The sequence below is a fragment of the Spermophilus citellus genome, assembly GCF_964194105.1.
Source record: "Spermophilus citellus genome assembly, chromosome: 12".
NCBI classification, from domain to species: Eukaryota; Metazoa; Chordata; class Mammalia; order Rodentia; family Sciuridae; genus Spermophilus; species Spermophilus citellus.
This window is the reverse complement of record NC_138198.1, coordinates 48,840,410-48,912,498: the sequence shown is the minus strand read 5'-3', so window position 1 is coordinate 48,912,498 and position 72,089 is coordinate 48,840,410. Positions and strand designations below refer to the sequence as shown.

Below are 72,089 nucleotides of genomic sequence, written 5' to 3'. Positions count from 1 at the left end.
GCAAGAGTATGCTTTACCCCACCCTCTACACACCCCCACAGAGTCACACTCTGGAGCAGTAGTCAACTGGGGGGCATTAGGCTGGCAGCAGTAGGCTCCCCCTGCCCACTTGGCCTAGCAGGGTGGGCCAGATGCCTGTCGCCAAGCATCCCAGGGATAAGAGCTCACTGGAGCATGCTCCCTAGGTTTCCTCAGAACACAATGAGCTGGGAAGATCAATGGGCTTAAAAACACAGGCTGAGCTGTCTATCTGAGCTGTCTCACTCACCCCAAAGCCTTACCCTAAAAGTGCAGTAGCCACGCTGTCCTCTGGCACTGCTGAAGCCTGGAGGTTCCTGGGCAGACATTGGGCTCAGCACAAGCTTGTCAAAAAACATGCCAAAACCCTTTCTAGAAGAATCTTCAAAGGGCGGGTGAAGATGCAGGTACCACCTTGGTAGCACTTGGCTGCAGTGGATTTTTTCCTTCTCCGCTTTCTAATTTTCTTTGTCTGGTTTTGTTTGTACAGTATTTGCTGCCGCTTTTTTTTTTTTCTTTTCCTCCTCTTGTTGAGTAAGGAAATGTGGGTTCCTGGTGAGAAAGCGGGCCCAGCTGCTCTGGTGAAGTAACCTGGCCCCCAGGCCTGCAGAGCTGCCCTCCAGGTGTCTTGGCCCTTCTGCCGCCCCCCGCCCACACCGTCACCCTTGGCTGATGTTACCTTTCCTTCTGGCTGGGTCTGTTTGTCCTGTTATCTGGTGTTTGTCCAACCCTCTTGGCTTTTCCAAAAGCAGTGTGCCCCAGAGGTAAACTGAAAAACCTTTCCTTGGCTCAACGTTTATAATTCTGAGCCAAATACATGGCGTCGGCAGGAGGAGGTCAGGTTTGGCCTGAACTCACCTTCTAAGCGCCCAGCTTCCAGGCCTGGATGGACTTCATTCCTTGGAAAACTCCCTCGTGCTGGTGCTGCTGTTCTGGATGCTTCCCCACTGTCCTAGACAATCCAGGTGGCGACAGCCAAATTCCACAAACCAGGTAGCTTATAAGCAGCAGAAAATTATTTCTCACAGTTCTGGACGTTGAAAAAGTCAAGTCTCCAGCAGACTCCGTGTCTCATGGAGGCCCAAGTCTGGTTCATAGATGGCACCTCCCTGCCGCATCCTGCCGTGGTGGAAGAGGCAAGCCAGCTCTCTGGAGATGATAATCCCATCACAAGGACTTCACCCTTCTTGAGAGGACCTGGTCACCTCTCCAAGACCCACCTCCTAACACTATCACATTGGTGTTTGCGTATCAACACATGAATTCAGAAGACATAAATATTCAGTCCATAGATACCACATATGCTGTGTGGCTGAAAAAAAAGAAAGTCCTCTCTTTATTCTTCTTCTCCTCCTCCTCTTCCTTTTCCCTCTTCTCCTCTTCCTCTCCCCCCCACCCCCAAACACATCCAAAGAAAGAGGGATCCATCAAAGTAGACCTTATAGGCAAAATTCTTATTCTAGGGATGCAGCTTCTCTCAAAAACCCTTCTAGAGCCGGGTGCAATGGTGTCTGACTGTAATCCCAGCGGCTCAGGAGGCTGAGGCAGGAGGATCGAGAGTTCAAAGCCAACCTCAACAACTTAGCAAAGGCCCTAAGCAACTCAGTGAGACTCTGTGTCTAAATAAAATACAATATAGGGCTGGGGATGTGGCTCAGGGGCTGAGTGCCCCTGAGTTCAATCCCTGGTATACACCCCCCCCCCACCCCCCATTTACAAAAACCTTCTGGAAATGTCTCTGGAGGCTGTCTTCAGAACACATTTCCCATTTGCCTGCCAAAAAGATCAGCTTGTTGTTTTATGGTTAAGCTAAATCTTAAACCCAAACTGTTCATTCTCAACTTCCTTGCCCATTGGCTTCCTGGGATCTTCTGCTTCCAAGATGGCAGGATTGGAAGTATGGTGGGCTCCTTCTCATTTCTCTTCCAACAGCACAGTGTTGTGATTAGATCTTGTCTGGTAAAGCACGGAATCCTTTTATTTCCATGTCCTTTATGTATAGTCTTAATCTTGAATCTGTATATTTCCATACCTAACTGTATCTGAAATGAACTTCTCATGAACAGTTTAATGATAATTTTTGTTTGCAAGGATGACGGGTCGTACCACCATCTCTTTGTATCTAGGGGTATGTGCTGTCCAATGAGAGCTGAATGAGTGACACTTGTTATGATCTCCTCACCTACGGTGTAGCCCCTAAGAGAAACAGGTCCTAAGTGCTTAAATTGAGCCCTGCACAGAGCTCAGTGACCTGTAGTCCTGTTGCTAGAATCAGCAGCCTCAGGTTCACTCCAGAATAACAGTGGAGGAGACATCAAGGGTGTCCAGCACCGCTCCTTAGGAGAATGTACCACCGTCATCCCAAGGGCCTGTGAGGTCTTTAGTGTGGTAGACACAGACTGAAATGGGATAAGGACCCTGAGTTTCTGATGGGACATATGCTTTCCTCTACTTGGGTCCCTCTTTGTAACTGAAGCTCAGGTCTCTAAGGGAGAAAGAGGGGATGGGTTTTCAGAGGACTTGTTTACCAGTGGAAGCCTGGTTGTACTGGGGGCGGTTGTAGTGGCTGGGTGCCTGTTTGTATGTATGTGGGCACACGGTCCTGGGCATCAGGAAGGAGAACTGGTTGGATCTGTCCCCTTCTGATCCTTTAGTAAGATGACCCAAACAGGGTTTAAGCAACCAGATTCCAAAGCGAATTCTTGGGTGATCTTGTGACTTTTCCTCTGAGAGGAGGTGTGTCTCGGGGCACCGACACCAGGATTCTGAGCTGTGACACCTGCCAGTGTCACTCCAAGATGGATTCTTGGCTCCTGGAAAAGGGTCTTGGCACATGTCCCCAGACAAAGACAGCTAATGAAGTGCAAGTGGAATTATTCAATTGTCAGCGCTTACCAGCGCTGCTACACCCAGCAGGGGCCAGGCCACCATGGGAACCTCTGTCACCAAGGGAGAGTTGGTGCCAGGTTGCCAGCAACCCCGGCCCTTTACAGAGGAGGATGGAGCCTCTGGGTAGGGACTGAGCAGGGGATGATCTTCCCATAGGAGGGGAGAAGTGATGGTGGGTGGGGAGACCTGGGCTCTGGAGAAGGCAGGCCAACAGCGTGGAATCCAGGCATTGCTGAGCCCCCAGCTCTCCCCGACAGTTATTTGCCAGCCAGCTGATGGTCTGACTATCCCTCTGGGGACACTATCTCCAGTGTCTTTCTGGTTCTGACTCTGGCTTCTGGGCTTGGCACTTGCTTCCTCCTAGACACAAGAGTGGCCAGGTTCTGAGGATCTCGGTGCTCATCCTGTTCCTGCTCCAGGGGAAGCTATTGTGCACCCGGGGCTGGTTCCCATTTCTTCCTGGGTGATAAGCTCTGGCTGTATCGCTAGTTGAAGAAAGAAGAAGGTTTTCAAAGAATTCCAGAGCCTGGAGGGCTGCAGCGTGTCTCCTCTGTTTCTCTTTCTGCATCATCCTCCAGTGTCCCCTCTGTTCATGGCTATCAGTTGCTGCAACCCCAGAGAGGGGTGGCCCAGGAGGCAGAAATCAGAGAATGCAGTGAACAGAGATTTACAACTGGAGGAGCTGCAGAGGGGAAGGGCCTTCTGAGGTCTATAAGTCTCTCTCCTACAGGAAGTTAAAAAATTATTAAAAAAAAAAAACACCAAAGATAAGTACAGCACACCACATCAAATGAGCCAATCAGGACTAACCAAAGAATCTTGCCTCTAAAATAAAAGTCTTGTCCCATGATACATGGGACAAAGACATAACTTGTTCTGGGTCACCTGTTGCCTGTGCCCTGGTCTTCAAGTTCTAAAATTTTAGTTTTAGCCCATATGGCTCCTCTCAGTTGACTCTCAGGTAGCTTCTAGAAAGACTTCCATCAACTAGTCAAAGGTGGTAAAGGGTAGGCAGTCACCATTAGGAAAATTAGACTACCCAGTTTTGGGGAGTCGGGGTGACTCTTCAGCAAAGGGCTGGAGCCCAAAAACAATAGGAAAAAAATGAGCACGTTACGTGGACCTCTCCTCAGAGATGAACAATTAGAATCAAAGGGCCCAGACATCAGAGTTAAAGCAGCTCTTGTGGGAAGAAAACGGAAGTGGGGGGCACCCAGGTGGGGAGTGTCAGCGTGCTCCCCTGCTGCTCCAGCAGAGATGCAATGGCAATAGAGTGTCAGGGAGGCCCAGGAAAAGTCCCCAACCCCCACCCTAGTGCCAGGTTAGACTTAGGGCTCCTCCGAGACCTCCGGAGACCACAGACCCGGGCATTTGACTCCCAGCCAGGATGCACTTCCTTCCAGGATCTCTTTCTGCAGGAAATGGTGTTAGGGGTAATAAACGGGCCATTGATCCAAGTTAGAAAGATGCCCTGGGTTGGGAGCTGTAATGCATCCCTCATGCGCAGAGTCGATGGTGACTCCGCTCCTCAGGCCCAGTAAAATCCTCATCTGGAGCTCACTAGTCACTCTTTTTAAGCTGAGAGAAACTCAAAAGACTCATGACTGGGAGCCTGATAGCACCCAGCATGCTGCACATGTTTGTGATCCGCCCTCCTTCACCCCAGCAGGACATGGATCACCACCTTTCTGGTCCAACAGTCAGCTGTTGGTTCCCATGCACTTGATGGTTGGTTCTCACTCTCCTGGTGCCTTCAGAGCAACAGGGAGTTTCAAGTATTCTTTTGGCTCATTTTTTTGGGCAGACAGGCCATTTTTGGTATTCTCTATATCCAGCTGTCATCCTGAAGAAGATGTTTAAAGTCACAACTGGGCATCTATTTGTGTTGAGTCTTTCATTCGAGAAAACCCTGGCGTGTTGAAGCTGTCCACCGGGCTCTATGGTGTCACTTTCTCCCAGTCTCTCTGAGAACCCACTGGACATTTACACATGCATGGTGAATCCTCGCATTTCCCACCTCATCCCTGTTGCTCCTCACATTACAACTTCTTTCCCTTTGGAAGTAGACAGACTGTTGGTGGCCAATGACTTTACTAGAGCTCACTGCAGCTCTCCTTTCTGCTTCCTGATCAGAGACAGCCATTTGAGATGTCTTGATCTACTGCAGCAAGAGCCAAAGGGTATGACTCTTCAGTGGTTTCAAAGCTGCAAGTGTAGATATTCTGTCTGTCTTAACTTGCACCTAGGGATCTTGCAAAAAAAGAAGAGTGAAATTAAAGACATCAGCAAGATGAATGGTATTATCTGTTTGCTCTTGATGGTGTTCTATTTGAGACAGTTGTTCCAGAAGCTGTGTTTGCCAACCCTAGCTCATGGATCTATGAGTGTAGCACAGACAGTGCTTGTCAACCTCATCTCTGGACTGGATAGTGTTTGATGGCGCACTCTCCTGCACCCTGTAGAATGCTGGGCAACATCCCTGGCCTCTCCACCCATGAGGTGCCAGGGCTGCACTTCCCCTCTGGCCTAGTCATGATAATCAAAAATGTTTCCAGACGTGGCCATACATCCTTGTGCTGGAGTGCGGAATTTCCCCCGGCTGAGAAACAGTGGCTTAATAAGGTGATGATGGATGAAACCAAGCAGATGTACTCAGGTCCCCAGGAAATGTGCCGCTTGCTTTGTTTCTTTGTTTCATTTGTTTCTTGTCCCCTTGGCCCTAAATTAATCACTTTTTTTTCCCTCTTCATTTTTAAGCAAATACTTTCAGATGTATCACTCTTACATGGAATGGTAGAAAATGGAGAAAGATGTTTCAAAGCAAAGAGATCTAGCGAAATCATAAATGAAAAAGGATATCAGAGATGGACTTGTCTTCCTTAGTGGATTTCTTTGGATGGTATTCACAGACCCTTGATTTGCTCTTAAAGGTGGTTCTTCACCTTTCTCATGTATCAGAATTCCCTGAACAATTTTTTTTTAAAAACTCTGTCACCTCGGGTTGATCTTATACCCTGAGGTCATCAAACACTTCTCCCCCAGCTTAGTGCTGAGCTTCAGATAGTTAGATTTAGCTGAGCAGCAGATGGGTTGAGCCACTCATCCATTTATTTAATAGCTATTTATCTGCACCCCATTAGGTCCCTAACACTAGGCTAGGTGCTGGGACTAGGAGGAGAGCAAGGAGGAGACATCCTGGCATAGTTCACTTTCTAGGAGAGAACATGGGAGAGAGTATGAGCATCTTAGTATGTGCATGTGCCCAGTGTACCTATGTTCTTATATCTGAAAATTTCTGTCCAAGTGTGTGTCATTGTTTAGTTATTTTGTTTGTTCCTAAATAACTTTTATTCAGTTACATAATGATCTTTTATCATCCTGTAAAACACTTCCTATGTAAAGGAGAGCAGAAAGAGGAAAAAAAAAAAAAGAAACACATCAGCCCTATGGGAAACTAAATGATTTCTAGGAAGTAATGGCTGTTGTCTCAGGCTTTCCATATGGAGAATGTTCTGTCATCATTTTGTTGAGTCAGTCAACTCAGAGATGCCAAGGTCGGTCGTCCCTTACATTCTTTTGAGGCCGGCCTATGAGAATTAAACCAGAGACTCCCTGTTGGCTTTCATATTCTTAGTTTGTTAAAATACATGGCCTCTATGAATCACTTCTCTCTGGTACAAAACCCCAGAGGAAGGGGATGAATGTAGACAGAAATCACACCAGGAACCCACAAAATACCTGCACCAACCTGGATGGATGGGTGGCTCTGGACTGGACCTACAGGTGCCCACCATGACAGGCCACAGCTTTCCAGGGACAGTAGTATATTCTCCCAACCTTTCTGAGAGTGTTTGGTGCCTCCAGAGGCTTTGGAGCAGATGGCCCATTTGGTTGGTGCCTCATGGGGCCCCATAGTCCTGGCAGCCACAGATTAGAAAGGGAAGAAGAAGTCAAGGACCATTAAAGGCAGAGCCAGGAAGAGTGTGGAAGGAAATGAAAAACACCAGTCTGGTGCAGATGTGGGACTGGAACCTCCAGATTCTCCTGCCAGGCTGGTGTTGTTCTCATCCTACACACAGAGGAAAAGCCTCGTTCTTTCCCAGAAAGAACCATCTCCACACCTTGGGAAGATGAGGCTGCATGTTTTTCTTAATCCAAAGAGCTGAATCCCTGATTCTGGAACCTTTGTTACCTGCTTCTCTCACTGTAGCATATGATCGTTGTGTGTGTCCATTCAAGAGGAGAGGATTTGAAAACATCTTTAAGGAGTGGGACTGTTTTTCAGTCTTGGACTCCAGGGAAGATGCAATGTGATAAGACAATTGCATTAAAGATGAAAATTGAAATGGGCCACTGGGAACCAGTCCAGAGGAGAAGGAACATTGTCACTGAAGCATGAGCAGAAGAATTTTTTTTAATACAGGAGTTGATATTGGCTCCGTGTTGATGATGGTCACAATAGCATGCTGCCTGTTGTACTAAATTAACCCATAGTAAGTGACTTGGGTTCCTGGACTAGGATGCCAAGTTGGCTACAGTTGGGCGGAATCACCTATCCAATATGAAAGAGGCAGTGCTTCTTTGTTCCCCTGCTCCCCACTCTGGCTCCCCAGAATACCACATAGAGGTCACTCCTGCCAAGTGGATCTTCTTTCCTACAAAGAGTTCTGGGATGAAATATCCCCTCTTTTTTTAATCCTAAACCAGGTTGAACCATCTGGAGAGGTGGCTGGTGGACCACCCTTTAAGCCAGGAAAAATCCTTCAGTCCATCACTTCACTCCCTAGGTGGATGGCCTTTCAGAATCAGCCATGCCTGTGAGGCACAAGCATCCCCCATGCCCAGACAGCTCCTCTGTCCCCAAAAATGACTCTGGCCAATAAACTGCAAAACAAATATTCTCTGTAAAAGGGAGGCTTCTATCAGAATGTACCCCTTCTACCCAAAGAGGAAAACCTTCTCTAGGCTCTCCTGGTCAGAGAGGTTTTTAGGAATACCCAGAGTGTGCTCATGACAATAGCTTATGACCCAAGGTGGGCAGTGGGACTGAGCCCCAGAGAGAGAGGCAGTGGAGGGCAGAGGAGAGAGCTGGGGCCATGCTGGTCTTCACAGGAGGGATGAAAGAAGCAGCTAGAAGGACTGCGTAGAGCCTCTGTCTTCAGGGGTCCCAGGTCTGTGGGAGGAGCAGTGTATTTGGGTCCCGGTTCTATAACCAGCTCAAATTTTTGTTTCTGCCTTTTGATAAATCCACCATCTAAAGAAAAGAGAGCACCCACACAAACAATGAGGTGTGTTTTTATCCGTAAGGCAGCACCCTAGAAAAACTTTAGATAATTATACTAATATGAAAGGTTTGCCAACATTTGTTGTATATATGTATCAGCACCCCTACCCCCTGCCACCTTTTTTTTCTTTTTTTTTTTTTGACACAGAGTCGCTTGGTTGCTAAGGCTGCCTTCAAACTTGGGATCCTCTTACCTCAGCCTCCCAAGTCACAGAGACTATAGGTGTGTGCTGCTGTGCCAAGCTGAAGTGAAAATGATTTTAAAGAAATTTCAGAAAACTGTTTTCCATATACAGTAGTTTCCCCTTAATCTCAAGGCATCCATGATCCCAAATGGATGACTAAAACCACAGATTTACTGGCTCCTGTATATATTTTCCCCTAAACATACCAACAACAAAATTTAATTTATAAGCTAATCACTATAAAAGATTAACAACAATAGCTAAAACCAAAATGGAATAATTATAAAAATGTACTCTAATAAAAGACATGAATTATTTTCTTCTAGGAATGTCCATTCAGGAATTCCAAATGATGGGAAACCAAAGCTTAGCAAAACCATAGCTGAGGGGGAACTATTGTAAACCTGATTTCTAAAAAATAGATTTGTGTTCCTGAGTATAAATCCATGTGTGCTGGCATTCCAGTGACTATACAGAAATGCTTGTTCTTACATAGACAATTTTTGGACATATATAGAAGAAAATATGAGTCTGGAAGTGGGTCCATAGAGAAGGCATGTGTTTCTCAGGAACCACCAGGAACATATTTCTTTATGTTTAATATGCATTATTTTCATGAGCGTTAAAAGGGGGAGTAGAAACTTAGGCCTTTTAATAATATGTAATAATAAGCATTGTAGCAACTCTGGGTAGGAGAGAAGGGAGGTTGTCTACTCTGAGGACTACGGCACACAGAGGGTGTCAGGGTGGGGACCAGTGTACAGGTATGTCACACTGGGAGCCAAATAAAGGCCTTCTGGTATTGACCTAAACAAATCTAGAAGGTCAGTGCTTAGCTTACTGGTTGAGGAAAGAGGTCTGTTGATTACTCCATTTTCATTTATCTGTAAATGTGGGTATTGAACCCAGATAATATTATATTAAGTTCACTAACAAATGAAAACAAAAGATGCCACATAACACATCTTTGCAATCTTGAGGTAGGCTTGATTCCTTAGTGAAGACCCAAAGACAGTAAGCTATAAAAGCACAAATTGGTAAATTTAACTTCATAAGAATTAATGGTTTCTGCTTACTGAAATGTACTATCAGGAAACTGAATAGATAAGCCATGAATGAATATTTATGTATATCACAAATTATGTATATGTATCACAAGTTTGTATTTATATTCAGAATAGTTAAAGAAATCTTATGGTTGAATATTAAATTGAACAACTTAGTTTAAAAAATGGGCAAAAGTCTTGAGCCAACTTTTCCTGTAAGAAGATACACAAATTACTGCTGAGCACATAAAAAGATGCTCAATATAACTTGTTATCAGGGAAGTACAAACTTAAACACAGTTAATTCTATTGCACATTCACTAGATGGTGAAAATTTTTGAAGATCGAATTTCAAGTGTTAGCAAAAATGTTGAAAAATGTTGAACAACTATAACCTTTGCACAGAACATGGTTTAGCAATTCCCTGCAAACATACTCTCACAACAGTTACTCAAGAAAAATGAAAACATGCCCTGGAATCCTGGTACAAAAATTCATAGCAGCTTTTAAAAATAATACCTATACCTGGAAACAAGTCAAATGTCCATTCATAGGTAGCTGGATAAACCAACTGTGGTATGTCCATTCAGTGAAATACTACTAATGATAATTTAAGAATGAACTAGTGACATTATATCATAGGTAAGTAACAGAGAGCAAAATAGTGGTTTGCCTAGAGCAAGGACAGGTGTGTTTGTAGTGGGGTACCAGGAAACTTTTTGGGATGATGGCAATGTGTCTCTTTGTTGTGTTCTTAATCTTGATTATGGTAGCATAAAATCTGTTAGAATTTATCAGCTGTACACTTGAAATGGGTGTATTTTACTGATGTAACTCATCACTAAAGAAAGCTTTTTTTTTTTTTTTTCCTTAAGAATGGCCCCTGGGGAAGAGCTGGCAGTTAGGGCAGGCATGCATGATCACACACCACCACATGCAGTTCTCATTTGTCAGTTTGCTTGCCAAGATGTCCAGGGGCAAGAATCCCAAACCCTGCCCTCCATTCCATTCTCTGCCTCAGGCTTCTTAGGACTTGGGTCTTTCAGCATAGAAGGTAGGGCTGTAGGAATGCACCTGTGTGCTCCACTTACCTGTGTGCCTGGAGACTGGCCTGAGTATCATGGCGGCATTAGTATTGTTCTCTGTGGAGCCCTGGGGCATGGCATATCTGGTTAGAAGGAAAGATGGGGTTTATCTTCCAGCAACATGTACTTGTCTACTTGTGTATCTGCCTGGCTTGGCTTGGGTGGTGCGGGTGACACAGGGAGTTGTTGTGTGGGTCTGACAGGCTCCCCAAGCTTCAGTTCTCCTAAAAATCCTGTGAATGTTGATGGTCCTCTTCTTTTAAGGTTCTCTTTCTTGCATCATGACTTCTATTAATCTGTGGCCCTCATACTTCCTCCTGTGGTCCAGTGTGTTTTTGAAGAATACAGAGTTTTCATTTACTAGCAAAATTAATAGGAAAGGTTCCTGACGTCTCTGCATTTCCTCTTAGCTGGGAAACTTCCTGGTCTCCCTGGGAGGTGAGACCATCTACTCAGGCCAATGGCAGGTCACCTGTCGCATTTGAATTCTCAGAGAAGGCACAGAACCATTGTTTGGTGAGAAGCAGCAGCTTGTTCTCTTGGCTCCTTTGTGAAAGGAGGGATAGGAGGAGGAAGCCACAGAGCTTATCTCTCTGGGCTCATGGGTGCCAGCAACACTACTAATAGCAAGACCTGTAGGGAGATGAAAGGAGCCAGGCAGTGGGAGCCTGGGAGCAGTGAGCAGAACTTGGAGTTTTTCGATTAATCATTCTATGTATGTGTGTATGTGCCTGTACATACATGTATGCATGTGGGGGGTATTTCTTTTAGTCAGGAGGGATGACTATTTTAGGAATTTCACCTAAGGAGTTGCCAAATAAGTTTATTTACCTGTTTCTCATACAATATATACTTATTAAAATGAACTTTTACTGCATTATGGAGTATAACTAACAGGCTTCCTGCAGGCAAAGTTAAAAAAAGAAAAAAAAAAGGCCTGCAGAGTAAAGTTCCTTTACTTCTTTTTGAGACATTGTCTTCTGAAACCAGCGTCATCCCTATTATTAATCGCTCGTGGGTCTTTATACTGCATCACATTACTCCCTTGGAATTAAACTGCACATATAAAGTATGAAAAATGTACTTTTTAAAACAGTAAAAAAAAAAGTAATTTTCTCACATAATACCCAAAATAAAGTGCCATGGAGCCATTAGTAGTAAATTGAATTTTTTGGTATATAATTTGTACAAAAACTGACAAGCACGAGCCCCCCGTCTCCCCCATCATTAGTCACCGGGTTTAGCGGACATGGAGGCGGTAATCTGCAAGGGCAGGCATTTTGATGTCGACTTCAATTGCACACTTCATTTATTTGTACAGGGCACAGGCGGCAGCTTCTGCGAATTTCGCCCCAGGGCAGCTGGGCTGTGCTGGGGCAGATGTTATTTTCAGCCTATTCAGTGACCATTCTTGGGGGTTGTTTACTGTTGCCATGGTGACCTTCATTTCCATAGCAGCAGCACTGCTGTTTCTCAGAGGAAAATGAATTTAGTTATAAAAGGATAATATTTTTCTCTGTCTCTGTATAACCTGCCATCTGTCAACTGGGGGATCGGTAAGGATTCAGAAACCTATTAAGAATTATAGCAATAAAATAATGGGTATTGTTTTTGGCCCATATTAAAAGCAATAATAGATGTAGAAACAAGCACTGAGCCCTCAACATCAGAACTTTACATTTTCTTTATATTTTAAGTGCTTTCTTTTAATGCCTCCACCACCACGGCACACACAAACACCTCGTAAATTGTCATTTGCATTCTGCTGACAGTGGAAATGACCACAAAACAAATGTCTTGTTTGTATCTCAGTTGATGCAGGTGTATTTAATGCTTTCTCTCAATGCTGTGAGCTTTCCCCAGTTCATAAAGATTCCTGTGGCTGAACTTCCCATTGTCACTGACTCCCCTGCTCCTCCACCACAGGGTAAAGGCTGAGGGAAAGCACAGATCAGCAACTTACAGGAGCATACAGTGCAAATGGTGACATTAGCAGAATGAGAAGAGACTGTTCTCATCTGGTTAGTGGGAAAAAGCTACTAACATGCTTCTTAAATCTCCTTCTAGAATATGTTTTCTTCCTCTCAAATCCAAATGGTAAGAAAGTCACCTTTGGGACAGCTCATCTAGTTCCCAGATTTCTTCTTCTTCTTCTTCTTCTTCTTCTTCCTCTTCCTCTTCCTCTTCCTCTTCCTCTTCCTCTTCCTCCTCCTCCTCCTCCTCCTCCTCCTCCTCTCCTCCTCCTCCTCCCCCTCCCCCTCCCCTCCCCCTCCTCCCCCTCCCCCCTCCCCCTCCTCCCCCTCCTCCCCCTCCTCCCCCTCCCCCTCCCCTCCCCCACCCCCTCCTCCTTTCCTCTGTTGCATTCATAAACGGTAACTTACAAGGATAAAAACACACACACACACACACACCACCGGCCCCGTTGTAAATAATGTTATTTATTGGTTGATTTTTCCAGATCCTGACATTGATGCTGCCAGTGCCATGATGCTTTTGAATACTCCCCCTGAGATACAAGCAGGTTGTGAGTAGATATTTCTATAGCCTACAGCACCATAGTTTCTGAACTTACCCTTCTCATTTATATCCCAGGCCATAGGAAGAACTAATGCTGAAGCAGACCCTCCCTTGTCATCAGGTTACAAACTACAGCAGTGCGTGGTTACATGCATAAACATACAGACATGTGGCCACGAGCGTGTGTAGATGAATGCACACATGAGGAAGTTCTGATGATAGAATTTCAGGGCTTACAACATGGGGAGAGAGAAACAGGCCCCATCATGAATCCCAGTGGGGAGAACTTCCTTTCTCCTGTAGGAATTGTTGCTCTGAGTTGGTAGGAGAGGCTCCTTGAAGCCAGCTTCCCATGTCGGTGCTAAGCAATACCCATTTTTAGACATTCCTTTCCAGGACCTCATTAATGTCAGGCTGCCATTTTGAAAAGTCTGGCCTGTTCAATCTTGAAAATGAGGCCATGATACTCCTTGATTTAGCCAAGCAGGGTTCTTGTCTTCACCTTCTCTTGGCCACTGAGCAATGTCAAGTTTGAGATAACTCTTTTCTTTACTTGGACTTCACTTCTACCTACCACCCAAGGTTTATTCATATCTTTGGAGCTAGACTACTGAGTTCTGGAAGTCTCCTTCCATGAAAATGACCTTAAGTGAAGATATTGCCCCTTCTTTCTCCTGACTTAGGCCCACATCCCACACCTAGCAGACAGATCTGGTCACTAGGATCTACCCAGCTTGTCATAGGGACCTGTCTCATTCCTGTGACTGGTTCTTCTGCGTCCTGAAGGCCTTGTGGCCTCCTGAGCAATGGGAATGCCCCACTTTTAGAGAACAGTGTTGTCTCAGGAATGGTCCATCCCTAAACCCTTAATAGGTGTCATTATGGACTGATGCAGGGATTCAAACCACCTTTCATCGCTCTCTGCTTCTCCCAGCCTTCCTGACAGCTTTAAGAAATTGGACTCGGTTCTTCTTTGTTCCTTTTTAAAGACCCAAGAGACATAGCCAGGCGTTCTCAGAGAAACCTGGTCTTCTGCCTGGGGTCGCCCTTTTTGGCTCCTAAGGGTGCACAACTCCCATTCTGCCCTTGCTGAATCTGACTGCCAGCATTCCTGTCCCTCTGACCAGCAGACCCCACGTCTAGGCAGATGTGTGACTGACGTACTATAGCCATTCACCTGAAACATGGCTTTTGAGTGATGCTTTATGTTTCAGAGAAATATATACTTGAAAACCTCTGTTCTCGGGAGGCATCGTAGAAAAATGACAGCCCAGATTGTAATCAGGTTACGGGCTGAAATGGTTTCTAACATCAAGTTGCATAACCCATCCTAGGGAAAACATTGATGTCATCAGAATCAGTGTGAGGTTCAGGCCGCTTCCCCCAGCACCCCACCACTCTACTTTAAAGATAAACTCTTGTAATGAACTGCTTGCTGGGAGTGAGAGGTACAATGGAGATTCTGGAAAAAGCAGTGGGATTGAGGGAACATTCTCAGATGCTCAGCATCTTCTGTGAAAGGCCAGTGTTACTGGATTCGTGACTACAGATGGGAAAGGAAAGGGGTACTCCTGGTTAACTGAGGGGTTGAGTGTTGTCTTGGCTAAGGGGCAGTCTTTCCTCAGTAAGTAACCTCCAACTACAGGATTCTCTGTAAGCCATAGGCCTATCTGTGTTGGAATGCTGAATTTGATTTTTAAAGGCTTAGCATTCCTGTTTGAAAGGTTTAGGAACATTCTTAGAAAGCTTTCTTAGAAAGCCTTGGCTATTTCCACTGTGGGAAGAGTCCATATGGCCTCAGCTTTCAGGAAGGCCCAAGGCCCTCTAGACGGGAAGAACCAGGATGCCTGCAAAGGTCATAGCGAGAGATACTCTGCAGAAGCTGCTCAGAGAGCTAGGGACACCACCCTTATATTCACCCTTGTATTCCCAAGTGCAAGCGTGAGGGGTGGACAGATGGACAGTAAAGCTCTTAGAGGTGGGAGCTCATGCTCTGTAGGAAGGGAGTGAAGAGACATCCAGACAGCCAGGTGGCCCCTCCTCAACCTCTCCTAGACACCGCCAGCAGTAACTGGCTTCAGCAATGGACCACAGCTTTTAGCCAGCTCCCCTTTCCTTTGCTGCCTCCTTTGGATCTTGCCTTGAGGCCTGAGGCAGTACTTTGCCTCCTTTAGGTGAAGGGTGACAGAGCTAGAACAACAAAGCCATCATTCCCCACCCTGCCAGTGTTGAACCAGGCCTAGAAAAAGTGAGCCTGGGCAAAATGTGTAGAGGCAGTGGCCAGCTGTGGGGCCCTCTGTGGGGCCCTATGCGTGGCCTGGAATAGAGGCCTTCCCCAAGTGCGGGACTCCTGCCCCTGCCCACAGAGCAGGGAACATGGCTCTGAGAGCTCCCTGTGTTTCTAGTCCGCCCACAGGCTGCCTGGATCCCCTGGGCTGCGTGGCAGTACTGTCTGTAGAGCCTCCTGATGAAGTGCTATTTATAGCCCCCATTTTCACCTCTCAGCTGCCCCAGGCCCTGTCTGAGTAGGAGCTACCTCATGGTAGCTGCCACGGTTCCCTCCCAGCAGTTGGAGGCCAGCCTGGGTGCCTTGAAAGGTTTTTCCTTTGTCATCACCCTTTGTAGCCACTCCACGTTAGGTCACCAGATGGCAGCCACTTAGAGCTCTCCCTCTCCTCCTTCCCTTGCTCAGCATCTGCAGAGCTAGCTCAGGGATGGCAGGTTGGCCACCGTCCAGGGTCTGAGGCTGAGTAGATCGTACAGAGTGAGCTGCTCAAGAAGCTGGTGAGAACCGCCGTCTGCAAGCTTCTTTCTCTCCCAGGGATCCAAACTGCCCAGGGGAGCCCCCCACATCCTGGAATGTTGGAGCTGAAGTCCCAGAGGGTCCCACCACCCCTCATTGCAATCTGATGCTTCCCTTTCAATAAGGCAGCAGAGTGTCGATAATAAAAACTCAGCTCCAACAGTTTGTCCCCCTGGCAGCACCCGCAGCCTGTGTGACATTAGGTTTTTTCAGACTTTGCCAGTTTACAGCATGGGACACATTCTGTAAGGAGAGTCCTCAGAGTCCCACTTGCTCCCTGGGAGGCTCCTTGCAGAAGTCAGGTTCATTATCCTCTGAGCTCTGGATTATGCTTTGAGTCAAATCCACCCACCTATCCCACCTGCCCCCCGGAAAGTGACCATGTAGACTGATTCCAGCTTCCTGCATCTCCTTAAGCACCTGCTTGCAGCTCTCCTGTGACAAACCCTGTGAGTCATCTTGAACCCCCCCCCCCCCGTGGAGGAATTGTTATTAAGTAGGAGAAGCCAGATCACCATTACTCATCTTCAAAGGCTTATATAATCCCTGGTTGGAATGTTCCCAGAGACGAACTCTAGATAATGGGGGAGGGAGAGAGGGTGTTCTGTAACCCCTCCTGGCACTGGGGTGCAGCACAAAAAAAGCAACCAGGAAACAGACTGTGTCCTGCCACACCAGCTCCCTGCTCCCCAGCCTGCTTCCAAGCCAGTGGGTAGGAAGGGCGCCTTTGGGAAAAGGACGGATTATAGGAGTCACCTGCTGCTCAGCTTATGGCCTCTGCCAGAGCTAGCCAGGGCTGCTCTCCAAGGACAGCCATAGGAGCGCCCAGGTTAATTTTAGAAGTTGTAAAAAAATGAAGGAAGTTCCATATCAAGAGGGAAGTTAGAGAAGTGCTGAGGGGTGACATCATGTGCAGGGAAGTTTGTCCTGTGCCTCAGACTTTTTTTTGAAAAGATTTCCAAGATTGCATTATCACATTAGATTATTACATCTGTAATGAGCGGTACTGCTCAGTTTGGCTGTTCTTATGTATGAGTGTTGCTTTCTTGCTAAAGTCTGAACATTTTAGAGTCGCTCTGTAACTTCAGAGAATATAGTTGGCCAGTGGGTGGTCCTAGGCACCTTATCACAGCAACCTGAGGGCCCTAAACCTGTTTAACTTTCCTCTAAGCAGTGCATATTCATATTGAAACATCAGTCAGCAAGAAGCTGATTTCAAATGTGTGGTTCGTAAGTCTTTGACCTAGCTGGAGTTTGGCAACATTTCAGTACATCAGGTGGGGTGGCTTGGCTGCAAGGCATTGGCCTTGAGGTGTCTTGATATGCTTTGAGGAAAATAGTGAAAGGAAGAGCGAGAGCAGGTGCTGATAGACCAGGGGCTGAGAATGGACTCAGGTTCCTGCTGAGTCCCATCATCTGAAAAGTAGCGAACAGTGAGTCTCAGGGTGCATTTCTCAGGCAGAGCCATTTTGACTGCTGTGATGTGTTTTTCAGAAGCCATGTTCTCGACACTTGGGGATGGGGACAGAAAGGAGGAGAGACGTGGGGAACAGTTAAGTGTCACAGCTGGCTTCTGGCAGTCAATGAGCAAATACAGACACATCCACCATCTCAACATGGAGAAAACTGCCAAGGAGGGGACGAGAAACGCCAGGACTGGCAGAGGCAGCTCGCCATCGCAGCTCATCCGAAAACAAGCCCCGGAATCTGGAGGATGAGCCAGTGCATGTGCCAGAGTCTTGTGGAGCTCAGGAAATAGCTCAGGAGCACGTCTTCCATGAGATTCCCTGGAAAGTGTGTGCAGTTCTTTAATTGGGAAGATATATTAATGGGTGAATCAATAGTTAGAGCTCACTACAAAGAAGATAATAGATGGAGAGAAGTTCCCCATGGACGACCTGACACCTTCATAGATGGTTAATAAGAGGTTGCTGGAGAGGGGATGTGGGAAGGTGGAAGGATGGCGATGGTTATGATGGTTATGGCGGTAATGATGGAGATGGCAGTAATGATGGCAGTGATGTCTGTGAGCATGCACAGGCCGTCCAGCCAAGCAGTTGACCTAGCTTCAGAACGATCTTACAAGGTGTTTTAGGTCTGCTTTACTGGTGAGGAAATGGAGGCACAAAGGTTAAAGTGTGAGCCCAAAGCCACAGAGTTGACCGTCCTGCAGTCTTAGAACAAAGGCTGTGCTCCTTTCAGCCATTGCAGTATACCTCTTCCACCTCCAGAAGGAGTCCATGAGACAGGGAGCATCCAACACACTGGATCTCCAGTAGGTGCCAGGTGGGGACTGGCTTCCTTCACACTCCTGCCTGCCGGGGTGCCTCTGGGCATTTGGGCAGAGGACCGGGCACCTGGAGCACCATCCCTAGAGCTGCTTTTCTTCTTTGATTGGCCATGCCAGAATGAAGAAGCATGTGTTTTCTGTGACTTGCTATCCTCCTGTTCCAGGGTTTTCTGGTCTTTTCCAATTTTAAGTGCTTGGAGTGTTTGCACGGCAGAGGTGACTGTGACATAACACAAACCAGGGGAACAGGAGCATCACATCAATGGTTGTTGCTCTTCCAGCCCCTCTGTTACCAGGAAGACAGCTAGACCCTTGCTCCTTGGTCTGGCTTTTATCTCATTCCACTTTTGTGGGTTTTCAGCTCCCGCGAAATGCAGAAAGCACAGGACCTCAGGACCCCGCTGAGGATGGTGATGGTGTTAGCAATGATGATGGTGTCATGGTAGCTGACATGCCTTTTATTAACTCAGTTCAGCTCCCCAATACCCTGAAAGGTAAATACCACTTTTTGTCTCCCTGCTTACTTGAGGAGTCAACGTGGCTTTCTCAGAGGACCATGGCAGTGTGATGGGACACAGACTCAGGTTGGCTTGACACCAAGGTCTGGCTCTCAGCCACTTTCCTGCTCCAAACCATTAAGTGGTTTTCCCAGTACCCAGGGGATAAAAATCAAATGCATCTCTTTCCTTCTAGGATTATATGTTGTAGCAAAATAACTTAGTTCCTTGTGTACCTGGAGCATTTTTAAATCATTTTTAGGCCTTTATATGCACTGCTTCTGTGCCTTGGAATTCCCGTGTAGATGGCACTTCCTGCAGAAAGTCTTCCCAGATACCCCTCAGTTTGGGTTGGGTATCTCCAGGCCCAATTCCCTAGAACCTACCTCGCTGGGATTTCATTGTATCCAGTTCATTTGCTTCTCTGCACAAGATCCCTAGTGACAGATATGGCAGAATTAGACAACCCATGGCTATCTGAGCATTTCTAGGGAATACTATACAGCAAAATAATTGAAACCCTCCCACAGTCCCCCAGACAGGCAAACAAAAAGCCTATCTTTTGTAAACTGGAGGCCTTATCTACAAACCCTGGAGTTCTCCCGGCCTTTTGTATCAGTCTGTCTTTGAGAATTACGGATATTTTCCTCCTACATTTTCTTCTAGAAGTTTTGTAGTTCTCGTGTTTAATTCTATGATCCATTCAATTAGCTTTTCATATGTGTTATGAGATGAGGGTCAAGGTTAGTTTTTTCCAGATGGATCTCCCGGTTCCGGTTGTTCTAACTCTCTCCTTTCCCCTGCTATGTCATTTCCATACCTTTGTCCAAAATCAGTTGAGCACACATGTGAGGGTCTATCTCTGGATTCCGTTTGGTTCTCTTGGTCTGTATTCTGTACTTCTTTTAACACTACATGGTTTCGTTTCCCGTAATTTCATAGGAAGTCTTGAAATCAGATAATATAAATTTTAGACTTTCTTCCTTACAGAGAACTTGTCGACTAAGCCAGATAGAACTAGCTATACGCCATGTTGTAGCAGCTCTGTGCTTTAAGTCTTCCTGCCCTGGGTGACCTCATCTGTCATCTGAAATCAGGCTGCTCACTGAGATGGTGTGAGTTCCTGGTCTGGTTCCACCTGCTCTCACAGTTAGTTATGGAAAGACACTGGGGACATTCGGGAGCCTACGTGGACTTGATTGATAGTCCTGACTTAGGCAAGGATTTCCATTTTGTTTTCCATCTTGCCTTCTGTAAGACCTTCCACAAACCTGGAAGATAAATGGCAAAAAATATTCACAAAAAGTACAAAAGGCACAAGAAATAAGCAGTCTATACGATATCGTGTATTCAAGAGTGAGCATTCACCTTACATAAAGGACCTTTAAAACTTTGGAATATTTCTGGTAACATTCTTAGAGAACTAAACATTATGTAAGTAAAACATCCATAGAGGTCATTTTTTTTAATTGGATGTTCACAACATTACAAAGCTCATGACAATCATATTTCATAGATTAGAATCAATTGGGTTATGAACTCCCATTTTTACCCCAAATACAGATTGCAGAATCACATCGGTTACACATCACATTTTTACATACTGCCATATTAGTGACTGTTGTATAAAAAGTATTCATTTGTACACAAATATGCTGGCTTTAAAAACTGAACGTGGAGACTGATTCTCACTTTTGAATGTATAATTTCCTAGTCTTTTCAATAGTCTGTAAAAGCACTTGCTTGCATATGATACTGTGCCAGGAGCCCCGGGGGGCAGAAGGGGCCTTGGGAGAACACTGTTTGGAGAAGGAAACAAATTCAAGGAATTGTACAAAGTCACACAAGAAGAACTAAGAGCCAGACACAGTAGCACACACCTGTAATCTCAGGGACTCCAAGCAAGACTTGGCAGGAGTATCCCAAGTTCCAAACCATCCTCAGCAGTTTTGTGAGGCCCTAAGCAACTTAGCCAGACCCTGTCTCAAAATTTAAAAAATGAATAAGATTGGGGATGGAGCTCTGTGGCAAAAGGCCCCTGGGTCCAATCCCCAGCGGGGAAAAAATCTAAAATGAAAACCCAGCAGTGCTCTGCTGTAGCAGTTCTCCCTTGGCCCCACAGACTGACAGAAGGTTGTTAGTAGATGTCAGAAGAGACAGAAGATGAGCCAGATGAAATGGCTGTTTGGGAGGTCAAAAAAGGTCAGCTGTCCCTGAAGTTCCCTGTTATGTAATCCCAGGCAAAGTCAGATTGGTGGGAAGCTACACTGAATATGTGTGGAAAACTGACTGGGTCTGAAGGTCGCTGGTGAATTGGCTTCACAGTTAGGGTTAGGGTTGCTCCAGGGACAGGGGATTTAAAAGAAGGCGGGTGCTGAGGGAACTCTCAGGAGACTCAGGGAATCTTTGGGGAAGGAGGAAGTGGGGTCCTCCACAGCAATCTGTGTGTGACCCTTCCCTCCCATCCACTCTTAGGAGGGGTCTTTCCTCTAATGACAAGGTCGTTGTGAGGGTGGGCTGGGCTGCAGGTGCTTGGGAGGTCCTCTGCTGTTATTCCGGGCTGTACCTTTGCCTTGTTGATGAAGGACACATAGGAAGGTGGTCCCAACTCCTGGCCGTGACCAGAGAAGCATGAGGAAATGCCTTTGTCCGGTCACCTCCTGTCCTGCTGTGTCAGTGTTTTTTGAGATGACCTTAGGGTCTGACCAGAGATAAGTGCTTACATTTAACAAGTGCAAGAAAATGATGTTTGAAGCCCACTTTTTAAAAACTCACTTTTTTTTTTAACCTAGGCAGCAATAATTTATTTGTAAGCTGTTGGTCTGACTTAGTTACCCACCAAGTTAGCTTTGTAGCTTGCGGTCTTGTTCTTCCAGTATATGTTTCTCTCTCTCTCTCTCTCTCTCTCTCTCTCTCTCTCTCTCTCTCTCTCCCTCCCTCCCTCCCTCCCTCCCTCCCTCCCTCCCTCATATCCAGAATTTCTGACTTAAAACAATATCTTCACAGCAGGATTCACATGTTGTCTTTCTCCTTTTGATTTTCCAGTTTCTCCAGGAGTGATACAAAATGGAGCGCAGGTTCTGAGCCGAGGGCTGTTTCCTGGCGTCCGGCCATTGCCAATCACTCCCATTGGAATGACGGCAGCCATGAGGTAAGGGAGGAGCTCACCGGCCAGGGCCGGCCTGTGGAGGGGGGAGGGCATCACCCCATGGGGCCCCCACAGAGGATGCAGAGGACCAGCCTCTAGAGACTGAAGACAAACCTAGTTGGAATGTTCAACAAAGTCAAGGTCACGTCCAAAGCCCCTGTCCAAATGACAGGCTCTCCTTCTTGGGCCGTCAGGTGATCCTGGTTTCCGTGCAGATGAGGCAATGCAGACAGGTTACACGGGGTTGGGTATTCATTAGATTCCAGGCTGATGGAGCTACCTCTGGACCTAGCCCCCTGGCTTCCCTGTCTGGCTCTGGGCTGGTGTCTGACTCTACGGAGACTCAGTTCCCTCACCCCCCCCCCTGCCACCTCTCGGCAGGGGTTGCTGTGAAACTCAAATGCAAAAGTCACATGTGAAATGCGCTTTGGTAAGTGGTCTATAAATAGCAAGTGGCCTCATCTCCCTGTTTCCAAGAATCAGGTCAGTTGCCAAACCACATGCCAAGCCAGTCTCCTTGGGAGATTCCATTCCTGTGTCCTCTTCATCCCCACTGACAGTCCTGATGAAGATCCACCGCTAGCTTAGACCCTCTTGTGCAGCAGTGTGGTGGCCTCTTCCTGTTTATCCTGCCTGTTCCTCAGACCAGCTGTCTGCAGAAGCACCTGAAGATTCCCACTTCACCTTGACATCCCCCGGTCTTCCCTTCTTTCGGAACCAAATGTGCTCATCGAATGTATGTGGAATTTGCCCAGAATTTCTGTACAGATTTCCCCCAGCCTCCATGTGACTCCTTGGTGACACTTTTCTGAAAGTGGCCACCCAGCTTGGGACAAATTTTGCTTTTCCCATCGACCCCATGCTTGGATTGTGACCATTTGGTGTGTGACCCTGTCTATTAGTAATTTTTTGGTGTGTGCCTTCTGTTCTCAGTGATTTGCTTGCTGGGGATGGGGAATAGGTCTCGCTCAGTTGACTGATGGCCAGTTGCTCATTGCTGGTGCAGACAACCCCTCTAGAAGGCCTGTCTGTCTGAGAGCGACCCCTCCCAGCAGCAGCCCTTTCCTTTTGTTTGATTTAGGGATCAGGCTTGCACCTGAGGCCATTTTACTCTCATGGTGTTGCATGTCCCTAAGGAAACTGTCCCAGAATCTGTTTAACTGGGCCTGAGGGAGAAGCATGGTAAAATTTGGCTTGCACAGGTCAACCAGGTGGAGATTCTCCATAAACTGTGTTTTTGAACTTTTGCAGCCAACTAGCTTGCTTTTACCAGGAGGGATGTTGCTTAATCTTTAGGGCCGACTCTGGTTATCTGGGACCTGATATTGCCAGATTTTGGTAGGAATTAGAATAGTGATAGATCATAAAAAGCATATGTCATTCCGACTAACCTGACAGGGAGGTGCCTTCTAAAATTACATGCTGTGGCGCTTCTTCTTATGCTTCTCTGCAGTCCTTCCTGGTTCCCCTTAGATCATTATTGCGTCTTGAGCTCTGAAGTGATGATCATCTTCCAGGAAAGCCAAAATGGCCTTGCCTTACACTGTGAAAGCCACTTGTTTCACTTTCCATTCTTAAAATCTTTCCCATCTCACCTCCTAGTTTACCATTTTGGCTGAGAAGACTTTGAGACTGTAGGCTATTCTTTTCGTGAAGCAACAATGTATTTCCATTAGCAGGTTCTCATATATGGTCTTCACCTTTGAGTGCCTTCAAGAATAGCTTTCGCTGTGAGTCAGCCATTCCTTCTAGAAGACACAGCGGAGCCCAGCAGACACCAGGGTAGCCTTCAGCTGACCCTGTCTCCTGATTTTAATTATTAACCTCATGGTATATATTATTGCAAATTTTACTGATTAGTCCTCTCTAGAAGTATTTTTTTAAATACTGATGGTTTTCCCCCTTGTCATGTTCTCTTGGGAATAAACTCTGCAGCCAAACAATGATGTCTTGTTTCTGTTCAAAGAGCTGTATCTCAACCAGGTGTGGTGTTCACACCTGTAAGCCCAGCTACCAGGGAAGCCCAGGCAAGAGGATCGCAAGTTCAGGGCCAGCCTGAGCAACTTGGCAAGACTCCATTTCAACATAAAAAGGACCGAGGAATATAGCTCAGTGGTAGAATATAGCTCAGTGGTAGAATGCATGATAGTACTCAAGGCCCTAGGTTCAGTCCCAGTTCCAGGGAAGAAGACGAAAAGCTGCCGCTCTCCCATCTGTGAGCACTGCAGTTAAGTTCCTTCCAGAGAAAGCCCAGAAAATAGCTTCTAGGACTGGACCTGTGTGTCAGCTGAGTTCAGCTAGGAGACAACAATCACACCAGGTGTTTGCACAGAGAGCCTCTAAGATAAAAGAACCATTACCTAAACAGAAAGTTATTAACCTGGTAACCAAAAGGATATAAAAAGCGAACCCAAAGTCTCACGGGGCAGGGGGGCAGAGGGGGGGAGCAGGCTCCGCATCAGGCCCGAGGGAACATTTGGGAGAAGCTGGAAATGGTGGCCCCATGGAGCTGACGCTTGGGCTCCTGCCCAGAGGATGGTGTCTAGGACATGAGGTCTGGGCTCCCAGCCTCTGAGGAGTGGGTACACACTGGTGCCCGCACTTCAGAGGGAATAGGGTTCTGCAAACATTGGGAAAACCGTGCACTGGATTCCCCGGCCTACTACAGAAAGGACTGCTGCTGTTGAGGTGCAGAGACGCTGCTGGGAAGACAGGAGCAGGAAACAGAGACTAGAGTCTGTCCCTTCTCCTCTATCACCTCTGCAGTCTCCAGGGTTCCCCCTGTTGGCGGAAGCTGATGGTCAAGCAAAGTGTGGCTTGCACAGCCCAGCACCAGGCCCAGCCCCATCCCAACCCCTGCCCCAGCCCCAACCCAAGACTTTGAATCACTGTAGAAGGGTGAGTTTGAGGCTGATGACAGTAGCCTTGTATTGGCACAGTTTGCTTAATGTCAGTCCTGGAAGCATTCATAATCTAATTAAAAGGGTGACCTTCCTGAGCATCATAGGAGTTTTGAGCAAACTCATTTTGGTAAAATATGCAACCACAGTTTGCAAAAAAAAAAGAAAAAAAAAAAGAAAAGAAAACAAGTTTTCATTTCCGTAAATAGAGATAACTAGTAAAGAAAGCCATAAGTCATGAGCGGTGCATTGTCTAAGTCAGTTCCATCCCTGACCCTTAGTTTTAAGGGAAATTATGGGGAGAGGGTAGAAAGTTTTATAAGGTTAGAGACACTTGCTTGAGGTATCTCGGCCCTCTTTTTATAAGGCAAAAAATAGGTACTGAGATGCTTTCAGGAAAATGAACATAAACCCAGCCATGTGTACTTTTGCAGAACCAGCAAATTTTTTTTGTAAATCCCACTGACAGGTGATTGGCCGGGAAATCATGTTTTGCTTTTTCACGCCCATTGTAATTTTTAAATTTTTGAATTTGGCCACATGTCAGTCAAATCTGAGGTTGAGAGGAATGTGAAGGAACAACACAGACCAATGTCTGCCTGGCCCATGGCATTGTGTACCTAGGGATTCCAGCCTGCGGGGTCCCAGTGTTTACAGGGACTGCTGCCCCAGGCCAACAGCTGGGGCCCAGGGAGGGCATTAGCACCCACTAAAGACCAATTTCCTCTTCTCCTTTGTGTGATAGGTTTTCCTGTGAGGCTGAGCACTTCTCCTTAAGTGAAAATATTTGTCTTTCAGGGAATTCCCCCCCCCCCCCCAGCTGAGTGGCAAAGGCCATGTTTGTTTGTCTTAACTCTGAAACTGTTATTGACATAGATGAAGTGTTACTTTTATTAGCTGATCATTACACAGCTTGTATTTGCTGGGTTCCTTTTATGATGTGAAATCTCCTCCTAAGAGTATCTGTCAATAGTGTAATTGACTTTAGCGTGTTGACTCTTTGCTCAATAACCTCAGAGATTGGCCCATCCTTAGACATTGGAAACCTGCTTATTTTTAAATTTGTCTGGGCATAGAGTGCTCAAGAGACATCAGCCTTAAAATAACTGCTCACGCGTCTTAGAGTTTTATGCCAGTGTCTTGTGCTGCTGTCCCAGCGAAATTCCCTGCAGAGACTGTTGAGTTGAACAAACGAAGAACAGACTCTGGCCTTTTTGGGAAAAGGAGGCCAGATTTCTTACATCCCTAGTTTCCTGGGGGTGTAGCAACTCCCCTGGCCCTGGGCCACATTGCTGGGTCGTTATTCTGAGACCTTAGGAGAGCCTCATGGCTTTGAAGAAGGTCTGTCCTATAAATCTAGGCTGCAACATTCATAAAATGGTAAGAAAGTTCCATTTAATCACCATACAAGGCTGCTTGATTTTATTTGCAACTCAGATGAAAACTGAACTTCCCGTGGAACGTGAAGCAAGCTGGCCATTCGGGGTCCTATTACAAAGCAAAAGCATCCATTTTTAACGTTACATTAAAATGGAGTCATCAAGAAAACCCATCTCTCTGCCTCAGATCTGCTGCTCTTTTGGCTTGCCTTGCTTGTCTATCCACCTTGAGAAGATGTTCACAACAGGATAAGATAGGGTTGTGAGCCAGACGCAATGGCGCACGCCTATAATCCCAGCGGATCGGGAGGCTGAGGCAAGAGGATCGAGAGTTCAAAGCCAGCCTCAGCAAAAGCTAGGCACTAAGCAACCCAGTGAGACCCTGTCTCTAAAATACAAAATAGGGCTGGGGATGTGGCTCAGTGGTCAACTGCCCCTGAGTTCAATACCTGATACCTAGGGTTATAATCTGATTGTGGAACTTTAGGGGGAAATTAAGACACTGATCATTTCCTGTATTGTGTTGTATTTTGTTTTGTTTTTAAAGACAAGGCCCCTATTTGCCTTGGTCTTCTGGGATCACAGCACTCGAAGGTGATTATGGAACTCAGAGTACGCCTGGGTAGGAGAGGAGAGCATGCTGAAGGGCGAGGCTCCAGGGACAAGGGAAACGGAGCAGGGACCTAGTTTCCCCCTGGGCCCCCTTCCCGGGAAAAGTCTTCCCTTTTGTTTTCTTGGTCTAGAAATCTTAGCAGTGAGCAGCAAACTGAGTGGAATCTGAGTGGCTCCTCATACTACAGACTGGTGGCTTTGGTTAAGTCCTGGTGCTTTATATCGGAAAGTCCTCGAAACTAGGGCTTCTGGGCTGAGTACCTATAAGACACCGTATGGAGGGCAGTTTTAGGGTCACCTGTTTTTCTTCTGTGATCTCTTGCACAAAAGAAATCACATTTATCTCAGTGGTTCAAGGAGGCATTTTGCAGCTTGTGGGAGAAAAGTATGGTCCCCTGGCGATAGCCACTCGGAGCTCTGGAACCCGGATGTTTTCCAGGAGGTGCTGGCCACCTGGCCCCTGGACCCCTCACCTTGGCTGCTGTGCATCCACCAGATTGCAGAACTGGGGCTAGGGGTCTTGAAATTCATCTTTATTGGATCACTGAAGCACAGGTGGAATCAGACCAGATTTTATGGAGAATGTAGGGATGACTATAAACTCACAAATTAGATTGACCTAAGTGACATCCCTCTCCTTGGTAGGATTTGACACCTGGTAAACAGTAATTTTATACACAGTTTTTATTAAATAGTTCTCTGCATGTTTTTCCTTGTGTTTTCTATCATTCTAAGTAGGTTAATCTTCATCTCCATTCTGGAGACTGCTTCCTTTTTTAAACATATTTATATGATATTTGATTCACCCACAAGATTAAACATGTAAGACTCACTCAGTGTCTAAGAGACTTATCAAGCCACCGTCCAGCTTTTAAAAAGGAAAACATGATTGACACCCCTTTGCCTTCCCTGAAAGGTAACCCCAACCCCAAGGTTTGTATTTATTATTCCCATGCTTTTAAAAGCATTTTTTTTATTATTTTTAGTTTCCATTGACGAAATATTGTTTAGTTTGGAGTTTTGAAGTCATCAAAATGATACACTCATTATTAAATTTGTTGAGTTGCATATGGCGCTTGGTGAATCTTTTACATTGCTATATAATATTCCATTATGTGAGTATACCACAGTTAACAAAAATAAGAAAAGTATTTGGATCATTAGTTTTTCATATTCCAAGCCTTGCTACTACAAAAATTCTTGTACATGTCTCCAGACATATTTAAGATGTTCAGGAGTGAAACTGCTGGTTTGTAAGGTATCTACATGTTCAGCTTCAGAAGCTAATGTCAAATTGTTTTCTGAAGTGCTTGTATCCATTTATACTCCCAGCAGCAGAGTGTGATAGTCCCCACCTCTGCACATCTTCACATTCATTTGGAATTGTCATACTTCATAATTTTAACCAAGGTAGTGCTGTGGCACAGTGGTATTTTATTAGGCTTTGTTTTCCCTTCTCTAAAGGTGTTGCACTGTTTTACACAGACTTAATTGGATGTTTGAATGTCTTCTAAGGATTTCCATTTCTACATTTTGCTCATTTTTCTGTTATTTCTTTTTTTTCTTTTGTAGGAGACCTTTATATATTCTGGACATCAGTCCTTTGTTCACTATACGTGTTGCAAATTTTCTGTTCGTGGATGGTCTTTTCACTATAATAATGTCTTTTGATGAATAGAAGCTCTTCATTTAATGCTTATTAATCACACTTACCAACCATTTTCTTTATAAAACCCAATGTCTTACTTTAAAAATAAAAATCTCTTTCTTACTCTGGTCATCTTATTTCCACTAGTTTTTTTTTCCCTCCCTAAATGATTTAAGGTTTTTTTTTTTTCCTGTAGCATTTAAATCTGAAATTATTACTTCTTATGTGATAGGAAATAATCTTAGGGTTGTTCCTGTGGATTACTACTTACATCTGGAACCCCCCTGGCGTTGTGACGTCAGGGACACTTGCGTCTTTTCCAGGTGGGTATCTGGTATCCCAGCATCATTTATTAGGTAGCGCCTCCTGTTCCCACCCATGGGAAGTGCCATCAGTGACATGTGGCAGGGTTCTCTGTGAGCGTGGATTCACAGGGGCTCTCGGTCCTGTCTGGTCCTTGTCACATTCTAGGGCAGTTCCACACTGTCCCCGTCTCTCAGGGTTGGTAGCACGGTTCTCTCAGCTCAGTTTTCTTTTCAAGTGTCTTGGCCATTCTTGGCTCTTGGTACCTGTATGTAAATTTTGGAATCAGCTTGATCAATAGAACAAGAAAATGGGGGAGGGGCAAAAAGAGAGACAATAGCTCCTCTTGTAATTTTTAACTAGGATCGTATTGATCCTGTAGATCAGACTGCAGGGTTGACTCCCCTAGCGGATCAGTTCCTGGATGCTGTTACCTCACCCTCTGTCTAAATCCTGGTGTCTCCTGTTACGGTTTTATAACTTTTTTTTCCCTAATATTCAGTTAGATTTATTCTGCATATCTAGGTTCTTTTTTTTTTCATGTTGTTGTTAATCTTATATACACATATGACATCTTTTCTTTTTAAGTCTTTTATTTCCCCTGTCTGGTGGCACAATTCAGGACCTCTGAATAGAAGTAATAATAATCAACATTTTTTCTGTGTTCCTTATTTTATTTTGTTATTTATATATGACAGCGGAATGCATTATAATTCTTATGACACATATAGAGCACAATTTTTCCTATCTCTGGTCGTATACAAACTATATTTACACCAATTCGTGTCTTCATAGATGTACTTTGGACAATAATAACCATCACGTTCCACCATCATTTCCAACCCCATGCCCCCTCCCTTCCCCTCCCACTCCTCTGCCCTATCTAGAATTAATCTATTCCTCCCATGCTCCCTCTCCCTATCCCACTATAGAGTCAGCCTCCTTATATCAGAGAAAACATTCAGTCCTTGGTTTTGGGGGATTGGCTAACTTGACTTAGCATTATCTTTTTTAATGTTCCTTATTTTCAAAGGAGCCACATTATTGACCCATAATTGATAGGGTATTTGTTATTGTATTTTTAGGAAATATATTTTATCATAATAAGTAAAGGCTTTGGGGCTGAGGTTGTGGCTCAGCGGTAGCAAAGCCCTGGGTTCGATCCTCAGCACCACATAAAAATAAATAAATAAAATAAACGTATTGTGTCCAACTACAACTAAAAAATAAATATTTCAAAAAAATAAGTAAAGGCTTTACTTATTCATAATATTTCATTATGAACAATTATCAAATTTCATAAAAAATGTCTGCATCAGCAAGACACTGTCTCTAAATGAAATATAAAAAAGGGGCTAGGGATGTGGCTCAGTGGTTAAACCCTGGTACCCCACACCAAAAAAAAAAAAAAAGTTTGTATCATTTAAAAGAACTATAAAATTTTTCTTTCACTTTTGTTGGCTGTGGTAAATTGCATTATGAATTTACCAGTTCTGAATAAGACTTGCATTTGTGAAGATACTTGTTTGCAAAACGTTATATGTTTTACATGTTGCTAGAATTAGAATATATATGAATCTTACATATTTGTTCATGTAGCATGTTTCTCTAGTTCTGTGCTTGTCTATGTCAGTATCAAGATTCCAGTGGGCTGAGGCTGGGGCTCGGTGATAGAGCACTTGCCTAGCATGTGCGAGGCACTGGGTTCAATTCTCAGCACCACATATAAATAAATTAATTAAAGTCCATCAATAACTAAAAAAAAATCTAAATATTTTTTTAAAAAGATTTCATTAGCCCCATATGGGTTGAGAATATTCACTCTTAGACTTTCTGAAAGAGTTCGTATACAGCTGGAATGATATCTTCCTGGATATTTGGTGGAGCTTCAACTTATGTAATGTTTATAGGATAAATTGTGTTTATTTCCTTTTGAATTAATTTTAGTGAACTCTAGGAATTTCCATTTCATGTAGGTTTTCACATATAGATATAAAAGTTAGTTTATATCTTTTATTAACTGTGTCCTATTTGAGTTCTCATTTATACCCTTTTTATCTCCCCACCGCCCCCCCCAGCTTTGATTTCTTCTTTGACCCATGGGTATTTTTTAGAAGTTTGTTTGTTTTTGTTTTTGATTTTTGTTTTTTTTGTTTTAATTTCTAAACCAAAGAGGAAATGCTGTTGCCTTTTTGTTTTGTTTTGTTTGTTTTGTTTTGCTTTGGTCTTGTTACCTCTTCAACATTGACCATTAACCTCAGTGCACTGTGGGCAGAAAATTGTCACAGGCAGTAACTTGGTGAGATAATCTATGCCTCGTCTAAATGATCTACTATGGGGTCGAGTATAAATCAGCTTTTTGAAAAATATTCCATGTGTGCTGCCAAGGAATATGCCTTTTTCATGATTGGCACATATTCTGTGTACGTCTGTCAGGTCAGATCTCCTTGGTAACCTCGGCTGTGTTGTGTGTGAGAGAGAAAGGGCACCGTCGGTTGAATGCTGAGAGTGATTTATTAAAATCTCCCATTACAGAGTGGATTTGGCTGTTTCTCCTTGTGGCTCTTTCCATTTTAAGAGTCTGTGTTTTGAAGCACTTTTATGGGAAGTCTGCTTGTTTTAAACTGTTTTACCTTCCTGGCGAATTGAGCCTCAATGAATGTTTAATGACGCCTCATCGGTAGTAATAATTTTTGCCTTTAAAATCTGTCATTTCTTTTTAATAGCACTACACCAGCGTGATACAACTTTTTTCATCCTTTTAACCTTTCTTTGTCTTTTTATTTTACGCTTGTCTCTTATAAACAATGTATGGCTTTAAAAAAAAAATCCATGCTAATGATATATAGCTTTTAGCTGAAGATTTTAACCCATTTTTATTGACAGAGTTGGATTCGTCTTTGTCATTTTGCATTTTTGTTTGTCCCTGTTTTCCCAGGTATTTTCCCCCCTCTCCAGCACTAGTTTGAATTGATTGAAGTTCACCTACTCCTCCTTCCACTGTTTCCCCCCTTTAACGGTCTGAAAGTCATGCATCCTGTTTGTCGTCTTTCAGCCTTGATCCTAGAACTTTTAACATGAATATTTTAAAATGTCTAAAGTTGATCGATATCGTTAACCTCCTGATCAATACAGGGCCTCTGGAATGCTTTAACCTCCATCTGCTCCACACCCCAAATGATACACTGCATTTGTCCAATACCTTGGTTCTATTTTGCTTTTGTTTGTTTTTTAAAGCCACTTAGTCATTATGATCATTGCATTCAGTCAATACTTGCTTGCATTTTCTTTGCTAATCATTTCTTCTTACATCTCAGGCCTTCCCTTTTAGATCATTCCTTGTCCCTGAAATACATCCTTGAGAAGTTGTCAGCCGGGTGTGGTGACACATGGCTGTAGTCCCAGCTGCAGGGGAGGCTGAGGCAGGAGGATCTTGAGCACATGAGTTCAAGATCAGCCTAGGCAAGATAATGAGACCCCATCTCAAAAAAAAAAAAAAAAAAAGAAAGAAAGAAAGAAAGAAAAAAATGTTCTTATACTGAGGGTCTGTAGTGAAAGCCTTGAATTTGGGGTTGAAAATAAATGGTGTTTTGCACTCCTTTTTAGAAGAGCGTGGGACTGGGTATAAAATTCTGAAGTTTCACAGTGGCGTGCATAGGTCCGGGTTTTGTTGTATTTATCCTGCGTGAGATTTGTTGGTTTTGGGAATCTTAAAATGGGTACCTTTCATCAAAACCAGAAATCCCCAGCCACTTTCTATTCAAGTATTGATCTGCCCCTCTTTCCATCCACTCTGGGACTCCACCCAGGTTTACATGGGATCCTCTTGGGCTGTTCTCTGTCACCCCGCCTTTCTTTCACAGTCCCCATCTCTTTGTCCCCCTCTGCTGCATTTTGAGTGACATCTTAAGGTACATCAACAATTCACTCATTTTTTTCTCTAACTGAATTGAGGGTTTTGTTTTGTTTTGTTTTGTTTTGGGTACTGGGGATTGAACTCAGGGACACCCAACCATGGAGCCACATCCCCAGCCCTATTGTATTTTATTTAGAGACAGGGTCTCACTGAGTTGCTTAGCACCTCGCTTTTGCGGAGGCTGGCTTTGAACTTGTGATCCTCCTGTCTCAGCCTCCCCAGCCACTGGGATTACAGGGGTGTGCCACCATGCCCAGCTGAATTGAGTTTTTTAATTTCAGGGGTTTTACATCTCATGTGTAGAAGCTCTATTTGGTACTTTCCAAAATCTGCTTAATTGGAATACAGTGTATTCTTCCTTTCCAGGATTTTTCAGTTCTCTCTTGTGTTTCTTGAAACATCCTAACTTTATGTTCTCCATCTATAATGTTTCCACATTAGTAGTCTTAGATTTTATAGTTGCTTTTTTCAATTGTCTCTGGCTTGCAGTAGCTTATTTCCTTTGTGTTTATGATTTTTTAAAACTATTATGAACCTCTGTTCTGTGCCTTCTTATCTGTGGGAATTCTCTGTGACTTGGGGTTCAAGTGTGTTCTTCCAGAGGGTTTGCTTTTAAAACCAGGCCTGGGAGACTGGTGGACACAAGGCCACTTTAACTCCATTGGAGGGTCTACAGTAACCATGAACCTAACAAAATCAGCCTTCCTGCCGCTCCCTGCCCTTTATTGTGCATAAGTCTGGGCTCTCAATCCAGGCCCGGGTGGGCATGTGCTCCAGGGAAACCCCGGCTTCCTTAGTGGCCAGCTGCCCACATTTCAGGTTATGTTGTTCAGTTTTCATTTGTGTGTCTGAGGCTCACTGGGTAAGTCTACGTGGGTGTCAGATTCCCCTCATTTCCTTGTGACTTTACAGTACGTTGCTGTACTTTATTGAGAATCCTTTGTGTTGCCGTCAGGAGCATGGGTTCCAAATGTGTCTTCTGCCACCTGTGTGGGAGCAGAAGGCCCCTCCCTGGTCATCTCTTGCCCAGGGCTTTCTACTTATTGTTGGGTTGGGCAAGAAGCACTATATTCCTATTAATTCTGTCTGGTTTTCCCATCTGACTCAGGATCAGTGCCTTCAAGTCAGTGCTTGAGAGGAGAGTTACCCTGAATGATAACCTGTTAAGCCACCAGTTCCAGACAGAGCCCAAGCACACCAACCAGTAAAGGGCAGAGTCTCCACATGCTGCTTAACTGTAATAGAACAAATAATAAACCTATAGGAAAAAAGGGGGGGGACAGCAGGAGAGGAGGGCCATGACTAAGCATCAACTTCTACCTTAACTTGCCGTTTGCAAACATTGCTCCCTCTTGGCTGGAACAAGTGGGAGCTCTCTTTGCTGTTTGGTTTTTCTCATCTGGTAGACGAGAGAATGAGTTCCAGGTTTTCCATTTAACAGCACGTGGTTTTGTTGAACTGTGTGCTTTACACTCATAGAGGTCTAGTAAAATCAGGTGGCTTTCATTTATGCTAATGTATGATCATTTGAGTATCATGAATGTAAATTTTACTAACCCTGAAAAAATTACAGGCATCCCACATTCATTTTAATGAATGGTTTTTCGAGGAGGTTAGAGACTCACCTTCCCATGTGTTCAGGATGGCTGGTTTCTTTTAAGCATTCGGTGTCCTGTAATGACAACCCCTGCAGCGGGGAGCATTTGACACCAGCTCTGTGCAGCTGGCTTGCACCATCATGAATCACTTCGAGCCAAGTCATCAATAATTGAAGGAGCTTGTCACTTCCCACTGAGTTGTGTGTGTAATTTATGGATTCTGAGCCCATGCTAAAATCTCAGGGAAAGCTAATTTCATCCAACGAGAAAGGGATACATTTCTGTTTTAATTCTCCCTCCCTGAAATTATGTCTGCGCCTATTTGCATCTGGACGTGTTGTCAATGGTTATTTTAGTTTCCCATCTCCACCACTGTAGACGTCCTTCTTTGGGGTTGCAGGGAGATATTTCAGGTTCCTGCTTGGATTGTCCTTGAGAACCAGGGAGGCCACTGTGGGCCAGTCTCAGGGTCCTGGGAGTTTCTATGTTCCAAGGTATTTTGTGGAGTCACTGTCAGCAAGCAGCCTGATTCTAAGTGGCCAGAGACCCCACCATCTACAGAATCAGGGGCCCAGGAACAAATTTCTATTCTTTCATCCATGAGATGTCCTTCTGAAGAACGTGTCCATTTGGGTCAAGCGGGTCTTTTTCGCCTCTCTGATGCTGCTTTGTTTAAGAAAGAGAAGGGTTCTCCGACTCAAAGTCTTTCCTCTTGGGGTAGGGTAGAATTTTGGCACCGTTTCGCTTTGGTTATAGTATTTCTCCACCCACCACCCCAAACTTCTTATTTAAAAAAATTTCAAACCTATGGAAAAGAGGAAAGAAAATCACAGTGAACACCACCTGCGCTTCGCCTAGACACACAAGGAAGTCACTTGGTGGAGGCTTCTCCTACCTTGTCGGTCTCAGGGGTTTCTTCTTCTTCTTCCCATGTGTTCAGAGAGGGGTCCTGCCTTCCCCTGAACGGTGGTAGTGAAGTGAGTCCCAAGTGCCAAGTGGTTACAGTGAGAAGAATTCAGAACCGAATTGATTTGTTAAAAGCCAGACAGCCCTGTTCACTCATCCAAATGTAGCTGGATTCAGTAGGAATTGGTTTGGTCTAGTTCAGTGGACGGATTGCTTTTATATTTCACAGTAGTTACCTTAAACAGTGAAGATCAGGAGAGCCATGACATGAGACTTCCATTTTCATTTACTTTAGTAACTGTTAGGACTGGCTGTATGATAAATTCTATTCATTCAAAGTTTTACGTTTGGTAAACACCTCGGAGTAATCCTATCTCAGCCATTTGTATGTACCCAAGAAGTAGCCAGGAAACAGGAAATCTGCAGAAAATGGATATCAAGGAGGCCAGTTAGTTCCCAAAGCCCAGGGACTGTGTCCTCAGGCACACCCTGGAGGAATTCCTCTGGTTAGTGCTTCTTTACTCTGTGCTGGATTCCTATAAACCGCTTACCCAGGGGAGAAAGAGAAAATGAGTCTTTCCCAGGTGAGCACATCAAGTACCTCTGAGATCCTTCCTCTGTGACTGGGACTTATTCAATCCTCACAGAGCCCTGTGAGGGCATGAGGAAGCGGAGGCCTAAGGCATTAGACAGCCAGCCCTCTTGGTCACTAACACACAACACTGATTCAGAAACACACGTCTGTCTAGCTTGGCCTACGAGGATTTGGGGCAATCCGGGATCATAGTGTAGGGCTCAAGCTGAGACTCTTCTGGAACCTACTAGGGCTCCTTGTACAAATGCACCCATTTGTGTAATTGTTGACCACGATGATCTTGAGGGCCCTAAGAAAGGTTACATTTTGACAATGGCCATTATACATTTTGTTGATGGGCATTATGATGGGGATTCTCACCATCAGCCCCAATTTAGTAGGACAGGACTTGGAAACTGGATGGCAGGAGATTCCCGGCCTCCCCCCCTCCCCCTCTGTACCATCTGCGTCTGCATTAGAGGCTCTTTCCTCCTCCCCTTTCACTTTCTATGTGTGAAAGCTCTCTGAGCCCCAAGGCCCACAGGGAGGGAGGAGGAGGACAGGGGCTCTCTACGGTATCTCCCTGGTGGTCCCAGCCTTTGGACCAGTACAGCCTTTCAACCAGTGCCACATCCTCAGGCTGGGTCTGGTCAGTGTTGGTGGGAGGACCCAGAGCCACTTCCTGTACTCTGTACCACAAAGTGCCATCTAGCTCCTTCATTCCCTGGTCATATTGCTGGGTGTATGCCAGGTGGGACATGCTGTGACTGGGCGGTGTCTTGTGGAGCTGATAAGCACAGGCATTGAACAGGCCGCTGTACAGTTCTTGGTGATGGTGGGAATGCCCTCCTGAAGGAAAAGTCAGAGTGGGTACAGTCCAGGCAGGAAGAATGTGGCGAGTTCCTTGGGTCTCTTAGAAGGGTCTCAGGAGGTGGAGGAGCTAGCAGGAAGGAGGAGCTAGCAGGAAAAGGGGCCAGCCTGGGGCACCAGGACATGTCTCATCCCTGCGCAAATCCTTGGCCCTCACATCCAAGGTCAGATGCCACTTCTTCCTCAGAAAGTCCCCTGGCACCCTGTCCTTTCTCCCTCCAACTATCAGTAACCTTTCCTGCAAGCATTCGTCCTTCTGATTTCCACCTGTGCTGAACATCTAGCGTGTGCCAGGCACATAAGAAAGACAGCTGCCACCCAGACACTTGGCGCATGTGGCCTGACCAGGAGTAAACATTACAGCTGCCAGTCCTGGCCAGGCACTGCAGGGTTTACTCCTGTGGGCAGCCCAGCTACCCGGGAAGTAGGCAGAGGGAGGTCAGCACACTGCTCAGACACACAGAATAGGCATGATAGGGAGGGCTCCAGGGTCCTGAAGGAAAGCCATGGCAGGGAGCCTTTCCATGGGGAGCCTGCAGGGGGGTGTTGGCAGGTGGCCTGACTCTCTGGAGCTTGGCGGTCAGACGTTGGTTTCAGCCCTGATTCGACTATTTCTCAGTTGGGGACTTTAAATCACCGAGCTTTCCAGACCTCCCCTCTGGTGACTCGACAACTAAGGTGCTCAGGTCTGCTTTATAGAGTTGAACGCAGTCATCTGGGTGGGCTCAGCAGGGCACTTGGGGGTGGCCACTCCAGGAAATGGCAGTGCTCTCTTAGAAACTTGACATGCTTCTTTGTCTGACTGCCGTATCTTCGTGATAGTGTCTGTATGTGACCTCCCTGGGCCCCTCCCTAAGGTCATGCATTTCTGTCAGGCACACAGTGAATGTTGGTAGATTAAATGAAGGATGGAGTGAATAGCAGTCCCCACGCGGCAGGTGTCTCTTTGCTGAACACTGTATTTAGCCTTCTGATAAAGTCTCCTCATACACTATCTTTGGGAGAAAATGTCTTTTTTTTTCCTCTGAAATGCCCAGGCATGGTACCTGACTTCATGGAGCTGGGGGCTACAAGGAACTAAGTGCAATTTGATTTTTGTGGTTTAATGTAAGGGCCAGAGCTTCCGCTGTAGTCCCTGCTGAACCATGACTTTAACAGCTCAGCCATTGATGGGAGATAAGCAGGAGAGGCCCAGGTGGCAAGGATGAGGCCTTAGTCTTCAAGCAGATCCGCCCATTGCCCCAGGTTTTTTAATTGCTAACTGGTGTTTGCATGCATTTGGGCACCTGGATCTCCATCAGAGGTCTAATCTGTGTCCCCTCTCTGTCTCATCCCTCCCCATGTCCTCGCCCTGCAGGAATGGCATCACCAGCTGCCTGATGCGGACTGAGAGTGAGCCCTCGTGCGGCTCCCCCGTGGTCAGCGGAGACCCCAAGGAGGATCACAACTATAGCAGTGCCAAGTCCTCAAACGCCTGAAGCACCTCGCCCACCAGCGACTCCGTCTCCTCCTCCTCCTCCTCGGCCGACGACCACTACGAGTTTGCCACCAAGGGGAGCCAGGAGGGCAGCGAGGGCAGCTTCCAGAGCCACGAGAGCCACAGTGAAACGGAGGAGGACGACAGGAAGACCAGCCAGAAGGAGGCCAAGGATGCCCTGGGGGACAGCGGGTACGCATCCCAGCACAAGAAGCGTCAGCACTTTGCCAAGGCCAGGAAGGTCCCCAGCGACACGCTGCCCCTCAAAAAGAGACGCACGGAAAAGCCCCCCGAGAGCGACGACGAGGAGATGAAAGAGGCAGACGGGTCGCTCCTGCACTTGGCAGGGATTCGGTCCTGTTTGAATAACATCACCAATCGGACAGCAAAGGGGCAGAAGGAGCAGAAGGAAACCACAAAAAATTGAAAACAAGTCATTGATTTGTTTTGAACTTAGGCCATTTGGTTTCAGCATGTCAGGAGATTTCTAATGATTTGTGGCAATATCAGCAATTTTTTTTTCTTTTGGTTTGATTTTCTTTCTTTTTTTTCTTTCTTTTTTTTTTTTTAATTTGCCCCCCTCTCCTTTGTTTTGGACCCTTAAGAATTTTATTTTTAAAGGAGATTGAAGCCATAGAACTCATATTGACACTCAGCTGTTTTACAAAAGCTTTTCATTATCTGACAACAAAACCGAGAAAAAGCCAAAATTACCATTGCTTCCTGCAGCTTGTCAGAAACACGTGGCTGGAACCCCCAGGGATGTCAACGTTAATGCCACATTTGGAGTACACATTTGGCACCTAGAAGGCACGTGTGCAAAGTAGTCGTCATTCAGGCCCAACCCTTAGGTTTAAAAAGAATGTCCTTCCATTTGGGTTCACTGAGTGGAGAGGCACATACAATAATGGGGGAAAGGAAGAACCCCACGTCCCCTTAGGCACAGACCCAGGCCTGTGCACCCAGCTTCCCACTGGGCAAGGAATGCCCTGGGCATTGCCATACAGCAAGCACGGGCTCTGCCACCAGTCCTCTGTGCTCCGAACCTTGAGGCCTGGTGATGTCTTACAAGCTGAGCACCAGACTGTCAGGTGTCAGTGACCAAGAAGTGGGGTAAATTGTAGTCATATTGGTGATCACTCTGTTCTGTAGCTAAGAATATGTTCCAAAAGCCATAAGCCTGAAGGTTGGTCCTGCACGTGCATACACACACACACACACACACACACACACATGATTGGGACTAAGAGAAAACTCATGAAAAAAAAAAAAAAAACAGGCCATATCTTCTAAACTGCCCAAGTGAAAAGCAATCAAGTCTGAAAATTGACATTAGCTGTTAAGGAAGGAAATAATGGTACAGATTATTTTTCTGTCTATCAAAACTATTTGATCCAAGTGAAATTAAAAAAAAAAGCTACCAAACCTGCCAGTAGTAGTGTGGTATATAAAGGCACATTGATGGACACACTTCCAAAGTAAAACATGGCAAATAATAATAATAATAATAATAATAATAATAATAATAATAATAAGTAACTCCTATACTGCCCTCAAAAAGGAGCCTGCAATTAATGTCAGTCAATATTCATCTTTGCAAAAAAATCTGACTTCCATATTCAGCCAGTGTAGCCAGCAGAAATTTCTGATCCACAATGCATGGATTCCTTTAAAGAAAAAAAGAAAAAAAAATCATAAAAAACAAACTTTTTTTAATTCAAAAATAACAAAAGTTCTTGTAAGGTAAATAATGTATTTAGCATGAAGCATGAATTATTTTCATATAAATATAGAAAATAGAGAAAAGGCTATGCCTCTAATTTTTAAGCCCTTAGGCTTAGAGGTTCTTTGTTTTCCTCCTTTTTTCTTTATTTCTCTTCATTTTTTCTTCTTCTTCTTTTTTTTTTTTCTTTTCTGGGTTTTTGTTTTGTTTTGTTTTGGTTTTTTGAAGCAGGTGTTTAAGGTTTAATCTTCTTCAGGGACAAATTCTGCCTGTTGGGGAACTTACTCTGCAATATAAAAATCTCTTCATGCTCTGGTAGGGCTTGGATGGTTGACTCTGCACTGCCTTGTCTGCACTCAGCCCGACCCCTTTGATTCTCTACTGGAGAGCGTGTGCTTTCTCTTTGCCTGTACATGTTTAACATGATGCAATAATTCGAGGGCAAACTTCGTAGTGAGTGAGTATGATAGAAATCAAGAGAATTATGGGATGCTTACTTGAGAAAACCATGACCATGAGTTGGTTCTAGGAAAAAGGCAGTGAATATATGCAAATTCACCAGAAGGGGAAACATGCTAATGGGCCTTATTGGGTGAGGGTACGAGATAGAGTACACGTGAGGGAGGAAGTGACAGGAGGGTGAGAAAGGCCAGCCCCAGGTGTTTCATTGGGACAATGCCATTTTAAAGTAAGAGAGAGGGGGCTGGCCATCTCTACCACCTCAGCACACGAACAACCTGGAATTGGACCACCTAGATTGTGAGAGCTGAATTTTGACAACCAGACGATGTCACGCAGACCAGAAACTTATCTTTGCCTAATATATATATATATATATATATATATATATATATATATATATATTTTTTTTTTTTTGTTTTGTTTTGTTTTGTTTTTGTTTTTATTTTGGAGATCCAAAGAAAAAAAATCTGAAGAATATCATCTTCCATCCAAATGGAAGGAAGTGTTTAAAACAAAAGCACCTACTATCGTGGCTCAGGATCTGGTGGTCGGGGACAGGGAGGGGACTAAGGGGATCTTGAATTTTTACATCAGGACACTTGTGAGCCAAAGTCAAGCCCATGGGCCAGCACAGGCTACCGTCAGGAACTCCATCAGCCAGAATGCTCCCATCCCTCTGGGCTGCTGATGAGAGAACCTGGAAGACGTGTCCACGTCGTGGCCCAGGCTCCTTCCCCTGCACTGAGCCTGAGTGCGTGCCCCGTGATGTTCAGGATTAGGTGGGGATGCAAATCTATCTTTGCAGTGCTCCATCCCCTCGTTCTCCCCAAACATCAAACACCCTAAAAGCCATGCACAGCTATGGAACCTGAGCCACACTTCAATTTGTGTTGTCACCTGATTTAAGCCCAAAAGGCCACCACCTCGATCCCCCAAACCCAAGACGATACAATTCAGACTTCTCTCTGGAAAGGCAGAGGTAGACATCAGCATGGTTTCTGGCAGGGGACTTCTTCCAAGGAAAACCCCACAGTGGGCTGTCTCCCCTCATTTCATTTTTCTAAGGGGGCAGATGCCTCTCTTAGAAAATAATAAAATGCAATGTGTGTGATTTACTTTTCTGATCTCTTTTTGAGAAATAGATAAATATAAGTGTGTTCTTAACTCCAGAACCACTCTTTTTTGCATAAATACCTCATCGGGCAGCTAAGTGTTATTTTCCTGAGTCTCTCTCGGCACCTTCATTGGATCTTCTGGAAGACTTGTTGGGGAAACTTTAGTGAGGGTACTTTTTTCTATTTTTCTTCTGTTTTTGGAGGCATACACATTATGCATAACCAAAACAATGGCTCAATTGTGTTTAACTTTGTATTTTGATTGTTGAGGAAAAAAAATATATATCGATGTGTATGTGGCTGTTTGTGCCGCGTCCGGCAGAAATGGACCGAGTCCGGCGGGAGACGTCGGGGTTAAAAGATTTCACAGGACACCAAGGTTCTTCATCCAGGGAGAGTCTCTCTTTATTATCTCAGCTCATACTTATATATTTCTTTCAGACAGAATGGAAAGTTACTGGTAGGCGGAAGCAAGGACGGAGGGGGGCAGGTGGTCCTTGTCGACTCATACTAAGCCTTCAACCAGGAACCTTATCAGACCCAAGCAGGTCAGGACGTTCCCACATAACCGTTATAGGCTGAATAATGTGGAAACAGACACCACAAATCTTTCAAGGCCTTGGGAGCTGGCCTCTTTGACGTGCACAACAAGAAACCAGGGCCGGCACCAAGCCCCGGGGGCCAGGGGGAATCCGAGCCAGCAGTTCCCCCTCTTTTGTTTGTTGCACGTCAAAGGGAATCAGGTAGCCCCTGTCTTAGGTCGTTCACTGCCCTTACAGTGCTTACCCGTCTCTGGGGAGGCCCCATTCCCCTGTCTTAGGTTGCAGTGCAAGCGTGAAAGTTGCCCGTCTCTGGGTACTACAAGATCAGCTCATTGTTGCCAAGGCATTAAGTGGTAGCTATCCAGCCAGTCATTATTAGGTCTTTAATCAGTTCCGGTTCGACAAGGCATAGAGTCAGAGGAGAGGAATAATAAGGAAGAAAAAGGGGGCAAAAGGAGAAAGGCATGAAGCAGGGATCATTGTAGAAAAATCATCTTCGAATTGGTCGGAGACAAACTTCAGCAAGATCATCCTTGGTTTGTAGGCGTTGATAATGGACCTGTATTGGCTTAGAAGTCAGAATGTTAATTTGGTCTTTAATAAATTGTGTCATTCTCTTGACAAGGCAGGGGCCTACAGCAACTATAAGGAGGAGACCGAAAAGCGGTCCCATATTGTGAGTGGCGGCATCTGCTTTGCCTTCCGCCAGAGGCCCAGGAAGCTCTGAATGTCCTCGGATATGTCCAATGAATAAAGGATATCGTCTAGCCCAAACAAGAAGCTGAACTGTTTGTAATTGTTCCATGATAGTAGATTGCCTGCCAATATAAGGGGCTGTTTCAATAACTAAGGCTAAATTGGCAACATAGAGACTATCAGTATACACATTAAGTGGGGTGGAATTGTAAAGTTTAAGGGCCATAATTAGAGCCTCAACTTCTGATCTTTGGGCAGACAGTTTAGGAACAGGGTGTCGAATTACTTGAGATCCATCAAAAACAACAGCAAATCCCCCTTTTGCTCCGTCTGTATAAACAGTCTGAGCTCCTGGGATAGGTTCCCCTTTAATAATTTTAGGAAAAATAATAGAACATTTTTTAAGGCCTTCTAGAAGTTTATGTCGGGGAAAGTGATTATCAATTTGACCTTTGAAATTACAGAGAAAAAGACACCAAAGATCATGTTCTTGTTGTAATTTTAAAGTCATATCCTGGGTATAAGGCTGAATGAGAATGTCAAAAGTTTTTCCAAACAGTGCATCACCCAAATATTTGGCTTTCCAGATCAGATTTATCACTAGTTCATAAAAGGGAGTTATCACCCGAAAGTTAGAAGCGGGTAGATGGACCCAATAAATGGGACCTGTTTGCCAAAACACTCCAGTAGGAGTTAATTTTGATGGCAGGATTATAAATGATAGGGGTATAGAATAATCTATCTGGGTAACCTGTATGTCTTGTAGGGCCTTCTCTATTAACCTGAGTGCCTTCAAGGCTTTTGGAGTAGGTTTTTACAGGGAGGTGGGTGAGGGGTCTCCTCTCAAAAGGTTATACAGGGGTTTAAGTTAGTAGTTCAATATACTTAATGTTTAATCAACAATGTGAATTTATTTACCAAAATTAATCTTTATCTTAAACAGTAAGAATTATTAGGCAATAAGGATCTTTCTTTAAAGAAATAAACTTACATTTTAATAGGTGTTTATCATATCAAAATATGGACAAAATTTTTGTTCACATTAGTATAGTTAAATTAGGAAAATAACCTGAAATACCCTTAAATTAATTATTGTCAGTTTAGTATATATAAATCTCTTTTTTAATTGTTCTAACTTTTTACATCATCTGTTTAGATACCAATATAAACCCCCCCCCCTTTTTTTTTTTTTAGGAAAATGAATATAAAGACCTTGTTTTACCCAAAGATGATTTCTTTCTTCTTTTTAGGATCCATGTGTGCTTTTTCTTTGTTGAAGCACCTTTTTCTTAAAAAAAAATATACTTTGGAACAATTTCTGAAAACCTTAGAATCTATAAACAAATTATTATACTTTGATAAGAAATATCAATGAAAATATAGTTAAAACCCTTAGATATTTTGTAGAAATAATTATAATAATTTATCATCTTATAAGTTTAAACAGTAACCTTGAGAATTAGAAACTACTTGATTGTATTTTCACTTAAAAGCAAATTTATAGTAAACACACTTATCTCAAATATCTGTAACTGAAAAGGCAGAGTATCTTGATAAATGTAAATATAAAACATAAATTATGGGTTTCCTGTTGAAGAAAAACAATTAGGCAAATATATATTAACTAATCAATTAGGCATGTGCTAATTAATTTATAGATTAACAAATATAGGTTATTTAAATATCTAAAAAATATATATTAAGAATAAGAACTTAACTTATAATTGTATTAACTTTATGTAACCACGTGGTCTTAAAATATTTGGATCCATTTTAATTTATTTTTAACTAGGAGTGCACTCTTTTATGTGACGTCACTTGATGTAACTGAAATAAGATCCTTGAGTATACATTTTTATTTTTATAGTTAGCAATGAAAATAAGGATTTTTTGGTCATCACAGGAACTTTGCCGGCTTGTTCCTGTGGCAAGCAAATGTATCCTCATAACCTCCAAAATTAAAGGTAAAATATAAAGAAGCATATTTGATATCTCTCATCAATAGAACATTATTTAGTAACACAACTCTAAAGAAAAAGTCAGGTTATTTAACTTAGAACTAGCTTAAATTTAGGGCTGTAACATAGAAACCTGTAGAATTAAATTTTGTCTGAAAAAGATATCTTTCATTAGCATTTACAGGTAGGCATCTTTTAAAAATACAGGCTCTGAGCAGCTCCGGTAGAAATCTGAAACACAGCAGTACAGGTTAGTGGCTGGAAGGCGGGACTAGAAGTCCTGTCTGAGTGACTGTGGAAGAACCAATCGGTAGCCCCCAAGAGTGTGGAAGGTGGGACCAGGAAGCCGCTCTTCGGGCCAGGCACCCCATGGTTACCATGGTGATGCAAACAACATGGAGTCCGCTGCTCATTTTGGAGGCAAAAGTTCCCCAAGTTTTCCTAGCCGATTACATTTTGTTTGATTTTGTCTGCATTTTTCCCCGCCTGGCTAAGATCTTACTGCGGTAGCAGCTTGTTCTGTCTCTGTACCGCCCCGTACACTCTGGCTTCCGGGCCCGGGGCGGGCCCCTGTTCCCGTTTCCCGACGATATGGGGTTTCCATCAATGTCCCATCTGGACTGGCATTTACTACCCCAGTGTCTGCCTTTACGGCAGCGGGGACAAAGTCCAGGTTTATCTCCGCCAGGATTGTTTTGAAATTCCGGGCAATCTCTTTGTAGGTGACCCCTTTTGCCACATTTAAAGCATTCCCTCAGGTTAACCCCTTGATTGTTAGATTTTTGAAAACCAGTCTTAAGGGCCGCGGCCAGAACTTGACCAGTGATATGGGGCCCATCTATATCCTTGCATGCTCTAATCATATCATCAACACTTTTGGCTCGTGAGGACTTTATGGCATTTTGGCAGTAGGTATTAGCATTTTCATAAGCCAATTGCTTAATCAAAGGCATGGCCTGTTCCAGGTTTGGGAATATTTTTCCCGCTGCCTGCATTAGGCGGGCTGTAAAGTCTGAATATGGCTCGGAAGGTCCTTGAGAGATTTTTGAAATTTTAGCCTCTGTTTTGGAGACGGGTAAGGCCTTCCAGGCATGCACGGCAGCTGCGGCAATCTGAGCGTAAACGCCTGGGTCAAAATTTATCTGTTGGTCAATGGTGGCATATTGCTCAGTCCCCGTCAACATTTCTGCATTCCTCTGTGGATGACCTGCATTCTGATTAATTTGGGCCAACTCACGGCATCTCTCATGATATTCACTTTTCCATAACAAAAAATCTCCTCCTGATAAGACAGCCCTACAGAGTTGTTGCCAATCACTAGGAGCCAACTGATTAGCTGAGAAAGACTCAAAGAGGGTTAATGTAAAGGGAGCATGAGGCCCATAATTTATAATTGCCTCCTTAAGTTGTTTGATATCTTTAAAGGCTAAAGGAAATGCACTCTGGCTGGCTGTCCATCGGCATCCAGGTTTTCAATTACTGGAAAAGTTTGGGCCGTCTTAGGCTGCCACTGAACCTCTCCCCCCCCCACCTTCTGGGGTTGTCCTCGTCCCAATCGGGGTTATAAGGAGGGAGCACAACAGGGATCGGGGCCGTAGGTGCTTTAAATCTTGACTTCTTCATTCGACCCTCTAGTTCCTCTATCTCCCTTTCCAGTTCCTCCTCCTGCCAGCTGTTACCATGGAGCCCAGCTAGTAACTCCCTTATCTTAGAAATGTACTCAGCACTGTGAAGCCCAGCTCAAGGCCAGAGGCCTTGTTTACATATTTTTGTGAAAAACTAGTAAGGGAGTGTCCAGCGCCTGGAGTGCTAATTTTTTCAGACAGTAGCCAAATAAAACAGGGTAATATGAAAATAGGAAATTTATCCACATTGAACCTTTTTGTAGAGATTGTTTTGTAGAAAGTCCTAAAATAAGCCATGGTGAATATTCTGGAGAAGGTCAGTTAAGACTTTTTTGTGGGCCTATTAGGGAGGGGGAAGATGAGAAGGCAGGGTTGAGAGCAGCTAGGGTGGATCTAAGAATGAAGAAGGAGATGTGAAAGAATAATGGGAAAGGGGTAAGGACTCTGCCATTTGCTCTTCCTGGACCTGGTTAAGGACCTGTTCACATTCTGCAAGCTGTTCCTTAATCTTTATTTTATCTATTAACAAAGCATCTTTAACCAGTCTCCATAAAGAGAAAGTGGCGATTGGGATACTTTCCAGACCTTGATCCCTCAACAATCTTTGTAAATCACATCTGACCTGATCCCAATCATTGTTATTAAGAAATCCCCCTGTCAGAAACCAAGGACATGCCTGGGCAATAACTTCAACGAATTCTGTTACAGTTTTTGTTTTTATTCCTGTTCCTTGTGTGTTCAGCAGCTCCCTGAGTTCGTTGGCCAGACGAACTTTTGCTGCTGAGTTACCCATGGTTCCTTATTTAAGTTGCAACTTTTTCCCCCTTCTCTTATGGAAGGTCTCTTTTTCTTATGGAAGGACCCCTTCTTCTAATGGAAGGCTTCCAGTCTCTTTACTTTATGGAAGGACCCCTTCTGCTTATGGAAGGCTTCCAGTCTCTTTACTTTATGGAAGGACCCCTTCTGCTTATGGAAGGCTTCCAGTCCCCCCTCTCCTTGGAGGGAGCCCCCGTCCGCTTACCTCCTCTTTCCGGTCAGCGGAACCTCCAAACTGCCGCGTCCGGCAGAAATGGACCGAGTCCGGCGGGAGACGTCGGGGTTAAAAGATTTCACAGGACACCAAGGTTCTTCATCCAGGGAGAGTCTCTCTTTATTATCTCAGCTCATACTTATATATTTCTTTCAGACAGAATGGAAAGTTACTGGTAGGCGGAAGCAAGGACGGAGGGGGGCAGGTGGTCCTTGTCGACTCATACTAAGCCTTCAACCAGGAACCTTATCAGACCCAAGCAGGTCAGGACGTTCCCACATAACCGTTATAGGCTGAATAATATGGAAACAGACACCACAAATCTTTCAAGGCCTTGGGAGCTGGCCTCTTTGACGTGCACAACAAGAAACCAGGGCCGGCACCAAGCCCCGGGGGCCAGGGGGAATCCGAGCCAGCAGTTTGTAGTGAGTTCACGAGGTTGTCCGTGTCCTTAACAAGCCAAGGGGCAGGAGGCACGCTCTCTTACGCCCTCCTCCAAGAGCAGTAGAGAATTTAAGCACAAGCCTATTTGTGAAAGAATATTTTGCTTAAATGTCATTCACTTTAGTCTTGGAATTCCTTCCCAAATGTCAGATGTTCTTTTAGCTTCCAAACTAGCCTATGTATCCATTAGTCTGACCGATCACCTGAGCACCATCATGGGGGTGTGGTGGTGTGCTTTCATTTCTCCTGCCGGGAGAAGTGGTGGTTTGTGTGTCATTCCAGTATCTCACATATGGGGCGGGGGGAGGGGGAGATGGGGAACTATAGCAATATTTCAAGATGCTTTGGAGAACAACCTTGAACCCATCAGCACCGTGACATCTGCAAGTGCTTGCTATTGGCCCTCAGACACATTTAAGAGAAAGAGATCGTAGCTCTTTTTTCTTAAATGCTATGCACATAGACAGTTATTTTTATCCTACTGTGATTGTCTTTTCTCTGTCTAGTACTATGTGGAAAGGGTTTGCATCATAGGATTTTTTCCCAGCCTTACAATATACCACAAGCTCCTATTTCCCCCACCCCAGTCAGTATAGTTCTTTGGCAAGGCCGTCTGAAACTCAAAATGAACCAGACCCGCCCTTAGATGGTGGTTTGAGAAAACCATAGCCAAGACAACTGTCACGGGTTTCAGTCTCGGATCTCAGTGTTTGAGAAGGACTGTGTCAGAGGCCTTTCCCAGGAATGGATTTTTCTCCCAAGAGGCAGTCTGCATGTCTAGTGCTTGCTGGACACAGTGGTCACAACCTGGAGGCTTTCTGGAAGAGACCATTATGTTGAATGGTGCCCCTCCCTGGGGGACAGCCCCAGGCAGTGGACTTGAGTGAAAACCGTGTGCAGATGGCTGTTGGGCCCAGCTCGGAGTCCAGCGCTCCAGGTCTGCTCAGCGACAAGTGCAGGTGATCAGCCTCAATGCCTCCACTCTCCAGGGGCCTCTGGCACAAGGGCTCTGACAGGAACCGGAGATCTGTGCAAGCCATGGACACGGGAGTGTTTTCCACATGGGATCGGGTTCAGTTTGATGTGATTTCTCTTTCCCTTTCAACTTTATTCAGGTTGGGACTGGTTTCTTTCTGGTGGATCACAGCTGCCCAGATGTTGCAATTTAATTTTATGTTTCTATAGAGAAGTCTTTTTCTTTTCACTTTCAGAATTGTTTTTTATTTTTATTTTTTTTTTGCCACCAAAAGAAAACATCAGAACTCTGTGTCCCCTCTCAATTGTGACTTACCAGTGTTGACAGTTAAGTCTTTAGTGTTGTAGCTCCCGGCCCACCAATACTATATCAGACACTTATGCCCATGGTGCAGCACTGTGATCTAACTTAAATAATACTTTTTTATTATTTATACTACTATATATAATATACATCAACACTTTTGCTATATAACCTAAGTGATAAACCCCTTTTAGTTACCTGCCAAACTCTGGACTTTGGTTTATATTGCAGTTAACACAGTTACAAAGTTGTAATGGCATCTCTCTCTCTTTCTCTCTTCCTCTGTGTAGCAGAATGTGTAAATCAAAAGTGTGTACATTGTGTGATGTTCCTATTTCCTGGAATCTCATGAGGATTTACACACGGTGTTCAGTGTTCTGTATAGACCTGCCTCCCTTTGTGAACTCCTCTGTGACCTTTGGTCTTGGTGGCTAACCCCATGTATCTTCTCTCCTGCTGGTTACTCTTGAATTAAGCACAGACTCCTCCTCAGCTCGGTTGCTTTATCATGAATAATGTATGTGACCTTGGCATTCTTCCACAGTTCAGCAAACAAGTGCTAGCTTCACTGACCAAAAAAAATTAAGGAAGGAAAACACCATTTTTAAAATGATCCATCTTTTAACGGCCGAAAAACCTATGTGTCTATGGTGCTGCATCTCTGTTGCGCTTCTGAAATCAGACCGGTGTGAAAGATCCTTTCTGACTTCCTCTGAGATGCTCACAAGTACCCTTCCTGTTGTTTTGTTAGTGTTGAAGTTTAAGAAAGATGGGGTTCTGAATAGGTGTTCTGGTTCCGTTGATTCTGGTTTTGTTGTCAATGTGCCCTACCCACAGCTCTTGCTAGCAGCAGTGCCCCCAGTAGAGCTGGTCTCAGCCACCACCCAGCTACAGAGACCCCACGGCCACTGTGTCTTGTCCTAGGGGCTCAGGCTGTATCTCCGCCTCCTGTCCTCCTGTATTATCATTGAGGTCCTGGGCCTGCCTCCTGGTGAGCATGCATACCCGCATGGTTCCCCCCTGGGCAGGGGTCCCCTGGGCCTCCTGTGTGTTCAGCCATTGTTGCTGCCCTCCCCAGTCTTATTCTTGGAAACACCTTCAAAACCACGCTGTGTCCTCCCCGAGGCCCAGTGGAGGACCAGTCAGTGTTTGAGGAAATGTGATTGGGAGGAAGAACTGAAGTGGTTGAGGGACAATCTGATGAATATGGTAATTGGCCAAACATAAGGGGCCACCAGAAAACAGGACATGCACCCAGTGGGTTTCAGTAAGTGCTTCTCAAAGCGGCTGAAAGGGAGACAGCCCCTAGACTATCAGAATGCCTGAGGCACCTGTCGTAGGGTAGCCCCTGCAGCATTGGAACCGAGGACACCGCCTGTCCTAAGACTTTTCAGAGCAGTGGAAGTGCCTGGCAGCCCCTCAGGGACCATGGAGGCCCCTGGAGACCCCCACACCAACCTGGAAGGGTGGAGGTGAGGGGTGTCGTCGCCCCTCATCAGTCCCTCTGCCATGCCTGATGAAAGTATTCTGAACTAAGAAATCACATCCTTATAGAAAGTTCTGAATAGATGAGGGCATTTTTCAGAGGCTTGAAGGCTTTTGTTTATAAACTGAAAACTCATGAGCTGTCACCGTACTTCTCTGACCCCTAGGGACTAAATGGTCCTATATCTGGTCAAACATAAGTGTTTTGACTTTGTTTTTCATTGATAAGAGATATTTGAAAATTCATGAGATGAATAAGGACAACTTTTCTTCCCCCTCAGTGTGGGGACAATGTTTAAAAAGTAAAAGTGAATAAAGTGGTATATTAAATGTTCGCCCCCTTTGTGTGGCATGAACAGACCTTTCCAGAACAGAGTGAATAATGTCCATTGCAGCCGTACATGAATTTGAAATCATTCATGGGCATTTTAGGATAAAGTGTCCTTAATGACTTGAGAACTGTTTTTATGTTTCCCAATAATAAAGTCCTTTTGGAGTACACGCTAAATCAGGTATGACAATGAAATAAAAATCTTTCATGATAAACAAAAGCTAAAAGAATTTGTAGCCAGAAAACCAGCATTGCAAAGCGTCTTGAGCAAAACACTACACGAGGAAGAAATGAAAAACAATAACCAAAACCATCAGTGGGAAGTGCCTCGGTCAAGACAGAGGGTGGGGGGAAAGCTAATCATGGAGAAACAAATTAAATTAAAAAAAAGATAAATAATCAAACATGGCTGGAAGTACAAACCATATATCAATAGTAACTCTAAACGTTAATGGCTTAAACTCTCCAATAAAGCGACATAGGCTGGTAACATGGATTAAAAAAACAAAACCAACAATATGCTGCCTCCAGGAGACACATCTGATAGGAAAAGAAATACACAGGCTCAATGTGAAAGGTTGGGAAAAAAATATACCATGCACACGGTCCTCGTAAGCAAGCAGGGGTGGCCATTCTCATATCGAATAAAATCGACTTCAAGACTAAGTTAATCAAAAGGGATAAGGAAGGACATTATATACTGTTAAAGGGAACCATTCACCTACAAGATATAACAATTATCAATATTTATGCACCAAATAATGGTGCTGCGACATTCATAAAACAAATTCTCCTCAAGTTCAAGAATCAAATAGACGACAACACAATAATTATGGGTGACTTCAACACACCTCTCTCAACATTGGACAGATCCTCCAAACAAAAGTTGAATAAAGAAACTATAGAACTCAATATCACAATCAATAACCTAGACTTAACTGACATATATAGAATCTATCAACCATCATCAAATGGATATACTTTTTTCTCAGCAGCACATGGATCCTTCTCAAAAATAGACCATACATTATGCCATAGGGCAACCCTCAGTAAATATAAAGGGGTGGAGATAATACCATGCATTTTATCAGATCATAATGGAATGAAACTGGAAATCAATGATAAAAGAAGGAAGGAAAAATCCTACATCACATGGAAAATGAACAATATGTTACTGAATGATCAATGGGTTACAGAAGACATAAAGGAGGAATTGAAAAAATTCTTAGAGATAAATGAAAATACAGACACAACATATCGGAATCTATGGGACACAATGAAAGCAGTTTTAAGAGGAAAATTCATCGCCTGGAGGTCATTCCTCAAAAAAAGGGAAAACCAACAAATAAATGAGCTCACACTTCATCTCAAAGCCCTAGAAAAGGAAGAGCAAAACAACAGCAAATGTAGCAGAAGGCAAGAAATAATTAAAATCAGAGCAGAAATCAATGAAATTGAAACAAAAGAAACTATTGAAAAAATTAACAAAACAAAAAGTTGGTTCTTTGAAAAAAATAAATAAGATCGACAGACCCTTAGCCATGCTAACGAAGAAAAAAGAAAGAGAACTCAAATTACTAACATACGAGATGAATAAGGCAATATCACAACAGATGCTACAGAAATACAGAAGACAATTAGAAATTATTTTGAAAACCTATATTCCAATAAAATAGAATATAGTGAAGACATTGATAAATTTCTTAGGTCATATGATTTGCCCAGACTGAGTCAGGAGGATACACACAATTTAAACAAACCAATATCAATGGATGAAATAGAAGAAGCAATCAAAAGACTACCAACCAAGAAAAGCCCAGGACCGGATGGGTATACAGCGGAGTTTTACAAAACCTTTAAAGAAGAATTAATACCAATACTTTTCAAGTTATTTCAGGAAATAGAAAAAGTGGGAGTTCTACCAAACTCATTCTATGAGGCCAACATCACCCTGATTCCGAAACCAGACAAAGACACCTCAAAGAAAGGAAACTACAGACCAATATCTCTGATGAACCTAGATGCAGAAATCCTCAATAAAATTCTGGCGAATCGGATACAAAGGCATATCAAAAAAATTGTGCACCATGATCAAGTAGGATTCATCCCTGGGATGCAAGGATGGTTCAATATACGGAAATCAATAAATGTTATTCACCACATCAATAGACTTAAAGATAAGAACCATATGATCATCTCGATAGACACAGAAAAAGCATTTGACAAAGTACAGCATCCCTTTATGTTCAAAACATTAGAAAAACTAGGGATAACAGGAACTTACCTTGACATTGTAAAAGCTATCTGTGCTAAGCCTCAGGCTAGCATCATTCTGAATGGAGAAAAATTGAAGGCTTTCCCTCTAAAATCTGGAACAAGACAGGGATGCCCCCTATCACCACTTCTATTCAATATAGTTCTCAAAACACTGGCCAGAGCAGTTAGACAGACGAAAGAAATTAAAGGCATAAAAATAGGAAAAGAATAACTTAAATTATCACTATTTGCGGATGACATGATTCTATACCTAGAAGACCCAAAAGGGTCAACAAAAAAACTACTAGAACTAATAAATGAATTCAGCAAAGTGGCAGGATATAAAATCAACACACATAAATCAAAGGCATTTCTGTATATCAGCAACAAAACTTCTGAAATGGAAATGAGGAAAAACACTCCATTCACAATATCCTCAAAAAAAATAAAATAAAATACTTGGGAATCAACCTAACAAAAGAGGTGAAACACTTATACAATGAAAACTACAGAACCCTAAAGAGAGAAATAGAAGAGGATCTTAGAAGATGGAAAAATATACCCTATTCATGGATAGGCAGAACTAACATTATCAAAATGGTGATATTACCAAAAGTTCTTAATAGGTTTAATGCAATGCCAATCAAAATCCCAATGGCATTTCTTGTAGAAATAGATAAAGCAATCATGAAATTCATATGGAAAAAATAAAAGACCCAGAAGAGCAAAAACAATTCTAAGCAGGAAGTGTGAATCAGGTGGTATAGCGATACCAGATTTCTAACTATATTACAGAGCAATAGTAACAAAAACAGCATGGTACTGGTACCAAAACAGGCGGGTGGACCAATGGTACAGAATAGAGGACACAGAGACTAATCCACAAAGCTACAACTATCTTATATTTGATAAAGGAGCTAAAAGCATGCAATGGAGGAAGGATAGCATCTTCAACAAATGGTGTTGGGAAAACTGGAAATCCATATGCAACAAAATGAAACTGAATCCCCTCCTCTCGCCATGCACAAAAGTCAACTCAAAGTGGATCAAGGAGCTAGATATCAAATCAGAGACTCTGCGTCTGATAGAAGAAAAAGTTGGCTCCGATCTACATATTGTGGGGTCGGGCTCCAAATTCCTTAATAGGACACCCATAGCACAAGAGTTAATAACAAGAACAAATAAATGGGATTTTCTTAAACTGAAAAGTTTTTTCTCAGCAAGAGAAACAATAAGAGAGGTAAATAGGGAGCCTACATCATGGGAACAAATTTTTACTCCTCACACTTCAGATAGAGCCCTAATATCCAGAGTATACAAAGAACTCAAAAAATTAGACAATAAGAAATCAACAAATGGGCCAAGGACATGAACAAACACTTCACAGAGGAGGACATACAATCAATCAACAAGTACATGAAAAAATGCTCACCATCTCTAGCAGTCAAGGAAATGCAAATCAAAACCACCCTAAGATACCATCTCACCCCAGTAAGATTGGCAGCCATTATGAAGTCAAACAACAACAAGTGCTGGCGAGGATGTGGGGAAAAGGGTACACTTGTACATTGCTGGTGGGACTGCAAATGGGTGCAGCCAATTTGGAAAGCAGTATGGAGATTCCTGGGAAAGCTGGGAATGGAACCACCATTTGACCCAGCTATTGCCCTTCTCGGACTATTCCCTGAAGACCTTAAAAGAGCGCACTACAGGGATACTGCCACAGCGATGTTCATAGCAGCACAATTCACAATTGCTAGACTGTGGAATCAACCCAGATGCCCTTAAATAGATGAATGGATAAAAAAATGTGGCATTTATACACCATGGAGTATTATGTAGCACTAAAAAATGACAAAATCATGGAATTTGCAGGGAAATGGATGGCACTAGAGCAGATTATGCTTAGTGAAACTAGCCAATCCCTAAAAAACAAATACCAAATGTCTTCTTTGATATAATGAGTGCAACTAAGAACAGAGCAGGGAGGAAGAGCAGGAAGAAAAGATTAACATTAAACAGAGACATTAGGTGGGAGGGAAAGGGAGAAAAAAAGGGAAATTGCATGGAAATGGAGGGAGACCCTCATTGTTTTACAAAATTACATATAAGAGGTTGTGAGGGGAACGGGATAATAAACATGGAGGGAAATGAATTACAGTAGATGAGGTAGAGAGAGAAGATGGGAGGGGAGGGGAGGGGGGATAGTAGAGGATAGGAAAGGTAGCAGAATACAACAGTCACTTATATGGCAGTATGTAAAAATGTGGATGTGTAACCAATGTGATTCTGCAATCTGTATTTGGGGTAAAAATGGGAATTCATAACCCACTTGATTCTAATGTATGAAATATGATATGTCAAGAGCTTTGTAATGTTGTGAACAACCAATAAAAAAAAAAAAACTAAAAGGGTGTGCAATTCTTATGTGTCAACAATAAATAAATATTTTAGAAAACAAAATTGGAAGGGTTGTTGGAGAATGTCGAATCCAAACTTCCCAACTCACAGAACAGGCATCTCAGGTGCAGAAAAGTAAAAGGATTCACCCAGATAAATATAGCTAGCCAGGCTGGGCACGGTGGTGCATGCCTGTAATCCCAGCAGCTTGGGAGGCTGAGATAGGAGGATTTTTGAGTTCAAAGCGAGCCTCAGCAAAAGTGAGGCACTATGCAACTCACTGAGACCTTGTCTCTAAATACAATACAAAATAGGGCTGAGGAAGTGACTCAGTGGTTGTGTGCCCCTGAGTTCGACCCCTAGGACCAACCCCCCCCAAACAAACAAAAAAACCCCCACAGCTAACTAGCAGCAGGATTGGACTTAGAAGAAATTTTTTGTCTTACCTATTGCCACATCCGACTATTTGGAATGTAATTTAATCACTGAATCGTCAGGATGTCATAGCTGGCGATTACCTCACACACATACACACAGCAGGGTAGCGCTTACATTTTGCATGTAGCTATAGTGAAAATGACAATAACATGTAACTGTTGCCTTCCTTTCTCATGATAAAGTAGCTTCCAGTTTCTCCATATAAATAATACTACAGAGAACATCTTCAGGCAACAATTTACATATTCTCAACTAGTCTTGTGCTCAGATGGCCTATCGAACTATTGGAATGACAATACTATCAACAGTGTAGCTTTTCATACACAGGCTTTTCAAGATGCATTACTGCTGACAGCAATGAGTGCAACCTGATTTCATTGCACTCCCCAGCATTAGGTATTATTTTCCTCTTTCATTATTTTTCTACTCACAGACAAAGCTGGTACTTGCTGCCATTTTGATTATTAGCAAAGTTACATTGGTTTTCATATATTTACTGGCCATCATTTTCTCTTTTCTGAATCATCTATACAGACTTTTTGTATTGTATTTAGAGACAGGATCTCTTCCAAGAGCTCAGAAGATGGAAATGAGGTTCGAAGATTTTTTCCACAATGCCTCTGGTACAAGGATGATGAAACTCATCACCTGTTCCCAGGGGAGTCCTTGCATCTTCTGAAACTTCTAATTATCTTTATTTTGAGACAAAAATCCAACTCTAAAACTTTTACCAGAAACTTTTTGAACCATCCTAAAAAATGCGAACAAATCATCTGTACATAGCAACCATTTGTATGTTTGAAAATAACAGTAGCTGCTTCTCTAAGTCTCTTCCAGAACAAATATTCCAAGTTCTGCCTGCTCTTTTTCTCTTTTGGACATGTGCCAGTTTCTGATCAAAACAGAGAGGAACTGAGTATAGAATTCCAGGTGCAGTTTGATGAAAAAATTGTCACAGTCTCCATTTTAGATTCTCTATTTCTATTAATGTAACCAAAACCACTGATTCACATTGAACTTGCTATTAACTAAAACCACCAAGTCCTAGCTATTGGTGTACTGCCTCCAGATATTTATTGTGGATCAAAGTAGAGGAGTCTATGCTTATCTCTATTAAATCTCACCTTAGACTTGGGCCATTGGTCTCAGCCAGTTCCCATTAACAGTGGGGTAGGAGTGTGAAGGTCCTGATTTTGTCATCCAAAAACATTTGTTGTTTTGGTTCATTTTGTTGTTGTTGTTGCACTAAATACCACAGACTAAGTGAGAAAAAAAAGGAGGTCTGTTTTGGCTCACAAATCTGGTCCAAGGTAAAGGGTCTGATGATGGCCTTGTGCTGGCCAAGTCCCACAGTAGCACAGGGCATCACATGGCAAGAGACCTGGCCACATCGGCTTTTAGAGCTGACCCACTCTCGAGATGCCCTACTAAGTCAAGAGTCTGTCAATCACACAAATTAACCCATTCATGAGGGCAGGACCCTAAATCATCTCCTAAAGCCCCCACCCTCTTAATATCTCATAATGGGGGCTGAATTTCAACACATGCTTCAGAGAGCACAAACTGTCCAAACCATACCATTTGCTTTCCTTCCAGCATCATTCAATCAGAGATTTGAAAATATCTTTTCTGATTCAGACAAAGTTGGATCCATGTGGCACAGTTCTGGAACCTTCCATAGTCGAATTTCATGTCAGTCAGCACCCTCAGAGGTCATGCCGCTGGATGTGCATGCATTTGGCTTTCTGGAGATATAACTTTATATTTATTTCTCCATCCAACCAAAATCCTCGATCTCCAAGTATGAGTCCACCAGAGGTCTTCCTTTGTAAGAGAGGAAATAAGGTCACACTCTGAAGTGTGCAAATTTGAAAGCAGGCAATGGAAACACAGGCAGTTTCCCATACTGTACAAATTTTAATGTAAGTTCTATTCTATTCCCATAGGGGCGTTAATCTTGATTTATACAGGTATTAAATTAAATGAGTTCTTGGGGAACATAGATCTCACATAAGAAGAAACCGCCATTTGTCATTCATTCACTCACTCACTGTCTGAGCCCAAGTTGGCTTCCTTCCCGAGAGCTTACAAACTATTCTTGTAATTATCAATCCAAGATCCCCCAATCTTGGGGTGGCATTGAGCTCATGGACCCAGAGCCTACAGGCACTGTCTTCTGTTTACAACCAGGAAGTCCCAGCAGAAGGCCTGTAGTATTTCTTTACTCTGTGCAGTTCTATTTAGAGGACTGTCACAACCAGCCTTTCGTTAGCCTCCAAATATAGTTAACTGCACTTGAAATAATTGGCTTCCTTAAGGAAAAAAAAAAAAACTCTGAAAGTTGACTTTGGTTACTTCTAGTACTTATTTATTTTTAAATCCTTGGCCCTGCACAGCATATATATTGAAGCATCCAGAGCTTCAAAAATCTGAAAAGACTATCCCCAAACCTGGAAGATAGATAAATTGATAAAGAATAAATAGATGGGTTCATAACCCACTTCAATCTAATGTATGAAATATGATATGTCAAGAGCTTTGTAATGTTATGAACAACCAATAAAAAAATAAAATTAAAAAAAAGAATAAATAGATGGAGACAGTTTTTTTTTTATTTAATTTTTGTTCTTTGAAGTGCTGGGGATGGAACCCAGGGCCTTGCACACGCTAGGCAAGTGTCTACCACTAAGCCACATCCCCAACCCTTTTCATTTTTTTTTTTTTTTGAGACAGGGTCTGCTAAGTTGATGAGGCTGGCCTGAAACTTGCTGGCCTCCTGCCCCAGCCTCTCAGGTGGCTGGGATTCCAGGTGTGCACCACCTTACCTGGTGGAGGAAGTTTTCAAAATGGGTTCCTTCCTTTGTAGTTATAATCAACTTCTTGTTATTGTTTTCTGACAAGTGCTAACTGCCAATCCAAATAGGTCCTGGGGAGGCAGATTAAAAATCTGGCTCCTTCCTTCAGGCATGATCATATTCAAAAATCCAGCTGTGCTAATTAATGAGCATCTCACCAGCAGCTGGTGCTTCACGCCCAGGCTTCCCAATAGATGGTGGTCTTTTCTAGACCTAAGAACATTAGTTGCAAAAATCAAATCGGCCTTGGCCTTCTTCTCCCACCAGCCCTTTCTCTTCTCACTGCTGGCCTTGCTGACCACACATCCTCTATGAGCTATGAGAATTACCCTTCCATACCACCTCTGATTGTCCTTGCTTGGTCCCACCTGCTCGATGGCCAACCTCAGTGGCTCCAGTCACTAAGCCGTTCAGCCTTTTGAGGCTCTGGACTCTTCCCCTCATTTCCTGCTTCCTGGAAAGTGCCACAGACAGCCCCCCTCTGTCTGCCTGAAAAAATTCCTATCAATCCTTTAAGGCCTAAGTGAATTTTTTTTTTAACACCAAAAATCTGTACTACCAAATTCCTGCCCCTACTGGTGACGCAGCACAGGCAATTAGAATTCCCCACCACCTGTTATGTTCCCTGGCTGGTGACAAGCTCCCTGGGCGAAGGCTGCCTGCCCCTTGGATCCTTAAGACATTTTTATTTAATTCAGCATTATCCCTTTTTATCAACTTGATGCTTCCAATGTCCTGCTGTTCGCAGAAGAGCTGGCAGATCATTAAAGCTCATGTGGCACGTCCTATGCTAGAGAAGCATCAACCAGAATGGGGTAACTGGTTGCACCTTCTTGACACCTCCGCAAATGCTGTTTGGTCTTATTTGCTGATCCACAATTATTCATACCATACTTAAAATGGAAAGTTAAACTCTGTCATGTTATGTTGCACTTGAGCTATAATAAAACCAACTCCCTGGTGCTCAGCTGCTTATTTTATGAGAGTTACTTCCTTGGTGAGTCAGGAAACCAAGTTTTGATTCTACCTCTGCCTGATAATTGCCTTCACAGCTTTGGGGAAGCCACTTACCTTGTGTGGAGTGGCCCCATTTGATGGCGTTGAATGCTGGGTCAGCATCAGCCCCTGAAGAAGTGCTTGGTGGCAGGAAAGCTTGAGAATCCTTGGATGAATGAAGTAGGGAAGTTTTCAAAAAATTCCATTCAGAGGAGTAGCAGTTGGTCTAAGACGATACCCCTCCTGCAGTTCTCTACCATTGCACCCAATATCCCTGGGTGGGATATTGGAGTACAGAAGAGGATAAGTGAGCTCTTTCTTAGGCAGTGCCCAACTCCATGCTTGGCTCCACCTACTCAAGGGTGACTCCCATCTCATATCATAAACCGGGCCTCGTTGACAATGACACAGGTGCACGTGGACCCTCGCCGTCCTCTGAAACTCAGCGCAGCATGGTTGGCAGAGGCTTTAGTGGCCTATCCAATGTTATCCACGCTTTCTTTCTTTCTTTACTAAAAAAAACCCCAATTTTGTGGGGAGTATCAGTGTGCCTGCTGAAAGACTGCCAGTCCCCAGGGTCCCTTGCCGATGGATGCCAGTGGATGTAAAGGGAAGTTGTTGGACCAGGCTTTCCAGAAAGTCCCCTGTCCCACACTGGGGACCAAACAGAACTTCACACATGCTAGGCAAATGTTCCCTCCTCGAGCCTCATCCCCAGCCCTCCTGAAAGCTCTTTAAAAGCAGACCACGCATTGGGAGGCATCATCACCTGCCATTACTGACTTCCCCCGTTTTTCTTCCCTCAGTGTGGAATTCTATGTGAAAGCTGGAGGCAGAAGGCATTTTGTGACCATGGACCACAAAAGTGACCTTCAAGATGAAAAACAGGTGAGACGGATGGAGGAGAAGAGAGTGAGCGGAAGCTGGAATGCCTTTCACACCCTCTATTGCCATACAGTCCCAAACCGCCTGACTATAGATTTTCACTTTATGAGCGAAAATAAATTTTGAGGGGTGGGGCTGTGGCTCAGTGGTAGGTGCTTGCCCAGCATGCATGAGGCCATGAGTTCCATCCCCAGTTGCCCTCAAAAATAAATGAAATAAAAAATAAATAAACCCATATCAGTTGCTTACAGTCAAACCGGATTCCTAACTAAGGCAGGACTCATTGTTATCTGGCCCCCAGCCATTCTCCTGACTCCTGTCCTAAATTAGTTCTTTCTGGGTTCCCTATTTTTGTCCACATCACCGTGGTCCTCACGGCCACCCAAACCATTAACTCTGAGGTCAGCAAACTATGTCCTGAAGGCCACTCCCAGCCCACCACCTGCTTTTGCCACCAGCTCCCCTTGAGGGTCACACAGAGGCCTCCGATGGGTGTCCTGGGGCCTCAGCTCTCTGTGGGCTCCTCCGCCTCTTTTCCCATCCTGACCCTTCACTGGGTGCACACCCCACTCCGGCTTCCTCTGGTGGGGCTTTTTACACAGCACACACCTTATTCTTTTGCTAATAGTGGCCACTTAGCAGAGCAGAGGTACCACGCTGTGGGACAGTCTCCTGGCACCTTCCCAATCTTACTGAAGACACCCTTGACCCGAATGGAAAAGGGGTCAAGAGAAGGCGTACCCCATTATCCCTTGATGATAGCAATGACTCACATTTATTGAGCAAGGAAGCCATTGTCCTGACTGTCCTGCCAGTGTCATCTCACTCACAGCCTGTGAAGGGGGGAGACCATCACCCCCACTGTACAGATGGGACCTTAAGACAGGAAAGGTCATGTAACTTACCCAAGGCCCCGGCTATTCAATGGCAGAGCTCACCCATGAATCCAGGTCTTTAGGGGCCCCTCAAAAGAAAAGCAGCTGAGTCAGTGTTTAGGGGGAGGAGGAGTCACCCTGGGTGTCACCCCTGCTTCATTGCCTGTGCCCCAGGAAGTTCCCACACAGGTGTCCGCCTGTCTCACCCCCAGGCTCAGCCCTGTCCCCTGCACTGCCAGCGGCTAATTGAGGGGGCCAGTGTTCCTGGGTCTGGGCCCTCTCATTTGGATACACTGTACAGTCACCTCTGGGGTTGGGGATTGCTTGGTGTCTGCACCTTGAGTGATCAGATCTCAAGCCAGGAAGATGTTTTTCCACCCCTCTCTGGAGCCCCCACACCAGAGGGAGGACTGGCTGTGTTCAGCTCCCGGGGTCACACCTGACCAGGCCAAAGATGAGAGGCGAGGTGGCTCAGGACTGGTCCAGGGATCCAGGCCAAATATTCCCTAGCTATTCCCCATTACTGGATGGTCTTTAAAAACTACCCCAACACCTGTGTTCAAGAGTGATGGAGGACACGGGCAGGACCTCATTCAGGGATCAGGGGTCTGCACTGGATTTGGGAGCAGCCCAGAAGTATCCTCTGGGCCCTGCCCAGAGGCCCTGTTGAGAAGCAGCTCTATCCAACTTGCTGAGCTGCTCATTTGGGTACATTCTGTACACTGGTCCTCTAGGGCTGGGGCCTGTGGACACCCAGGCTTCCGTCCCACAGAAGGGCAGCAGGAGCCCTGGCTTTGGAGGATGATGTAGGCAGAACAATATCACGGTGTGGATGTTGGAACTATGGAAGCTACTGGTGTCCCCCAGTGCCTTCATATTTGCATTCCAGTACCTCAAGAGGGGACTGCAAGCCCAGCAGCAACCTGCTTGGGGACCTTCTCCAGGCCAGAAGAGCAGGCTAGGTGCCCAGTGGTCCTCAGCCAATGACAAGCTGAGTGGTCCTCAGCTTCAGGTGGAAGCTGAAGTCTAAATATTGCCTCTAACTTCTGGTAGGACACTTTTGACATGTGCTATACCTCTGGTACTCAAAGTGTGGTCCACGACCAGCAGCATTAACATCATTAAGAGATCCTTAAAAAATGCAGAGCTCTGAGCTCTGCCCTGAACTTCAGGATCCGATTCTGCATAACCACTGGACCTCAGGCAACCCAGGTGCATGGTTAAGTTTGAGAATCTGCCTGCTGCTAGTTCCCAAAGGTCCCCAGAGGAACAACATCTTCATTGCCATCCTCACAGCAGCCTGCTCCATGCCACACCTTTTAAAGGTTTCCCACACTTTCATGTTTCTCAACTACCTGCCCACCCTGCCACCAACTCAGGGCTTCCTAGAACCTCCTCCCCATTAAACTACATTGTCTCCAGGGTGCTTTAGGGGGAAAAAAGCTAAATTCCACAGACTCTTTGGGACAGAGAAGATCTATTGCAAAGCCCAATGGACCCCTTCCAAGCTGTGCAATACTAAGCAATTGAAAGTGGAAAACACTCCTATGTTGTTCTCAACATTCCTTAGAGGAAGGAGGGAGGAAGTTCCTGTGGAGGGTTTGCAAAGTGGCTAGTATGTAGAAACCCTTCCAGAAATGTTAGTGAGTACTATACTCCTGCTTCTGCTGCTTCTCCTTCTGAAGCCTCCTCAGTCCCCTGGACCCTGTGAGTATCCAAACATCCTGGTCAAGCAGAAACCATGACATAGGGATTTGAAAAGGGCTTTTAGGAGGGAGAAGAGGGCTTGGATCCAGCTGGGCCACCAGTTGGCAGTGTGAATGGGTCTTCCATCTCACCTCTGGGGCCTTAATTTCTATATGGGTGAAACGAGAATGCACATATCAACCTTACAGGGTTGTTTTGAAAAAGAAATCAGACAATGTGTAGAAAGCACCTGGCTGTGAGACCCGTATGCAGTGGGTACTCGTATGCAGCGGGTACTCGGCAGATGTTTGCTGAAGGGAAAATTAGGGTGGTTGGCGTTCAGAACAACCTGAGGGTTGGGAGTTGTGGCACCTTGCCTGGCCCTGGGCACGCCCTCAGTGTGACTCATCACTCCCAAACATCAAACTTGGACCTGGCCATCTACCCACTGGCACAACCCACTCTGTGTGTCCCCTGCCTGGGCCTGAGCAAACAGCGAGAGTCAACAGTCAGAAAGGCCTGGCCTGCTGCAGCTCTGAAGGCTGAGCTCTGCCTTTCATGCCCAGCCAGGGAAGAGGATTATTCTGGGAGCCCAAATCCCTTACTGGGTAAGGCCAGCAGGAACAACTGGGCCATGTTGTTTTTTGTGAGAGGACTATTACAGGGTGAGCTTCACCAGAGTCGGGATTGTATGGGAGGGAGGCTGTGTTCTCGGGGGTCTTTCCTACACCCAAGGATGAGGGAAGATTCTCGTGGACCCAGAGCTGCTGTCTTGGAAGCAGACTTAAACACAGCATCAGCTGAGCAGGCCTCATGGTCACCACAGAACGCTGTTTTCTTGCAAGGGACTACAAAACTGAGACAAGACCAGTGGTTTAGCTTTCTCTCACTGACAGATTAACAAGTTATAGTAGGTGTGCTGGTTCATTCCTATAATTCCCAGAGTCTTGGGAGTCTGAGGCAAAAGGATTGCAAGTTTGAAGGCAGCCTTGGCATCTCACCAAGACATGCCCCCCCCCAAAGAAAAAAATAGAAAAGAGCTGAATATATAGCTCATTGGTAGAGTGTTTTCCTGGCCTATGCAAGGCCCTGAGTCAATCTACAATATTAGAGGAAATAAACTTTTTTTTTTTTTTTTTTTTTTTTTTTTTTTTTTTTTTAGTAGTAGGGTTTTAACCCAGAGGCACTCAACTACTGAACTGTACCCAACATTTTTTTTATGTTTTATTTTGTTATGGGATCTTGCTAAGTTGCTTAGAGCCTCCCTAAATTGTCAAGGCTGTCCTTGAACTTGCAATCCTCCTGCCTCAGCCTCCCGAGTTGCTGGGATTATAGGCATGCACCATCACATCCAATGCAAAAACAAAAAAAGAAGGAAAGAGTCTTTTTGACTCACAGATTTAGAGGTCTCAGTCCCTGGTCACTTGGCCTTATTGCTCTGGGCCTGAGGCAGCACAGTGCATCACGGCAGGAGTGCATGGTAGAGGAAGCCTGTTCATTCATGTCCTGAGAGCTGGGAAGCCAAGAGAGTGACGCGAAGGGACCAAGCTCCCTTAAAGGGCACTCCAGTGATCCAACTTCCTTCCACTAGGCCCTGCTTCCTGAAGGTTCCCCCACCTCCCAATACAACCACAGGCTGGAGACCAAGTCTTGAGTATAAGGATTTGGGGGGACATTTCAGATCGAAAATAGAGCAGCTAGCGGGGTTTACATACTGGTATAATTTTACAAAAGGTTTTGTTTTTTTTATCAAGTTATTTTATCTAAAAAACCACCTTGTAAAAGAGGCTGGGAAATATTATACCCTGTTGATAGGTGAGGGAAACTGAGTTCTAGAGAGGAAAATATTTGCCGTCAGTCAATTGCTAGAAACCAAAAGGAGAAATCCCGCATCATGGGTCCTAGCCCTGAGAGTTCTGTGCCTGAAATACAGACTATTTGAAAGGCAGGAGAAAGGGGAACCCTGCTTTCAATTTTAAAGATGTTTTTACATTAAAGGGGAAAGTCTGTTGCATTTCTCCTACCCCCCTAGTGCCAGCCTAGAGTACTTTGTTCTGTTTCTTTCCATCCAGGGCTGTGTTTCCATCTCATATCTTTTTACTCCTGCCCAAATGATGGTCTTTAACATTTCCTATCATGCAGGTTTTCTGGAGAGATTAATTCATTTAGCTTGCAGTCAGCTTTTGGTGTTTTGTTTTGCTTTTTTTGTTGTTGTTGTTATTTGTTTGTTTATTTTTGGTAACAGGGATTGAACCCAAGGACACTTATTCACTGAGCCACATCCCCAGCCTTTTCAAATATTTTACGTAGAGTCGGGGTCTAGAGTTGCTTAGGGCCTCACTAAGTTGCTGAGGCTGGCTTTGAACTTGGGATCATCTTGCCTCATCCTCCCCAGACACTGAGATTATAGGCATGTGCCACTGCACCTGACCAGCTTTTGGGTTTGAAAGATATTGTTGCTGGGTATAGAATTCTAGGTTGACAGCCTTTATCTTTTAAAGTATTTAAAAGCATGTCTCATGGTCTTCCAAGTTCCATTATTTCTGGTGAGGAATCTACAGTCCTACTGACTTTTGCTCCTCTGTATGGATAGTGTACTCTGTTTACCCCTCTGGCTACTTTTTAGATTTTCTCTATTTTGGCTGAATGACTTTAAGCATTCCATTTTTCATAGGCCGTGGGGTCATTTTCTTCATGTTGCCTGTGCCTGAGCTTCTTAAATCTGTGAAAAAAATTATATATATATATATATATATGTATATACATATATATATATATATATGTATATATATATATATATATATATATATGTATATATATATATATATATATATGTATATATATATATATATATATATATATATATATAGAGAGAGAGAGAGAGAGAGAGAGAGAGAGAGTTTGGAAAAATTTTGACCATTATTGTTCAAATACTTTTTATATTCACCCTACCCTCTTTCAGGGACTCCAGTGACATACACATTAAGCTGTGTGAAGTTGTTCTACAGCTCACTAGTGTTTTGTTCACTGTTTAAACTCATTCCTTTTCTTTTTCCTTTTGGATGGTTTGAATTGTTAAACCTTTAATTTTTTAATGTTTGATTCTGCAATGTTGGATCTATTGTTAATCCCACACAGTGTGCTTGCTTGCTCTCTCTCTCTCTCTCTCTCTCTCTCTCTCTCTCTCTCTCTCTCTCTTTCTCATTCTCTCTCTTTCTCTTCCTTCTCCTCTTCTTTTTGCTACTGGGGATTGGGCCCAGGGTTGCGGAGGCTGACCTCAAACTCATAATCCTCCTGCTTCACCCTCCTGAGTTGCTGGGATTACAGGTGTGCACCACACTGGCCTTTCCTTGTGTGCTTTTTTACTGCAATATTGCATTTCTCATCTCTAGTTTATTTTTATTTCATGTATCTGTGTCTCGTGCTTTCCTTTACCTTCTTGAACATATGGACTGCAGTTGTAATAACTAATTTAATGTCCTTGTCTACTGATGATATCATCTGTGCCACACCTGTGTCTGTTTCTATTGACTGACTTTTCTTCTCATTTGGTTTGTATTTTTCTGCTTCTTTACACTCCTGGCCTCTTTTTTCTTTCTTGGATGCTAGGTTGTTGAATGCTGGATATTTTTTTTAATCCCTTTAATATTCTTGAACTTTGTTCTGGAAATGAGTTAAATTGCTTTAATACTTTTGAGGCTTGCTTTTAAGCTTTGTTAGAGGAGACCAGAGCAGGCTTTGGTCTAAGGCTATTCTTCCCTCTTACTGGAACAGTGCTCTTCTGAGGACTCTGTGTGTGCCCTGTGTACCTCAGCACTTTTCCATTCTGGATGGTGGGAGCACCAACTATTCCTGGTCCCGAGGGAGCGACGGGATTTATTGGCAGCTTCTTTTGTTGATTGTTTCTCCAGCCTCACCGGGTTTTTTCACATGCACACACAGGTTAGTACTCAATCCAGGGGAGCCCTCTGAAAACCTTTAGTTGCTCTCTTCGTAACCCTCTCTTCTGCACACAGCTCTCTTCTCTTGGGTGTTCTGCCCTGTGAATTCTGCCTCGGGCTTCTCAGATGCTCAACCCTGGATCCTCAACTCAGGAAGACCATCAAACCTTGTTGGGGTTCTTCCTCTCAGTTGTGGCTTGGAAATTCTTTGCCCTAGCTTGTTTTCCTTCTCTCGGAAATCACCATCTCTGATGGGCTTGGTGGCGTCCGCCTGTAATCTCAGAGACTCAACTCAGAAGGCTGAGGCAGGAGGGTTGCAAGTTCAAAGCCAGCCTCAGCCACTTAGACCCTAAAAACTTAGCGAGACCCTGTCTACTTAAATAAAATGTATTTTAAATGGGCTGGGGATGGGGAGCAATGGTTAAAGCACTCCTGAGTTCAATTGCTAGTGCCAAAATAAAGAAAGAAGAAGAAGAAAAAGAAAAAAGAAATCACCTTCTCTATTACCTGTCGTTTTTTTACCAAAAAAAAAAAAAAAAAAAGTACTCCTGATGTTTTGTCCATGATTTTGGTTGTTTACGCGGGAAGATAAATCCAATCCCTATTACTCCACCATGGCATCATTTTTAATTAAAAAGTTCTAAGGTGGTAACATACATATAATTTGCCTTTTTCACCATTTTAAGCATACAGTTCAGTAGCATTAAGTACACTCTTTTTGTTATAGTTTTCAATGAAAAAAAAATTACTTTTCTCTAACCATGTTTTTTTTTTTTGAGGGATACCAAGGTATTTGACCACTGAGCCACCTCCCCAGCCCTATTTTGTATTTTACTTAGAGACAGGGTCTCACTGAGTTGCTTAGTACCTCACTTTGCTGAGGCTGACTTTGAACTGGCGATCCTCCTGTTTCAGCCTCCTGAGCTGCTGGGATTACAGGCGTGCGCCACTGCACCTGGCTTCTCTAGCCACTATTAAGTACTTACTGTGTGCTAAATGCTGAAGAAAATGTTATTGTTGCACTCATTTTATTGACAAAGAATGTGAAGCTTAGAATGTAACTTGCCCAAGGTCTCGAGGTATTTGGTGGTATAGTCAGGACAGTCCTAAAAGCTGTGCTATTAACTGCATGGAGAAAGGAGCCTGGGTCATGCCACCTTCATCTGTCTGTAAGGGCTGCCCCTGGAGTGCTGATTTTTGGCCTGGAGCAGAACTCTTAGGAATCCTCCCCCCACCCAGGGCAGCAGGAGGCTATTCATCCAGATACTAGAGGAACCTGGTCATGAAGTGGCAGTCCCTCCACCTGTGAGCCAGGACAGGCCTAGGCCAGAGAAAGGCCACATCCTCAAAATACTGAGCAGGGCAATGGTGCACAGGGGTCTGTGTGCATGTGGTTCTGGTGGGACCCAGAGACCACAATTCACAGTCAGCCACTTGGAGTTAAATGTCAGCTTCATTTGCATCACTGGCTTATTTTAAATTACAATTACAAATCTTGGAAATCCCTATTTAACTTCTTACCAGCTCCAAACAGGTGCACCAGCAGCCATTGATCCAGCACATGAGGGACTTCTGGCTTTTAGGAGTTGATCCATTTTCTCTATGTGAACAAAAACAAGGTTCTTTTCTCAGAAATATTCTGGCAGCCTCTTGGCAAAAGCCGTGGGTCATTTACTCCTGGCCCCAGAAGCACGTTCCTTTGTATGACTTCAGTTGGTGTCAGATGCACTTTAAGCATAACAAGTGGGTTTTTATTAGCGCTTTCATACTAGCGACCTATCAAGCTTGGAACATTTTACTGATGTTCCTTTCACAGACAGGAGTGTCAAGCCAAGGGATGTTCAGTCTCTCACAGCCTCTCCTATCAAACTGGGGCATCGAGGAGGCCACATACCTCTCCTCCCTTTTCCTTCTTCTCATTCTCCTGTGAGTTTTTGCTTGTTCCTGAGGTGTGCTGCCCCACCCATGGGATAAGGAGCCCTCTCAGCCCTGGAGAGCACTGCTTTGATTCCTTCTTGTGTCTAGGAAACTGTACTAGTCAGCTCTTCACCAGTATAATGAAATACCTGGGGCAGCTAACTTAGTAAAAACAAAAGGTTTATTGAACTCACAGTTTTGGCCCAGTTCTGTTCAGGACTTCATGGCAAACGGTGAATGGCAATGGCTGGAGCCTGTGCTGGGAAAAGTGATCACATCTCGAGACAGGAAGCAGAGAGGCTGGGTGGGGTCAAAATCAAGTTTTTATAAAAAGTCTCTTGGGGAGAATTACTAAGGAATCCCCCACAAACTACCTTCTGAGGACACACCCCCAGTGACCTAAAGACTTCACACTAGGTCTCTCCTCCCAATGGTTTCACCATCTCCTAACAGTGCCACTCTGGGGATAAAGACTTTAAACACAAAGGACGCTTGGAGGATGCTCTAGCCACACCCAACCCGCAGACATGGAGCCTGATACACATGAGTATGACTTTCTAGCCCTTAGCATGGTCACTTCATTTTCAAACAGTTGCAGTTTGTGACCTCTAAGACACCCCGAGGGCTTTCTTGCAATATAAGGAGGTAGCCGGCCAAATTTTACCCCTCTTTGCCCAGTATTGTTTCACCATAAATCTTGGTCCCAAAGAGACCACAGGCAAGAAAAGAACTACCCAATAATCAATATTTTCCAGACAGTTGAGTAAGAGCAATGCATTTGGTAAAATACTCATTATTCACGAAGATCTGGGCATGGGCCATTTGGGAAATAAACTTCTCTGGTGAACAGAGATTCGTGGCTGTCTTGGTGTTTTGGGGTGGGCTGGGGACTTGAATCTGATCTCGTCTGGGAAGGAAGAGAACCCAGAGAGCTCCGGAGCCACCCTGCTGGGCAGCAGCTCTTTCCTGAGAGTCGAGTGGAGGGGCGGGAGGTTGGACAGCCTCACCTGGAGTCAGGAAAGGGAACCAACCAGGACACAGTGACATTCCCAGAATACCCCACGCTTGGAGCCAGGGCCAGCTTCATGGGTGTGAGACCTGAATATTTGCTGAGGCTCCTTCTCAGAAGGGCCACCCCTTGGTTTAATGCATTACTGTCACCATCTTGAAATTCTTACTCATTTTCAAACCAGGGGCCCTGCATCAGACATTAAATTTATATAGCCCATCCTGCCTGGAGCAGATCAGTCCTTTACTCCCTTCCCTCCTCTGTGTGACAAAAGCATTTCCAATAATAATCAGAAATGAAACAAATGACAATGGCCAAAGGAGAAATGCAGACATTGGATTCTATTTTATGGAACTTTGTATATGTAAGTGAAAAATTTTTAAAAATAAGTAAATAAAAAATATTTATTACAGCACCAAAAAAAAGAAAGAAAGAAAGAGGGCACAACTGTCTGTCTATTGAACAGTTTTTTATTTACTTAACGATTTAAATTTGGTCCCTTTGTTTATAGACTGATTGCTTTAGTCTGTTTGGACTGCTTTAATAAACTATCATGGGCAGGAGAGCTATAAACAACAGAAATCCTTCCTCACAGTTCTAAAAGTTGACAAGTCCAATCAAGGTGCTGGCAGATTTGATGTCTGGTGAAGGCCGTTTCCTGATTCTTAGATAGGGCCCTTTCACCATGTCTTCAGGGGTGGAAGGGGCAAGGGAGTTCTCTCTAGGCCTCTTTAACAAGGGCACTAATCTCATTCATAGGGGCCACACCCTCACAACCAACACCTCCAGAAGCCCTACCTCCTAATACCATCACTTTTTGAGTTAGGACTTTAACACATGGATTTTAGAGAGACACTGGCATTTGGACCCTAGCATGAATATATTATTTTAGGAAAATAATTACCTAGTAAGTAATGATCGTTCTGTAATGTTTTATTTTTCTTGACAGGTTCTTTAGTTTTCAAACAATCAAAGATGAACAAATTTCACTCTTCATGACTGCCTTTTTAAATTCCGTCAAAATTCAGTAATTCAGGCATGAACTGAAATTTGCACTTTCAGAATTAAACTACGACACCTCATGGTTTGTGTTTCATTTCATTTTGAATTTGGACATAAACAAAAAAGATTCAAGTGGTCCCACAGATGAGGTCATTCAAACTCCGTGTTTTTGTTGTAGCAATCACCATGCTGTCATTATTTATTTCAAATCATTGTTTATTTCAAATTTATCTTTAAACACAACCATCTGTGGAACCACATGGGTGGGGATGTGAACTGTGCCCCCAAAGAAATTCAAATCATTTCAAGCCATCACAAACTCAATCTTGAAAAAAAATCTGAGAGGCCACTCCACTAGTGGCTGGCACTAGAGATGACCACATACCTGGATTTCCCAACTGAACTCCCAGATAACATGTAATTTATATTAGAGGATAGGTAATAGAAATGCATTAATTTGATCAATTGAAAAAATGCATTAATTTTAAGATTATGTCTATTTTTTTAAAACTCAAAATAACTAAAGCAATTGTTTAGCTCTGGGGCCAAAATCTATATTTTGAAGGAGTCTTTTTCACAGACAATGTTTAGTAACATTGTTGTGTGAGGCTAATAAAACATGGACCAACTTTAGTAGGTCTCCCTCCTGTTTTTTTGAATTCTCCACAGAGAATGAACTCTTTGATTGCCTGCATGCAGGTAGATGAACACCATGCCAAGGCATGCCATTTCTATTTTACCACCAAAAGTTGCAAACTTATTTTTTTCAAATTGTACTAACAGCCAGAGATTTCAGGGCCGCTGATGGAAACACAGACTTTGGGCAGGATGATATGGCAAAAAAGTTGAAAGTTCCTGTTCTTTGACCTAGGAATTTGGCTTCCAGAATTCAATCTAAATATATGGCCATGCACATAAAGATTTAGCAGGAAAAAAAATAGCAGTGCAGAATACAATAGTCACTAATATGGCATCATGTAAAAATGTGGATGTGTAACCGATGTGATTCTGCAATCTGTATTTGGGGTAAAAATGGGAGTTCATAACCCACTTGAATCTAATATATGAAATATGATATGTCAAGAGCTTTGTTGCCGAGAGCCATAGCCAAGTAAGAATGACGCATGGCATTTTTGGTTGAAAGGTGACCCTGCTCGGGGATTAGGGTGGCTCCAGGTTTAGGGTGGATCCTGC

At 44.1% G+C, this 72,089-nt stretch overlaps 1 protein-coding gene across 1 annotated transcript; it reads left to right on the top strand.

Annotated features, from left to right (window-relative positions):
* Positions 1–12,962: 12,962 nt before the first annotated feature.
* Positions 12,963–38,226, top strand: LOC308631925 (forkhead box protein N3-like). The gene is made up of 3 exons (XM_081263481.1): positions 12,963–13,031; positions 21,660–21,765; positions 37,826–38,226. Exons 1-3 carry the CDS (start codon positions 12,992–12,994, stop codon positions 37,944–37,946), a joined length of 267 nt encoding a protein of 88 aa, XP_081119607.1. The 5' UTR covers positions 12,963–12,991; the 3' UTR covers positions 37,947–38,226.
* Positions 38,227–72,089: the final 33,863 nt, after the last annotated feature.

Bases quoted from the DNA above. Each gene is read 5' to 3' on its own strand.
- LOC308631925 (XM_081263481.1), top strand. From the start codon at position 12,992: ATGATGCTTTTGAATACTCCCCCTGAGATACAAGCAGGTT. The intron at 13,032-21,659 runs GTGAGTAGATAT...TTGATTTTCCAG, and splicing joins CCCTGAGATACAAGCAGGTT to TTTCTCCAGGAGTGATACAA. The intron at 21,766-37,825 runs GTAAGGGAGGAG...CTCGCCCTGCAG, and splicing joins GGAATGACGGCAGCCATGAG to GAATGGCATCACCAGCTGCC.